At 40.2% G+C, this 72,089-nt stretch overlaps 3 protein-coding genes across 5 annotated transcripts in view; all 3 read right to left on the bottom strand.

The window, feature by feature from the left end:
• LOC106874716 (26S proteasome non-ATPase regulatory subunit 11) overlaps window positions 1-11,790 on the bottom strand; it is a 15,838-nt gene extending 4,048 nt beyond the window's left edge. Inside the window, exons 1-9 of the mRNA XM_014922546.3 lie at window positions 11,656-11,790; window positions 8,956-9,054; window positions 7,450-7,574; window positions 6,519-6,590; window positions 4,610-4,667; window positions 3,289-3,400; window positions 1,880-1,962; window positions 1,356-1,500; window positions 834-957 (exon numbers count right to left, since the gene is read on the bottom strand). Coding sequence (XP_014778032.1) covers window positions 834-957; window positions 1,356-1,500; window positions 1,880-1,962; window positions 3,289-3,400; window positions 4,610-4,667; window positions 6,519-6,590; window positions 7,450-7,574; window positions 8,956-9,054; window positions 11,656-11,752 — 915 coding nt within the window. The 5' untranslated portion in view covers window positions 11,753-11,790. The remainder of the gene's footprint in view (window positions 1-833; window positions 958-1,355; window positions 1,501-1,879; window positions 1,963-3,288; window positions 3,401-4,609; window positions 4,668-6,518; window positions 6,591-7,449; window positions 7,575-8,955; window positions 9,055-11,655) is intronic.
• A 9,038-nt stretch (window positions 11,791-20,828) lies between these two features.
• Window positions 20,829-46,824, bottom strand: LOC106874717 (acid phosphatase type 7). Its single transcript, XM_014922547.3, has 11 exons — window positions 46,639-46,824; window positions 43,828-44,022; window positions 31,768-31,950; window positions 30,917-30,942; window positions 29,939-30,036; window positions 29,149-29,217; window positions 26,632-26,860; window positions 25,227-25,355; window positions 23,481-23,552; window positions 22,890-23,027; window positions 20,829-21,150 (listed from the first exon to the last, which is right to left on the bottom strand). The coding sequence occupies exons 1-11, from the start codon at window positions 46,751-46,753 to the stop codon at window positions 21,070-21,072; spliced, it is 1,335 nt and encodes a 444-aa protein (XP_014778033.1). The 5' UTR covers window positions 46,754-46,824; the 3' UTR covers window positions 20,829-21,069.
• A 14,584-nt stretch (window positions 46,825-61,408) lies between these two features.
• LOC106868373 (uncharacterized) overlaps window positions 61,409-72,089 on the bottom strand; it is a 38,147-nt gene continuing 27,466 nt past the window's right edge. For all 3 annotated transcript variants that reach the window (XM_089356919.1, XM_089356920.1, XM_089356921.1), the window contains 3 exons: window positions 66,970-67,062; window positions 65,246-65,265; window positions 61,409-63,817 (listed from right to left, as the gene is read on the bottom strand). In XM_089356919.1, coding sequence (XP_089213045.1) covers window positions 63,611-63,817; window positions 65,246-65,265; window positions 66,970-67,062 — 320 coding nt within the window. In that variant the 3' untranslated portion in view covers window positions 61,409-63,610. The remainder of the gene's footprint in view (window positions 63,818-65,245; window positions 65,266-66,969; window positions 67,063-72,089) is intronic.

Raw genomic sequence — 72,089 nt, 5'->3', positions numbered from 1 at the left:
TATTTATCTCTCAATGATTTGTACACCTAGCTATATGCATGTGGCACCTGTAACCAGTATAATATAATGCTGTAGAAACAGTATTGTGGAATTTTCTAAGCATGTCAAACTGCTTGTTCTCATTCCACTATTTGGATAATACATGATATTCTCCAATTAGTTATTCTTGTGATGTCACTTACTCATTCCACTTGAATCAAAGTTTTTAAAACTTACTGTGCTTTTTTTTTTAATGCTCTTCTTAAACTAAAGGCTCCCATAGGATATTCAATTCTATGCTAGGTCTACTGAAAAGGTTATCAAAGTCCAGTGTATGTGCCAATTCATAGTGTTGTAGACACTATGAATGACTGTTTGACAAGGGTTGGAGCTTCTTTTTCCTCCACAAGATGAGAGTGCTAGTCTATCTACAATTCCATGTATAATAATGAAATAATGATTATCACTCATCTCAGAAAGTCAGATACAATTTATCCACTAATATTATTTTCCTTTACTGTCGACCTAAAATATCCTTTAACTTCAGTTTTAATCATTAAAATACGCTTTCAGTGTGAATTATTTTGCTAACAATTTAACTAACATGACTTGATATTCATTCCTTTCAAAGAGAAATATTTTATATTTATATATCTATATGAGCTAAAATACCTTAAAGCATAAATTGTGGCAATTTGCTTAAAAGGGAAAAAGTAATGAAGGCAATCAAACATAGAAAGAATTATCTTTTTAAATAACAAAATAGAAAACAATAAGTTTTTATAGAGCTGAGAAGAAACATAAAACCTCAGAGTCGACTTTATTTGACAAATAAACATAAAACTGCACCTCACCTCAGTGAAATCAGCTAACGATCTCTTCTGGCTTGCTTGAGCTATACTTTTCATAGCATCAATATTAGGGCCTGTATATTTCAGAGCTATTTTCCCACTGACAATTGCTTGCACTTCATCAGCTCTAAGAAAAAATAATTTTTTTTTTTTTTAATATATAGATTCACATGTAAACACATTTAAAAATACTCAGAACGCAGCATGTTCTTTTACATATGGAACTGGTTAGATCAAAAATATGGAGTATATTAAATACATGAAATACAAAAAATGTACATAAGGTCACATACAAAAAGGTTCGATTTACACAGAATACAAATGATATAAAGAATTAAAGGGGGTTGAAGAAAAGTATTACAAATTCCTTGAATTTTCTCTATCATTTATATTGTGTAAGACCTTTTTGTATGTAAACATATATATACGTTGTTTGTATTTTATATATTGATCTGTCTAACTTGCTTATCCCTACATTTGCTTAGACACAAACACAATAAAGATATATTTGAACACATAACTTACAGATTGAGCATGATTTTACACATTAACATATATTTTAGAGCTATGATGGCTTTGGGACTGTCGATAGAGTCGTAACCTTCAAACGCTTCATAAAAATATGAATATGCAGTCTTAAAATCTTTCTCATCAGCAGCATGGAGGATACCTGCAGGGATAACAACAATGGATATTGAGAAGGATTATTTTATCGTCAGTGATTTTTAAAGATTACGGATTACTAGAGCAACTGGCCTATTGGCAAAAATATCTATCTTAGAAACTTTAGAAAAACTGAGACACTCTATCTGCAAATCTTTCTGAAATGCTACACATTTTAGAATTTGATATTTTTATAAGATTGATTATTTAATACTTCTTTAAAGTTCAAAAGATTATAAAACTGTACTAAAGTCAGTTGTAACGGGTAAAGTGAATCGGATAAAGTGCTACTGGCAGACACTGCATTCGTTTCAGCTAATGAACAATTTTATATAAATTTTTAAAAAAATGGTAGCAGCAAATAATATGAAGCTTATTCCACTTACCTGATTGCAAATCTAAAGCTGCCTGGAGTTTAGGTGGACAGTAAATGCCATTTGCTGTAGTTCTTCCTGAAGTCAAAGCAGCCCTTGATAATAGAACCAAAAGCATTTCTGGATTAATATATATATATATATACACACACACATGCATGTATGCATAAAACATTATTTTCACAGGAGGATGCCCCACCCCCATCATTTCAAAGGCCATGGTGAGGGAGAAAATTGTGGTGGTGGGCAGTGGGGAACCAACTTATGTGAGTGTCCTGATCTGAAACTCTGCCTCCATTTTTTTGTTTTATATATCTATTAGTCTTATACCAATGAATTCAGGATGCAAATAAGGGTTCATCAAGGATCAGTCCTCAGACAGGCTGCCTCTGGGAGCTCCTCTATGCTGATTACCTTGTTCTTATAGCTGAATTACTACCAGAACTAGAAAAGAAATTTCAGGCATAGAAGCAAGGTCTGTCTAGAATCAAAGGGATTTAGTGTTAATCTAACAAAAACCAAAGTCCGAAGATTTTTAATTACAAGTATTTAGGTTGGAGTATTTAGGAATAATTTCCACATTGACTTTCTATAATAGTACTTGCCTGTCCTGAGGTTTAGGAAGTTGACCTTAGTCAAGTTAGTGATAACTATTATATTTAGGCCAAATTCTTTGCAGAGTTTTATCAGATTATTTCATATGGCCTCAGGTTGCCAGATCATCCTTATCCAGGAGCAAACTGTGAGAGTGTGGTGTGCATTTCTTTAGGATAACCAAAATAACCCAATGAAATTACTGACCTCAGTCCTGTTGTAGCTCTCCAATGATATAGCAAACAATGAGCTGCCATTGTGAGGAACCATTGTGAAACAGGATTGACTTTCTTGTATTCATGATTCTGTTATCAAAGTCGTTTTTGTGAATTGCCCACCAAGGGCTAGGGCCTTCAGGAGAAGGAATTTTAATATTGAAGGGTAGAAATTCATGATATGGAACGAGAAGAACTTGCAGGCTGCTTTATCCTTGGTGTCACAAAATCAATTACTGCAGAACTAGAATCTCATTGGGTCAAGCCCATAGCCCTTCTGATATCAGAGCTGATGGCATCAAGAATACACTTGCTTACAATACCTAACTCATTGTTAGAGGGGTTAATCAGCCTACATTTAAGATTAGTGAAAATCAAACATAGAAAATATAATTCTCCAATACAGTACCCATCTAAAAACATTCAATGCTTTTTCTCATTGCACACCTACAAACTTCTTTTTTGCTTTACAGATTAAATTAAGACAATTCGGTTGATTGAAATACTTTCATTTCAGTAACGTTGATGTGATTTTAATGTTCAACATTTCTCCCACGTATGTCACACAATTAAAAACCTAAACACTCTGTGATAAAATAAAATAATATTTACCTGGCTTTTGGCAGATTAGAGAGGGCATAGTAGATCTTGCTTTCTAAAAGTTGCACTTCTACCAACAATGCCTTATCATCTAATTCCTTCAGTTCTTTCAGCAATGTAGCAGCTGTAATATTATATTGGCATTTTGAAGGTTAAAGGATCAGTTCAAATGCATGCATCACTTCACAACAACGCATACTTAGACTATAGCTGAGACATGATCATTTGCTAGATAATATAGACTCGTGTACCAACACTACATCTACAACCCCATCATTGAATTTTTGACTCTTCTACAACAAAGGCAATAAATGTTGTAAAACAGAGTTTCAGATGAAAGCAATAATGCTGATAATATATATATTGTGTTTAACCCCAGATCAACCTTGATCTAGCCCCCCGATCTCATTTTTATAAAACCATCTCAGTGTAAAATATCTCCTATTAAGATGGTATATTATGCTTTGAGGGAAATTTTACTGCTATGTTCTTCTATGTTAAGGGATCATCATGGAGAGACCCTTACACAGACTGATGATTTATGGTAGACTCGAATAAGGCACACAACATACTTCAGTTTTCTGAGCTATTGTGTTGTCACCACTTTCTCTTTATTGGTTTGGTTGTTTACATAATCAAAACAACAGGAACTTAAAACCAAATTGAAACATACAAGTGACAAAAGAAAAAAGGGGGCAAAAAGGAAATAAAAAAAAAACAACAACTTTTGATTGAAGAAATAGGAAATGAGCTTTTGTAGAGTGTCTGGAATTAGGGAATTTGTTTCAATATGGCACCCATGCCAGTGGCACGTAAAAAGCACCCGCTACACTATCAGAATTGTTGGCATTAGGAAGGGCATCCAGCTGTAGAAACACTGCCAAATCAGATGGGGACCTAGTGCAGCTCTCCAGCTTACCAGTTTTTCATTCAAACTGTCCAACCCAGGCCAGTATGGAAAGCGGACATTAAACGATGATGATGATGATGTGCGTCATAAGAGTGAGAGTGCATACACACAAAATATACCAGACATATTACTTGTGTCTGGAGGTGTCACATTTAAACAGGTTAAGAATTTTCTTTCTAAAATGAAAAAGTAAGAATAGTCTATCAGGAGACAAAATCAGCCCAAATATTCTGAATATAAGAGTTGCTGGAAGAGATAGATATGGATTCCTGGCTATTGCTGTTACTACTTGCTAAAAGAACTCATTAAACTGTCAGATTTGCAAAACCTGCCAACATATTTCAGCAATAAAATAAATAAATTATACAGAAAAAAAAAAAAAAGATGAAATACAAAGTTAAAGATAAAACATAGCTAACTTACATTGGGCCAAAGCTTTTTCATAACTTTTAGTATCATAATACACTGAAATTAATCTTGCCTACAAAAATAAGAGCAAAATAAAAATGAATTGTATATTTTTACTGAAATGGTTTAACAGAATAGAAAAACACAGAATTAAACAGAATGATTTAGAAGGTTTGGATGTTGAACTAAAACACCACAGAAACACAAGTTCTAATTCTACAAATATTAGTCATGGGGTTTGTTGTCTCACCAATGTGAAATTCAGACTGTTTAGTTGCCAGCAGGTTTTTCATGGTCGTTGCTATTTAGCCCGGGGTTAACTCAGGCAGAGAAAATCTATCAAACACAAACCAGCCTTGACCAATCCACCTTCTTAAAGGAATCTAGGAGCTATGAGCTGCATGTCTATCTTCCATGGTGACCGGAAGCAAAATGCCAACACAAACTTGGTAAGCAAGCTACTTACCACACAGCCACTCCTGCGCCTGGCTGCATATAAGCATCATGTATTGGTCTTCTAACATGTGACCTTCCATGAATGACACGATTGAAAGTGTAATACAGCCTCAAACAATGTGAGTGAGATCTCTTCTTAATTCTCAATTATACAGAGTTACAAAAACCGGCAGTTTAAGTTTCACTATTTGATGAGTAATTCCATTTTTCTCAAACTGCAGGCTGCTCTTTCTAGTTAGAGACTATTATTTCATTCATTACAAGATGTTCCCATGTAACAAAGCTCAAGGACCTATGGTTGTCTTTTGTCACATCATGAAATATCTTTTGTCGTCTATGCTGAGGATGCTTATTGAGAAATGATTCACCATAAAGTGCAGGGTGTCCCAGAAAGATTTACACATGTTTATAACTCTTCCTAAAGCATATCATTTCAGGAAATATTATCAACATTTTACGCAAAGATTTACACGTCTTTTGTTCATGTGTCTATTGTTTCATTTGTCTATTACAGGTTTACAAACAAACATGGCATCTAAAGCAAAACATGACCAGATTGTCACTTTGAAAACAACTGCAGTGAGTAACAAGGACATAAAACACTTAAATATCCTGTAAAACAGCATTCAATACCTGGAATCGATATATGGAGTTCGCTACTACCTCTAGTAAGCCGATTTTTGGTAGGAAACAAATTCATAGCAAACAAACTGTTGAAACTGTAAAGAAGCAAATGAGCTGAAATCCCTGCAGGAGTGCAAGAAAAAACTGATAAAGCTCTTGATATTTCGAAATAATCAAGGCAAAGGATTTTTGAAGAGGATTTAAAGCTAGCTGCATACAAGAAGCAATGCCGACAGTGAATTTCAGCAGCTTCCAAGAAGAAATGGCTCAACATGAGTAAAACCATGTTAGCTGAGATGAAGTACACTGCTAACAAAGTGTTGATCTTCATCGGCGAGGCAGTTACCATCAGGTAGAACGACAGGCTTTATGCCATCAGAGACCAGTTTTGTTCATGGTGTGGGCTGTTGTTCCATCTGATGGGTGCAAGTCTCCCTTGCAGACTATGATCAAGGCATTTTGTGGTGGTCATTTTGAAATGTAATTACTGCAATGAATTGGCAATTTACATTAGAATGTGTGTGCCAAATTTTATTATCCTACCTTCAGTTTATTTTGAATAATTAAGAAATATCAATGGGTAAATCTTACTAGAATACCTTGTAATTGCTTTGGAAGCCCAAAATCAAGACAAGATGACGTGACCAACACATTGCATATGACTTCATGAGCTAACTTCAATACAAACATATGCACACATGTAGACAAATGTGCATATGCACATACACACATATGTATATGCACAAACAAACACACATATACATTTAAACACATGGCAAACATATATGCATATTTACACTCACAAAATTTCATTTATTGTTTTTAATTAAAATCAACAACTCACCTCAAGTGCTTGTCGTAAAAATGTCCTTTTCTCATTTTTCGCCCAATCAATACACTCATTACATAGTGAAACCTAAGAAAACAAAAATTCCAACAACGATATTAAATAGCAAGAATACATCTTACTGCCAACACCACCTAGTCCTGATGGTTTGGGCCAATACAATATCTTCGTAACAGCTTCAACAGGTAATGTGCTAACAAAATTATTGGTAAACAAAATTTATGATTTTAGATACAATTCCTAGTTAGAATCACTAATTCCATCAATTTATAGATATATCTGGATTTTCAAAAAAAAATTAATGGAAGTAAAACTACCATAAACGCACACAAACATGCATAGAGATGAAACTAAAAGTTAGGTTTATGATACAATCACACCTGCAGTTACTGCATTATGTCCAGGGTCAAACCATTTAACTCTCAATGCTTTAGTTTCCATATCTACAAATGTCAATAACAAGGATTTTCAACATTACTCCATCATCAGATGTTGTGTGCAAGAGAGAAGACTGTGCTGGTTTGGTCATGTGGTACATTTAATTGTGGAGGGAACCTGTGGAAGGGGTAGGCCCAGGAAGACATGGTAACTTGGGCAAGTGTCTTCTACTACAGCCTGAGATTCACCTAAGCTTTGTGAGTAGATTTGGTGGACGGAAACTGAAAGAATATATGTGTGTGTGTGTGTTGACAACCAGCGTTGGTTTGTTTATGTCCCTGTAACTTTACGGTTTGGCAAAAGAGACCAACAGAATAAGTACCAGGTTTATGTTGAATGGAGTTGATCCATTCAGCTAAAAATTCTTCCTCAGCAAGACCACAGTCTAATGACTGAAACTTGTAAAAGCTATCAACAATTACAAACATGAACACACAAACTGAAAACATTTTTTAAAAAGATGGACAGTCACTTAGGAAATATGCATTACCTCGTTTCCAGTTCCAGCCTCAAGATCCAGAAAGTGATCAACTAAATTTCGTACCAGTTTAGCTGCTTTGGCTTTGCTCACCATTCCAAGAAATGGTCGAGTAACCTTTATCAAGGAAGCAAGCCCTACAATTGAAGATACAAAGCAATGACAGAAAGAAATCACTTGAAAATAAGAAACATTGTACCTTCTCACTTCTTATGGAGCTAGAAAATTGCTGCTGCTGCTATTGTAGCAAGTGTAGTGTTTCTCTGACCAAACAGACCTTTGGTCATCAAAAGCATTCTAACAAGAGCTACCTACGACTACCTTAACCACTGTGTTGTTTCTTTTAGATAATAGAATATGATTTAAAGAGGATTTGGTTGCTGTTTCTGGTAGACAGATAGCATAGAAGTTCCCTTGTTGGTTCATAGTACGATGTATAATATATCAATACTTTGTATATCAGGACTGATAAAGATTTGAAAATGCATCTCTTTTTATAAATATGCAATGCAGGTATAATAATACTATTGTTAAAAATGATTATGTGTCAAGTTGGGTTTGCATTGTCATCAATAGTCTAAATAACAGAACATATATTTTCCCCATGCTGGCATAGAATATAAATCTAAGTGTATATCATGATTCTTCATCATCTATTCCATTGAAGCACATTGTTGGATGTAATGAAACTTTATTCTCCTATGCCTCCAAGTTAACTTTCAACACGAAAGCTTTCTGTGCTCAGCTTATGATACTCTAAGCTGAAAATCAGAGATCTAACCAAGAGAAAACCAAAAATGTCGACAATTTGATGCCTTGACAACTCATGCTTGTCTGTTCAAACTGCCACAGTACTTTTATAAACAAAAAAAGATTCTGCCCATTTAAATACAGGCTTTATTTTTTTTTTTTTTTTTTTTTGCCAAGCTTCACAGTGTGCCTCAAACAAAGAAAAATTTTAAAAACTACCTTAAACTCTCCACTTCAAATTTAACCCTTTCTATATCAACCATGCTGAAACCGCCTCTGGTTCTGTAGTACAAATGTCTTGTTTTCAAAAGTTTTGAATTAAAATCTTCCACCAAACCTTAGTCACAATTCATGTTCCTAACACTAGTTGAATGATAAAGAAGTCATTTTACGAAATTCTTTGTTATATTTAAGATTAATTGAAAGAAACACAGAGCATCTCAACAGAAATATGGTAACAAAAGGGTTAATGTGTGTCAAATCACCCTACTCTTGATGTTCTAACTTTCAAGATAAGAATAAAAGCCAAGCTTTCTTAGGAAGAATGAAGTGATAAAGCTAATGCAGCCAGACCCTAGCAAAATAGTGGAACCATGAAATGACTCCCAGTAGTGTATTGACAATACTCCCTAAGACATTAGCTATTAAAACATTCTCATTTCAATGTCAATATGAAATGCAGCAATACTACACATAAATTTTAAACAAACCTCCTTACATACAACAGTAATGTTAAACAATTCTATACTAAATACAATGATAACTTACCTGAAGCATTCTTCTGTTCTGACAATAAATCTCCCAGCTTGGAGATAACTTGTGCTTTGTATTCAATGTCCTCAAGGTTTGTACCAATATCTTTCTTCACTGGGAAATAAAATAACAGCAAAAAAATATATATTGACTCTATATTAGCATATGAAGTATTAATGGTTTTGGAACTCTTTGAAAATTAAAGATAGTCATTAATTTTAGTAATTCAAGGAAAACTTCCCATTTGAAGAGAGTTGTCCATAAAGTGAGAATTCACAAAGAATATAATCTGAACTGAAAGCATTAAAAGAATAAACAAATGTCTTAAGAGATGAATATTTGTAAAGAATATTAGAAACAGTGTTAAGAAAGAGAAGCCGAAATTTTGGGGTAATCAAAATTAGCAGTGTGAGTAGAAAAAAAAAATCAGAGGAAATATCCAAGAGAGAGTAAACTAGAAATCAACAGAACTCAGAAATGTTACTTGGAAAAAAAGGGTCATGAATATAAATTGGGGTTTCGTGACACAGCTAAAGAGAAGAGATTATTGAAATGAGACATTACTCATTTTACCCCATTTTTAGACTTTTTTTTTTTGAAACATGAAAATTATCAAATTAGACATTAGTGTGTGGGGGGAAAAAATCGACTTGAAATCTAACATAAAAAATAATATCGATTGATAAACATCAAAAATTACCCAGATATTTTATAAGCAACCTCAATTACAATCGGTTAAAAGTAGGAAAAATTTCTTGAAAAAAAAAAAAAGGAAAAAAAGTACCTGTCACCTGTTTCCGACTCTCTCGACTTCAGCAACAACTATTGCTGACCAATTTTTACTAATGTAATGATTCCAAACGGGTAGAGAGAAAATAACGAGAAATCAGATTACTCGTTTTACCCCGGTTACTAATTTTGTCCCCCACCCCCACCCACACCATAACCATCAAATAGTTTTAGTGAGCGTAATGTAGGAAACCATAATTGCTCCGGTACTCTGGATGACTCAGTAATATCAATTCCGGATAAGAATCTCTTGGGTCAGCATCCTTATCAAGATTCTCCTTAACTTCATATTAAAATACCCTTTCAAAGTTTTGAATTCTATGCCCAAGTGAATGAGTTTTCGAGCCATGACATGAAGACTGGTGCATTTCCTAGCCCTTCTTCACCAAGATCCTTTTTCTTTTTGCTCAAAAGTTAGTCATCAGCATAAGAATAAATAAAATCCTCAATTCAAACAAGCGAATTAGTCTCTCGACCAGCAAGAAATAGCTGCCAAATCTTCCTCTAGTCACACCTATTCAGTGAATCCAAAATAACAAATAAAATTAAAGGACTGTTAACATCAGAAAAAAATCTGTACGAGAGTAAACTAAAAATACATACACCCGGTGGTTAGGGTTAGGGTTAGGGTTAGGGTTTATGTTACGCCGAAAACGGGTGGTGTATATATTCTTTACCTCCGCCTAAAAATGATACGTTTGGCTAACAGAGTCTTGAATATACAAAAAGACGGAAGGATTAAAACTAGAATAATTTTCATATAAAATGTACATCAGTGGTTCCCAACCTGTGGTCCGCAAAGGTAGTACTGGGGGGGGGGGTCTGTAAACTAAATTCAAAATTTCACATAAGAACAAGCATATTAAAAGGGGTGAGAAAACTCATTTAAATAAAAGGGGTCTTTGGTAGTGGAAAGGTTGGGAACCACTGGTTTATAAGTTTAGCGCAGATCTAGAGTTAAATACTAAGAACAAAGTTTTAGTTCATCACAGTTTAATAAAATTAGGAAAATAAGTTTGATTAAAGTTTAGACAGAAGATATTTTGCATCCTTGAACAGAATTTAGAGAGTTTCAATTGAATTAAAGGAAAATATTGCGTAATCCTGAATAGTTATGAGGGTGAGTGTTAGGAATCCTACTCTCTTTCGATAATTTACATACAAAGATCCAATTTATATGCAAGTAATCCAAGGAACTGGAATTTTATCTATAAATATTATAATGAAATACATTTAAAAAAATGCATTCTATTTAGAATAATAAAAAAATACGTTATAAATTCATAAACAATAGCGCTGAAACTTTCTATCTGGGCGTAGGAGTGGCTGTGTGCTTACCAACCACATGGTTCTGGGTTCAGTCCCACTGCGTGGCACCTTGGGCAAGTGTCTTCTACTATAGCCTCGGGCCGACTAAAGCCTTGTGAGTGGATTTGGTAGACGAAAACTGAAAGAAGCCCGTCGTATATATGTATATATATATATATATATATGTATTTGTGTATCTGTGTTTGTCCCCCCCCCCCAACATCGCTTGACAATCGATGCTGGTGTTTACGTCCCCGTAACTTAGCGGTTCGGCTAAAAAGCCCGATAGAATAAGTACTAGGCTTACAAAGAATAAGTCCTGGGGTCGATTTGATTCGACTAAAGGCGTGCTCCAGCATGGCCGCAGTCAAATGACTGAAACAAGTAAAAGAGGTAAAAGAGGTATATATATATATATATATATATATATAATACAATCGTTATAAATAATGATTTCTCTAGAAAGAAGTGAATTAAAAACGAAAAGGCAAAAAAAAAAACCCGGTAAATTTGTGTCTGGATTCCCAAACAATGACTGCTCCCCTGTGAGTCAGCAATAATTAAAAATGATCAATTTGTACAAATGCCAATATTAATGTAGCAAATATAATTACTTACAAACATTTGTCAACAATTCTATAGAAGCTTCTTTGTTTGTTTTCTCTAAAATAACAGCTTCATCAAAGACAGATTTTATATCTTTTGTCATCGCCATACTTTTACATGAAAAGAGTGCGAGAGCTTTGAAACGGTGTCATATTTTCTACGTCCCCGATTAATTTAGCGGCCAGCGAAGGCCAACAACTGTGGCTGAAATCTGGTTTGGCTTTTAAAAATCTATCTGGCTAATATTTATTTATATACCACAGTAAAAGAAAAGAAAACAAAGCAAAAACAAAAACGCACATTTTTCTCTATTTATTTCATTATTAGAATTACATATTATTCCCATAGTTTGGCTGGTTTTGCTGTAAAAATCTTTTGGCATTTCGCACGTCGTTGCTCTTTTCACAGCTATTTCAAGATTTCCCGAAATGATTTCAACGTAGAATACATAATCACCACAGAAAAATCTATTGCTTATGGTTCCTAAATATATTGTCGCATGCTATTTCATAAATGTTATTTTCGATAAAATCCTTAAAATTCAATGTGTGTGTAAAGATTTCACGGTAAATTTCTATATTAACACCCACACGATTTTCACTAAGAAAAAAATTAAAAAAACTCGGATTTTTTGCGTGGAATCAAGTACATTGACCTCCTAACATGCTACAAATCCCTTATTTTGGTTCGGAAGGGGTGGGGCGTTGAATGAATTCCTGTGACATCCTAGTATGCTACAAAGCCCTTTTTGGGGTCCGAAAAACGGGGTGGAGTGAGGTAGAATCCTCGGGAATTTCACCCCTACTCCATTGATCTTTTCACCCGCACGAAAAAATGTGGGGTGACCACCCCACCTTTTTTTCCGAACCAAAATAAGGGATCTGCAACATAGTAGGAGGTCAGGGTACTTGATTCCACGCCAAAAAATCCGATTTTTTTTTTCATTAGTGAAAATCGTGCTGGTGAAAAGATCAATGGGGGTGAAGGTGAAATTTCCGACGCTTCCACCTCACGCCACTCCATTTTTCGGACCCCCAAAAAGGTTTTGTAGCATATTAGGAGGTCACAGGAATTCGTTCAACAGAGAAAAATATTTCCAATGATTGCGGGAGGGACCCTGCCCCCCCCCCCTTTTGCAAACCAAAATTAAGTGTTATATGGACTGTTAGATATGTAATTCGTCTGACGTTCCATGTGTCATGTGGTTCGTCTGAGTTCATTGTTTCATTGTTGTTGTCTTGTGGGACTGTCGTAGTAAAATGTCATTGATATATATATGGCGGACATGACTTTTGTTTATTCATAACGAACATTGGGTGAGTGCGTTCTTTGTATGTAATTGAACAATAAATGTAATAATTAAATTGTATAACTCGTTGTGTTATCTCTGCGAGTCACCCGAGGGAAACATAACAGAGTTTATTGGCGTCGCCGATAGGATACATGCTTACTTTACCGTAAAATTATTCATCGTAATAACAATGGCTGAAAAACAGACAGTAGAACTTATTAAATTGTTTAGGGAACAAATGGACAAGCAAATGCAACAACATCAGAGAGATATGGACGCTCTGTTAAAACTGTTTGGTGCTCGACAAGTTGAAGGCGATTCTAGTGGCTATTTTTCAGCTGCTTCAACAACAGTGTCGATTCCACCATTTACTGCATTTGATTCAGCGACAGAACTATGGCCTGATTACTGGTCAAGATTCCGTACGTTTGTGGCTGCTAATGCTGTACCTGAAAAACGCATGGCACAAGTGTTCCTGACCAATCAGACTGCTACTGTTTACAAACAACTTGCTAATCTGGCTACCCAACAAAATCCGCCTAAAGATATCAACAACTTGATAATGGACGAAATCGTTGACTTCATGAAGGAACAGTTCGACCCTAAACTTTTCATTGTGAGAGAGCGTTTCAAGTTTTGGAGTGATATGCAGCGGAAGCCAGGCGAAACTCTCCAGGAGCTGGCAGCACGTATACGCCAGGATGCAGCTACCTGTGATTTTCCAGCGATCACCAACCCACAGGATGAAGCTCTGAGACAGAGATTCATATGTTCGGTTAACAATGAAGCGGTTCTGAAGGCGCTTTTTAAGATAAAAGACTCAGAACTAGATTTTGCCCGTGCTGTCCAGGTTGCCATTGAGACTGAAGACGCAGCAAAGGTTGCAAAAGAAACTGTATACGGTTCCAAAACCAAGCAGGTGTACAAGGTCCAGCAGAACAGGAATAAGAGTCCTCAAAAGAAACATCAGCAGTCTTATTCCACAAACCAGGAGAAATGCTACCGATGTGGAAAGGCCCACAAAGCAACAGACTGTCCTTTCAGGGAAACCAAATGTCATTTTTGTGATAAAAAGGGTCATTTGCAAGCGGTGTGTAGGAAAAAACAACATCAGCAACGCAATGGCCATTCACAAACTCCCGTGAAAAGAATCACAAAAGCTGAGCTAGTCAAGGCGATCCTAGGTGAAGTTTCCCGAGACACTCATAGTTTAATTGTGCCAGTAACAATCCAGAACAGACTGTTCACAATGGAATTGGACACTGCTACTACAGGCAATTTTGTTTCCTTGTCAGTCTGGAAACAACTTGGAAGACCAAAGCTGCAAGATGTCAAGCATCGTTATGAATCTGCCAGCAAGCACAACCTGCCTGTTCTAGGAACTTTCATGGGCCAAACCAAGGATCCAACAACTGGTAAGCAGGATCTTATACCTTACATAGTCACCAAGATCTCTGATCTTAATTTGCTGGGTCGGAATGCTATCCAGACTCTGGGAATTTCCGTAGACACTGCTCTAGGTTTGAAAAGCATAGACAGCCAAGCTAAGAGGGAAGGTGCAGAAGGGATGTATCCAAAGACCTCAAGCGAGCCCTATGTTTCCCTGCAGCAAGATTGTCACAACATGTGTGATGAATTTCCAGATCTTTTCAAGCAAGAATTGGGATGTCTCAAGAACTTTGAACTGGAAGTGAAGTTCAAATCGGACGCAACACCAGTCTTTCACAAGGCACGTCCGGTCCCATTTGCTCTTCGTGATGACCTGGCCAAAGGTTACGAAGAAGGCATCGCCAAGGGAATCTGGAAGCCTGTTCAATTCAATGAATACGGAACGCCAGTGGTACCGATTCGTAAAGCACACGCTTCAAGCAACCTGAAGCCCAAACTACGGATTTGTGGTGACTACTCTGTGGGAATTAATGACCAACTTGCTGATCACCGTCATCCAATGCCACTCCCTGCTGAACTGATGCAGAAACTCGGAGGTGGATTCGGATATACAAAGATAGACCTTGCTGATGCCTATAATCAGATCAAGCTGGCTCCAGAAAGTCAACGCAGACTCGCACTCAGCACTCACCGTGGAGTACTCCTGCAACAACGACTCCCTTTTGGAATCAAGTCAGCACCTGGTTACTTTCAGGAGATCATGGAAAACCTGACCCATGATCTACCTGGAGTGGCCGTCTTCCAGGATGACATGCTCGTCAGTGGGAAAGATGCAAACAACCTAAAGTGTCTGCTCACACGTCTAAGCGACAATGGACTCAGATGTCGCCGTGAAAAGTGCCAGTTTGCACTACCCAGTGTAGAATACCTTGGACACATTTTGTCGGCTGAAGGGATCACTAAGGGATCCAAAGTCGAAGCAGTCTTAAAGATGCCATCTCCAACGAACGAATCAAGCTTGAAATCTTTCCTAGGTTCAGTTCAGTTTTATGGAAAGTTTATCCCAAACCTAGCCAGTATAGCAGAGCCACTCTATTGCCTTACGAAAAAGTCAACTATTTGGAAGTGGGGAGATGAGGAACAGTGAGTTTTTGATCACTTGAAAAATGTACTTTCATCAAGTCAAGTTCTGATACACTTCGATCCAAACAAAACTTTGGGACTGGCTTGCGACGCATCAAACGTTGGTATTGGAGCAGTCCTGTTTCACCGCTATCCTGATGGAAGCGAGCGCCCAATAGCCAATATGTCCAAGACTCTTACTTTTGCACAGCGTAACTACAGTCAAATTCAAAAGGAAGCCCTAGCTATCATATTTGGCTTGCAGAAGTTTTACCAATATTTGTACGGTCGTAAATTCATACTCGTGACTGACCACAAGCCACTGACATCACTATTCAGTCCGAGGAAAGGGACGCCACTTCTCGCTGCTAACAGACTAGCACGATGGGCCCTGTGGCTGAACCAGTTTGACTACACCATTGAATATTGGAAATCAGCAGATCATGGCAATGCTGATGCCCTCAGTCGCTTGCCATTCGGTGATGACAACGACTTTGACAGAAAGGAAAATGGTGAAGACATAGACATGGTGTGTGCCATCAAAGCTCTTAGTATTCAAGTCCAACCTGTGGATGCTAACGTCCTCCGTCAAGAGTCAGGGAAAGATCCAGTGATATCTACAGTGATGCGCTACGTCCGTGAAGGCTGGCCACCAAAGAACATGGAGATCAATGACGAAGTCAACAAGTTCCGTAAGTTATCAAACTCACTTAGTATCTGTCATGGATGCCTTATACATGGATCTAGAGTTGTGATTCCACATAGCTTGCAGCCAAAGATCCTCAATCTTCTGCATCTCGGACACTTTGGCATGGAACACATGAAACAACTAGCAAGAACTGCTGTTTATTGGCCTGGTATCGATGCTGCTATAGAGATAGCCAGTCGACGATGTGATTCATGTAACGAACATCAAAGGCAGCCATCTAAGCCTCCAGTTCACCCATGGATGTTACCAGAAAAGCCGTGGAGCCGCTTACATCTGGACCATGCAATAAATTTTATGGGTAGAGATTGGCTGGTGATCACAGATGCTTATTCCAAGTACCCATGCATTCATCCTACTTCCTCCACGTCCTCCAAAGCCACTTTGAATCTGCTTGAGGAAGACTTTGCGCACTTCGGATTTCCTCACACACTGGTCACCGATAATGCACCAACTTTTACGTCTGAGGAGTTCCAGAGCTGGTGCAAAGAACGCGGGATCACACACCTGACAGGGGCACCTTACTACCCAGCTACCAACGGAGCAGCGGAACGTTTGGTGCAGACCTTCAAACAAGCTCTGAGGAAGTCTTCTCTTCCGCCGACATGAGCACTTCAAGAATTCTTGATGCAGTACCGGAGAACACCGACATCCTGTGGATTCTCTCCGAGTGAACTTTTGAATCACCGGCAGATACGAACAAGGATTGATTCTCTGCTGCCATCGCCAGCACATATTGCTCAAGGCAAACAGTCTAAGGAAGCACATAAGTCTCAGGTGACTCCAAGCTCGGCTGATGTCGCTAAAGTTACCAGGCAGTACAAGGCCGGAGATCCTGTGTATGCACTATACTATGGACCTCGCCGAGACAAAGATCCCCGATGGGTACCAGCAATCATTAAGAAGTCATTGGGTACTCGCTGCTTTAACGTGAAGGTCATACCTCATGGCCCGATGTGGAGACGACACTGGGAACAGCTGCGACCGCGGTACACAACTGAGGAAGACAATGAACCTGGTGATGCAGAAAACACTGTATTTGAATTTGCAACAGATCACCCGATGGAGATCTCGGAAACTGTGCCACTAACTCAAAGACAAACCAGACCCAAGACCATGTTACCCATTCCAGAGTATGGACCAGACAACCCAAGACGGTCCAAGAGAACCCGTAAAACCCAAGAGAGACTTTGCTGTTGATACTTCTTGTGTAGCATCAATTTCAGTGGGGAGGTGTTATATGGACTGTTAGATATGTAATTCGTCTGACGTTCCGTGTGTCATGTGGTTCGTCTGAGTTCATTGTTTCATTGTTGTTGTCTTGTGGGACTGTCGTAGTAAAATGTCATTGATATATATATGGCGGACATGACTTTTGTTTATTCATAACGAACATTGGGTGAGTGCGTTCTTTGTATGTAATTGAACAATAAATGTAATAATTAAATTGTATAACTCGTTGTGTTATCTCTGCGAGTCACCCGAGGGAAACATAACATTAAGGATTTGCAGCATAGTAGGAGGTCAGGGTACTTGATTCCATGTAAAAAATCTGAGTTTTTCTTTTTCTTAGTGAAAATCGTGCAGGGGTTAATACAGAAATTTACCGATTTCATTTAGACATAGCGATACTATATAAAAAAAAGTAATCATCCTCATCATCATTTAATGTCCGTTGCCCATGCTGGCATGGGTTGGACGGTTTGACTGGGTTGGCATGCTGGAAGGCTGCACCAGACTCCAGTCTGATGTGGCATGGTTTTCTACAGCTGAATGCCCTTCCTAATGCCAACCACTCTGAGAATGTAATGGGTGCTTTTATGTAACAAGTGCAATAGGTGACATTTGTATGACACTGGGGTGCATTTACATGCCACTGGCATGAGTGCCAATTTGGGTGACACCCGTATCTGCCACAACTGTGATTTTGTTTGGTGTGATGGGTCTTCTTCTCAAGCATGACATAATGCCAAAGGGCATGGTCATTGCCTCCGTGAGGCCCATAGTCATTCAAAATGGCTGAAACCTGTGGAAGAGGGAGACCCAGGAAGATATGGGGTGAAGTGGTTAAGGTTGATCTCAGGATCCTGAGCTTCACAGAGGTAATGAGATCTCTGGCACTATGAGGTTCTCGAAAGACCTGCCTCCATCAGCAAAACTTTGTTTATGGAAGTGCCATGCATTGTAATTTCCATCCACATTACAGTGATTCATCACCTACTCCTTTGCATTAGATCTTCCTCTTCTCCACACCCCCATGGCTCCTGCAGACTACCAACCATGTCATCCCTCTGTCTTGTCCTCGCCACCACCCTCACAACTGTATCATCTTTACTATTCATACTGCTTGTCCTCTTCATTCTCTACTGCATCCCTCTATCTTCCACAACTCATGGCTCTATGTTCATCCATCCTTCGATCTTACCCCTTCGGGCAGTCCGTCTCACTGTCCCCCCATTCTCCTTCCTATACATCCTTGCAAACTGATTCTTCAACTCACCTTGTACCTTGTAGCGCCACCTAGTCATATCGTCACCATTATCTATCGCTTGCAGTTTCTACTGTTCATTTTCTCTTCCCTTTCTCCTCCTAGATGTGAGTAGCCATTCAGATCCTCTGCAAGAACCTGCACTGCCCCCCATCACTTCCCATAGTTCAATCTCCTCATCCAGAAGCATGATACTGACCATCTGTCCATCTCCTCTAGAATTTGTAGTTCTGTGAGTTGCATGGTGACCTCGATAGTGCAGGTAGCACAAAAAGATAACCCAGTCCTTGTTGTAAAATGGTTGGTATTAAGAAGGGCATCCAGTCATAGAAACCATGCCCAAAACAGACATTGGAGCATGATGCAGTCTTTGGGTTCATTAGATTCTGTCAAACCATCCAACCTATGCCAGCATATGGAACACAGGCTTTAAATGATGATGATAACTTCGAAGACTAGAGGTAGTCTGCAAGTCAATTTGTTATCAAAGAGATCTCTTGTGTTGTCAAATGAAAAATATATAATGTTTCAGATGGTTGGTTGTTGTACTCTACTCTGAGGATCATAGACATATTGCAGAGTTGGACAGGATTGTTAACTGAAGCATGAATTATCTTTAGGTTGCTGCTGAATGAAACAAAAGTGAGAGTGAATTTTTTTTTATTGATAATCAGAGGTAGGGAGATTATCCTATGTTATTTTTATATTTGGTTTGCATGATGCTTTAAGTGAATTTGTGTCTTGATCTTAGGATCTTGAGCCTCGCAGAGGAAATGACGAAGTGGGGGTGGATGCTCTGACAGCATAGCTGCTAGAATAAGAATAGCCTGGTCAAAGTTCAGAGAGCTCCTACCTCTGCTGGCAACAAAGGACCTTTCGCTCAGAGTGAAAGGTAGACTGTATGATGCATGTGTGTGAACAGCCATGCTATACAGCAGTGGATCATGGGCTGTGACTGCTGAAGACATGCATAGGCTTGAAAGGAATGAAGCCAGTATGCTCTACTGGATGTGTAATGTCAGTGTGCATACACAACAGAGTGTAAGCACCCCGAAAAAAAAGTTGAGCGTGAGAAGCATCAGATATGGTATGCAAGAGATATGACTGGGCTGGTATGGTCATGTGTTATGTATGAATGAGGGCAGCTGTGTGAGGAAGTGCCACTCCCTAACTGTGGAAGAGGTAGACCCAGGAAGACATGGGATGAGGTGGTGAAGCATGACCTTCGAACATTGGGCCTCACAGAGGCAATGACAGGAGACCAAGACCTTTGGAGATATGCTGCACTTGAGAAGACCCAGCAAGGCAAGTGAGATCATGGCCATGGCCCATGCCAGTGTTGCATAACCAGCCCATTTAAGAGTATCCTTCAATGATCAGGCAATATGCTGTGCTTGAGAAGACATGTTGAACCAAGTAAAATTGTTGTGATGGTTGTTGCCAGTACCGCCTGACTGGCACCCATGCTGGTGGCATTTAAAAAGCACCATTTGAGTGTGGTCGACGCCAGTGATGCTAGACTGGCTCCTGTGCTAGTGGGACGTAAAAAGCAGCATTCAAGTGCGGTCAATACCAGTGCCACCTGACTAGCTCCCATGCCGGTGGCACATAAAAAGCACCATTTGAGCATGGTCGATGCTAGTGCTGCCTGACTGGCCCCTGTGCCGGTGGTACACAAAAAGCAACCACTACACTCTCAGAGTGGTTGGCATTAGGAAGGGCATCCAGCCATTGAAACCTTGCCAGACCAGATTGGAGCCTAGTGCAGCCTTCTGGCTTGCCAGTCCTCAGTCAAACCATCCAATCCATGCCAGGCAGATGTTAAACGATGATGATGATGATGATCCTCATCCATATGCATCCTGTTTCCATACCAGTGGAAGTTGGCACAAAGCCAACAGTTTTAAGGGGAGGGATCAAGTTGATTATATGAACCCCTTATTTAACAATTCTATTCTCCAGTGTTTACAACGATGTTCCATTCAATACAGACTATAAAGGGCAATGAGCACACAGAACAATTACGGTGACAGCATTTAAATCCCTGGTCAGCTGTAAGGCTCCCTGATAATATTATTCCAAGCATAAAAGTACTGTCACCAAACATTCTCTCATGCATAAAAAGAAAAACAAAACTGCTTCACTTGATGTCAAAATTCACTCAGATATAAAAAGAAATAAACTCCAGATTATTTTATCTCATTTTATTAAAAGAATAAACATATAAATATCTTCAGTAGAAATCGTTATATACATATATAACAACAACAAAATTTTTTTCATATTTAAAAAAAAAAAACCCACTTGAAATATTTCTGAAAAAAAGGTAAATTTAAGAGAGAAACAATTGAAATCTAAAAAAGAATGTTGATAGACTACAAAAGAAAACTAAACAACTTGGTTCTGTTTCACAAGAAAATTAAATAAAATTTAACTTCTAATCTTTTTACACTTGAAGTTTGGCTGATCTTGGCTTTTTGTAACCCAGATATCATCGATGATGACACCACCCTGTAAAGATAGAAATTTGAAAAATAAAAGTTGTTTTACCATTTGATTGGATACAACAGCCATTTTCTACTAAATTTATAGTAAATAACTATGGACAAGCAAAGATCAGCTGAAAGAAGGCAGGGGCATCTATGCTACAACTTCCAATCTAAGGATTCAGTTTTCTATAAGAATTGAATATATGTAACAAGTACTATAGAGACGACTTTGCAATCTGGTTCTGATTGACATTTAAGTGACTGAATTTTACAAGAAAAGGCATGAATGACATGATTAATGCAGTGAATGGAGTGATAGTGGTGGTCACTGAGATGCAAGAAGAACAAAAACTGTGGGAAAAGATCCTTTCACCCTTTAGTATTCAGTTTAGTAACCCTTTAGTATTCAAATGTAATGCTTGTTCATTTACATTGCTTTTGAAGTAATCATGTCTCATAGCTTTGGGATTTCGATGATGAATAACATTGTAGGGTAGGTGCAAGAGGCTTAATCTGGCTGGTTTCAACATAAAACAGGGAAAATATTTGAGTCAGATGCGGCCAGTTTGAATGTTAAATGGTTAAATACTGTATCCAGTATTTGGAAAGTTGGAAGTGAGAGTGATTGGTTCACAGTTGGCAGACAGAAGAAAGTGGTTGTCCATTTTGGTAATGGGGGACACTGTAGAATATTGAGATAGATCAGCATTCATAAAAGTCATTGAAATAAACGAGACAAAAGCCAATTAGAGAGATTCTTCAAAGTTGTTCTCTCTGTTTAATAAAACAAGCTAAGCCTCTTCCAACAAACATTGAAGGATTGTAATCACATGTATTAACCCCTAAGTATTATTCCATATAATTTGAATGTCTTTGTTCTGCCATCTAACTCCCAATGAATAACTATATCAGCTAAAACTTAACATAGCTAGAAAAAAATAAACAAGAATGAAAACAAAGTTTTCAACTTTCTTTTTCTATCATAGACATACTTCCAATGTCCTCTCAGAAGTTAATTCAACATTCTAGGCTGGGCAAAGTTCAGAGTTCCTACTTTTGTTGGTACTAGAGGGCCTCTCCCTCAGAATAAAAAGCAGATTGTATGATGCCTGTGCATGAACAGCCATGCTGCATAGCAGTGAAACATAGGCTGTGACTACTGAGGAGATGTGTAAGCTTAGAAGAAATGAAGCTAGCATGCTTTGCAGGATGTGCAGTGTCAGTGTGCATGTATGACAAAGTGTAAGCAGGTTGAGAGAAAAGTTGGGCATAAGATTTGATGTGCAAGAGAGACGACTGCACTGGTATAGTTATGTGATGTGCATGGAAAAGGACAGCTGTGTAAAGAGGTGCTGATCTCGAACAATGGAGGGAATCTGTGGAAGTAGTAGATCCAAGAAGCCATGGGATGAAGTAAAGAAGCATGATCTTTGAACATCAGGCCTCAGAGAGCAATGACAAGTGACTGAGACTTTTGGTGATATGCAGTGCTAGAGAATACCTGTCAAGCCAAGTGAAATCATAATCGTGGCCAAAGCCAGTGTCACGTAACTGGTATGTAAAAAGCACCTGTTACACTCTTGAAGGGGTTGGTGTTAGGAAGAGCATCCAGCCATAGAAGACCATGCCAAATCAGGCTGGAACCTGGTGTAGCCCGACAGCTTACCAGTGTCAGTCAAACTGTCTAACTCATGCCAGCATGGAAAGCAGACGCTAAATGATGATGATGATGATTCAAACTGGAGATATTGTTATACTCACCTTATCATCTGAAACCTGCTCTAGATGAATGTGTGTGTTATTGTGGATAGTTGTTAAAGTGTAACCATAATCATCGCTCTGAAATGCACTGTAGTTCACTGGTATCTTCATAAATGGATCTTGACCTTCAACGTTGCCCTGATGAGAGATCAAAATCATTTTTGTCAAAACATAAAAGACACAAACATATCAAGCAACAATTCATCAGTTGTACAGTAATTAGTGTCAGATTAGATCATTCTTTCATTTACGAGCAAACACATATTTTACAATCCCTCACTCACATCTGTTGTACTGACAATCTCATATTTTCTCCCTTATTCATCACCCATTCTTACTTGGAGATAAGGGATGCTGTTATAGATACATGGAGAGGTCTGAATATTGGTACTCTTTTTTCATATTCATTCCAGCCTCTATTCAAGCGAGAGAGAGTGTGCCTGATTGCTGTGTTACAAATGTGTCACCATCCTCATCAATTTGTCACCTTCATATATCATAATGGAATCTGCAACAGTCTTAAGTCTGCAAAAACAACCATGTACACACACACACACACATACACACACAAATGAAATTAAATATACTCACAGCAGAACCAGTCACTATGTGGACCGTTGCTTTAGGGTTTTTGTAAGGATTCTTTGTGGAACCATTCTTTACCTACGAAAATAAAATAGCATCATCATTTAACCCCATAAAAAAGCCCTTTGGTGATAATGGCACACATGCATATAAGTATGCACGTGCACGCACACACACACACACACACACAAACACAGTACATTGTGATAGAATTGAATCTACAACCCGTTAATTTCCACAAGATTTCCACTATATCACTGAAATTAACTTGCTTCTCAAAGATGTGAAAATTATTACAAGAATAACTCACACTGCAAGAACCATCCCAATTCTTATGTTTCACCAGCACCCTTATTTCAATTTGTAATTTCTCTAATAAAATACATACCCTTTAGTAGGGACTGAATCTATTAACCTCTGTTTCAGATACAAGTTTCCATGTCTCTCATTGCTACACTGGAACCCTCTCAAGCAATGAATTAAGAAATGAGAGTGGGTGACAGACAAGATCAGTGCAAGCTTAAAAAAGTCAACTAACAATACTAACTGCTTTTAAACTGTACAGCATTTAAATGTATAGGACATGAACGAGAAAACCACTTTCAAATAAAAGATTTGACTGACTCTTTCTATTAAGCTGCACCAAAACTGTTGAATGCCTTACGATAGTCAATCCATAACTGTGCTAAGATTTCGTCTTTTTGATGAACAGTTCTCGAGTACCATACAGTTTATTAATTGCTGGTCTTTGGAGCTGTATGAGTTTCTTTTGCTTTCTTTTTGTTCAAGAGGAAAGACATTGTTTTGATTGAGAAATTGGTGAGGATGGATGTAAGTATTTAGTACATGGTGGTCAAACAAATGATTGGCCTGTATTTTTTGGGGTTTCTCGTGTCACTTTAAGGAGTAGGTATGTTATCCCCAATATGAGCCAGTTTGGTGTCTTTTTGGGACTTCTGATGATATTCGAGAAACATTCCATTGACTGGTGGTGTGATGATGAGAGGTTATTCAGCTAAAAGTTGTCATTTTATCATGTCTAGGAGACTTCCACTCATGAGCTTTAGACAGAGCTTCAGTTAGTTCTTGCACTGTCATATTCTATCCTTGTTCTTCTGTCTCAGCCATTCTTTCTTCTTCTCTCCTAACCCAACCAGCTTCCTTGTTGAATTCTTTTCTATCACTCCATAAGCTTTTCCAAAATGTCACTACTTCCTTCATATCAGGTGTGTCTTATTTTGATCAAATGTTTCCTTAACACTCAGTAGAATTTCTTCACATCAGTTTTAAATATCTTGTTTCAGCTATAAAATTTATTTCTCTTTTCATATCTGTGTAAGCGTTGGGCCTTAACTTGCACTTTTTGCTTCACCATCCCTTTTGCTCTTCGGATTTCATTTATGTCTATCACACTGTACTTTCACTTTATCTTTCTAGTCATTCTCCTCTTTACATTATTTCCTTGGACAGTTTGTCTAAGATTGATAATTCCCATTGGAAACTCACAATTTCAACACCCCCACCCCCACCACCACTTCCATTATCTTTTCTCTTAGACTAGAGAGACTGCCATGCCACTTCACACTAACCCCACTCTTGAAGAGAAAACATAAAATAGTGACACTAGAAGTAAATTCTCTGTTGACTTTATTTGGATTTTTCTCTGTTATTGAAAGGAAAGATCATTATTTCAAAATGTTCCGCTGTCTCAGTTGTCTCAAACAATCGTTTAATAATAGAAACCAAACTCACCATAAAATCATAAACGGGGAAAATTCTTTCATATGAATGTTCATGGGCTGAGAAATAAATATCTACACCATAATTACAGAAAAGATCTTCCAAGCCTTTCTCAGGTTCAAATGCGGTGCCGATCCGTACCTGACAATAAATGGAAGACATAAAATGAAACTCAATCAATATGCATACAAGGGTTTGGACAAAATAATGGAAACACCTTAAAATTTCAAACAAATTAATTTTAATATGGGGTAAGACCGCCTTTGCCAGTAATTACAGCTTGAATTCTACAAGGTATTGACTCGTTCAAAAGTCTGAATTGTTTCCAAAGGAATTTTTGTCCATTCTTCAGCTGAAACAGTCTCCAGTTCTTGTAGTGATGATGGTGGTGGAGGAGGCATTTCATCTGCCGTTACATTCTGAGTTCAAATCCTGCCAAGGTCAACTTTACCTTTCATCCTTCCAGGGTCAATAAATTAAGTACCAGTTGCATACTGGGGGAGGGAGGTCAATCTAATCGACTGGCCCCTTCCCCAAAAATTTCAGGTCTTATGCCTAGAGTAGAAAAGAATATCAACTTCAAAAGAAAGGGAATTGAGACACAACTTAAGACAGCACTTTTGTGCTGTTGTTGTAACTATAATGAACCACAGAGTGAGAATCTCACTGATTCCAGATTGTAGTCAATGCATTGACTGTAGCACAACTTTGAAAAATATAATTTTGGCAAATGGTAGTGCTATAATTCATTGAAACAATTTGCGGTGCAAGTTCTTTTGTTTATGGTCAAAAATGAAAACATTGATCATATTAAACATTATAAACAGCAGTTTAGCACAGAAAAGAGAAACAGCTCTCTCTCTGTATCTGATTACACAACACAGTGGCTTTGTTAACTATATATTCAGAGTACCTACTTACATCTATATGGATAAGCCATTAAGAGTTAAGGATCTTGTCCACTCATGTAACACAATACGAGCAATAATAAAATTACATTGATATGATCGTTGGTTAAATCTTTTATTACTTGGTCTAACTAGCATTTGAAATCACCAATAAGCTTGTAGAAAAGATGGTGATTAGCAGCAGGTTAAATTTATAACAAAAATAAAGCAGGTGATAACACATTAAAAGTAACATTATGTTTTCAAAAAAATATCTTTGTTTAATCCAGCTAATATAATGAATACACCATTGGTTAAAAAGATATCAGATTATCTTAGTTTTAAAGGTGGGATGGAAGTTTATATTGCAAGTTATTAATCATGTTAGTATGGTGGATATTACTAAAAGCATCAATAAGATAAACATTGCAGTAGTTTAGTGCTTTTTGGCTGGAATACTCCATCATTGAACTGGTATTGTTTTCCTTAGCTCGAAGTAAATATAGGTATTGAATGCACTTTCTACTTACAGGATTGGTTTTGTTGTTACACATGGAAGGATCATCATTATTAGAACAGTACATTGGCTTATGAGCCATAGCTATAATCCATGGACGTTTGGCACGGTTTTTAGGGAGATTAGCTTCTTCCAGATCTTTCTTTAACCAGTAATACTGGTAATCCATATAGTGATAGTCAACATAATAGTAATAAACTTCTGAACTGAAACTTATAATGTGAGCTGGACCAATGTTGAAGCTGTAAAGAGAAGAATAATGAAAATTTCATTCACCCGTTAAAGTAAATCACTTCTCAGTCTAGAAGACAAACTGACTTGAAAATATTTATATTTGAATGAAAACTTTCAGTTATAATTTTATGTAAGATTCTTTTGTTATAAACAACAGCCTTCATACATTATTTCCATAAATAAAAACATGCAATTTTATTAACACCCTCCAAATTCTTGATATTTTCAAAATGACCTGAAATACATGAATGTTTATCATTAATAATTATCATCATCATCATCCTTGTTTAACATCCGCCTTCCATGCTGGCATGAATATCATCACAAAAGGGTTTAAGATACAGATCCCTAACCCAAAAGTTGTGCATTTTAGATCTTGCAAACAACACTAAACTCTTGTGCAAAAGAGAATTACATTAAACAAGCTTACAGTCAATTTTGTGAGTTAGAATTAATCTAACTTCACAATTACTTTTATGATAATTTGGTGTAACACTATAATCCACAGGTCTAATCTACAAGCAGTTCTTATTTTTAGCCCTGATCAGAGTTCGTCATTAGATTTTAGGAATCAGTTTACAGTGTGTCCCATTCCAAAGAAATACGCCAACTACTGTCTTATTACACTCATTGCCAGCATTTCAAAGGTACTAGAGACAACCATTAACAACAATCTTCTCCATCATTTTGAATCCCTCTTTAAAGCTAACCAATATGACATCCAAAAAGTAAAATCTAGAAGAGTCCTATTCTCTTTCTCTACTCATCAGTTAGCTCACATCCTTGAGAAATTTCGTCAAAACACTGTGGTTGCTCTTGACGACACCAGCAAAGTTTCCAACCATGTCTACTGTGAATATTTTGCCTGACAAAACTCCCTTCCTATCAGCTTTACCTAGCTTTCATATTGCAAGCTTTCTGCCAAATCCTTAAAGCATGTATTGATGAGGGCTCTTTCTTTCATCAACAGCTGTTCCCTCAGAGTTTAGTTTTCACTTTAATGTGCCTTCCTCATCATCTACTCTGGTGAGATCAATGCTAATAATGCAGCTCTTGAAATTTTTGTAAGTCAACACCTACAAGAAAGACATGAGCAAGAAGGAAATTCCTGAGAAGGTAATGTTCTGGGAGGGAAGAACTGGGTGTAGTGATAGTGGGGGGGGGGGGGGGGCGGGGATTGGACATATGGATGATGAGTGGAGGAGAGACATGTGTGGGTTAAAAATGCCTGAGTAGAGGTCATATAAACCTAGCTAGTTGCAAGGAGCAGAAGGCTTTAGAGTTAAGGGATAAAAGGAAGAGAGAAAAGACAGCATATCTGTGTGTTGAAACTAAATTGTAAATGGTTTCAGCCAATTAGTCATGTGGCTCTTCTCCAGAAACAGCCAAGGATGACTGTGCATACAGCGACAGTATTATGCTACATGTGAAAGCAATGCTGCATTATGGCCTTATCTGAGCTTTGCTGAGTGTCAATGATTGTTAGGGGCTGAAATATTAATGATTTCATGAACAAGGACCTCTAAAACATCTACAATAGGATCATACTATATTGTCTCCTTCAACAGTACATCAAAGACACATTCACAGCACATATCAAGAATACATTATCACAGCCCACCTTACCCAATCCAATCAACCTGAATCCTCAACGTCACTAGAAATGTTAGGCTGTATCATCACTCAGGATTCCTCCTCATGAATGCATAATCCTTAACACAAACAATATTGCAAACACTGAACACTGTCTCTTCACAGCCAGAAATTATTTCACCTCATTCAAAACTATTTCTCCCACATATGTGTCCCCTACATTCTTTACTAACCCTAACCCTCCTCCCAGAATCATCACCTTTTGGACTTTCCTCTTGCATTTTCAACTTGCAGTTGTTCAAATTGATGACATCATCAATTCACAAAGCAAAATTAAAGCCAAATGTTATCGTTATGTAGGTACAGCAAATACAAACCCCATTTGCTCTACTTTCTTCATTACCATTAATTTTAATTATTTACAATTAAGTTGTCTTCAATATAATTTGAAAATAATTTGTAACTGCTAAATTTTTAGAATGACTGAGCCTCTTAAGTAGTTTCGTAATAAACTGTCCAACCCATGCCAGCATGGGCAACGGATGTTAAATGATGATGATCTAAACTGACTACATATTACTTTCTTCATTATTTGTACCAACTTGGTGTCCTTTTGAAATGTCGTAGTTAACAGATCTGTATCATGGAGGTACTCAAACTTACTCAAGACTAGAAGACATTAAGAAGAATAAAAATAACACACCTATAAAACATGTTCTCTCCATCTCCATTCTTTGGCATTGAAAATCTACTCTTGTAGTTGGAGAAGTTACTAGAAACGAAGAAGATAAATTGATACAGTAAGAATAAATGTTTCTAATTTATAATAATAATAATAATAATCTTTTGGAAATAATCTGAAGGAAACAGCAAAAAAATGAGCAACTGGAAGGTTGTTACAGCTATGTCCATTCACCGGTTTTGTATATCAAGGACTACACTATTTAGTGTGGCCTTCCTATTTTGAAGACAGTGAATTTAAATTGAGAAAGGTTTGGCTGATATCTTTAATAGGTTGAGTAACTGAGGCGGGACTTCCATAGCTTTATGGAAGTGATAATTAAAAATTTTGTGAGTTGTTTAGAGAAATGAAAAGTTCCAGTTGTGATAGATTTAATGATGGCTAAACACAATCACAGAGAACTGCACATATTCGATAGGACAACAAACTACCAGCCAAGATGTCTAAATTTTAAATGAACAACATCAACACCAATATTGTGTCTCTAACCAAGACACTTTAAGTCCATAGGGGTTATTGATAAGGCATATTTATGATTGTAAGCAGAGGTAACACTGTATGTTACCTTGCAGAGTTCAGTTAAAATCCTACCCTTGTTATAGCTTAGAGAAGGTCTAGATCTTAAATTAGACATAAAGACAAAGTTTTAGTGATCTCTGAACACTATAGCAGTACTAGTGATAAGAAACTGTTAAACAATTATTTGACATAATTCTTTAGAATATTTTATACATGAATTTTTCATACTTACTATGCTTCTTCGTGGTTACCAGGACATACCATATATGGGATATAGGCAGCAATCGGTTCAATCTGGAGCATAAAAGCATCTCCCATTCGAGCATTATCCTTTTCAAAAAATTAAATACATTAGTAACCTAGAAAGGTATGTGTGTATGTGCGTTTATACATGTCTGTTATTGTTTTATATAGAGTTTTGTATATTCATACAGGTGAACAGGGGTCAGTATGTGTCTTGCAAGCTTGGACATTTTCTTGTGAAGGCACATGGCTTAGTGATTAGAGTATTCAGCAGATAATTGTAAGGTCATGAGTTCAGTTTCTGGCAACACATTGTGTCCTTGAGCAAGACACTTATTTCACATTACTCTAATCCACTCCGCTGGCAATGATGAGTTGTACTGTAGTTCAAAGGGCAGGTGTTGTCACATTCTGTGTGTCACACTGAATCTCCCTGTAAACTATGTTAAAAGTATGTATGTCTGTGGAGTACTCAGCCATTTGCATATTAATGTCATGGGTGCTTTTTATGTGGCATCAGCACACACTAATGCTTTTTACATGACACTTTGGTTTTAGGATATTAATTCTGTTATGGTGGTGAAGACTTCTTGAGTATTATCACAAGATGCTCATTCCAAGGAGAAATTATAAATTCTTAAGGTAAACAGGAAGATGACAAATGTATGAACATTAAAGCAAACTAAATACCAAAGTGACATGAATGTGTATGGGAAAGGATGGAGGAGGTGGGGTGGATAACCACTCCAAACCAATCATTGAAAACCCCCACCCTGCACTAACTACTAACTTCTCCCAAACTCTACCCTTCCATAACCTGCAAACACATCTGGAGCAACCTCTTTCAACCAGGCTGAGCATGTCATTGCAACAATATTTCCCTCTCCACCTTCACAATCACAAAAATTCTCAAGGACCTTATGGAGAGAGAAAAGTAGAACGGAAGGATTGGAGCAGAATCACTTACAGTATCCATGTTGTATGCCAAATCACCTAAAAAGAAAAGAAAAACTAACTTTAGTCTTCTTTTGATAATTGAGGAAAGTTTTTACATGAGTGAGCATGCGTACACACACACACACACACATACACACACACAGAGTTTTATGATAGCCTACATGATGTCATTCAACTGTCCAAAAAAAGCAACCAAATCTCCCTCACACCTATAGCTAGCTACAGTATGTCTAAATAAACAACAATGTATCTCAGATTATTATATTTCCAGACAATGTAAGGTCATGAGTTCAGTTTCTGGCAACACATTGTGTCCTTGAGCAAGACACTTATTTCACATTACTCTAATCCCCTCCGCTGGCAATGATGAGTTGTACTGTAGTTCAAGGGGCAGGTGTTGTCAAGGTTACATTGTTTAAGATTCTCAGTCAACAGAACAGAATGAGCATCAGCCTCTTTTTCTAGTTTCTCTATCAGTGACAAAAAAAAAAAACATTTCCATTTCTGCCTGAAAACTTTACTACAATTAAACGATCTATGCACAAAATCAGTTATTTTCATAATTCTATTATACTTTATGCAACGGAAAGGTGATAATGAAGCATTTTTCACACTTTGGCCTGTTGCTCTAAAGTCAGATCAGGACATAGAACCAAGGAAAACTACATTTGTCTTGTGAAAAGTCATAAAATAGTGTTTATACAAAGATCCTGTCATGATTGATGGAAATGAATAACATATTTGGATTTAGCTTGGAAACAGGCTTCAGAAACACTTGTTGATTCAAGAGAAACATTTCCGTTTGCAAATTATGTAGACCCATGATGTGTACCAATGTAAAAAATTGACAAAATTTCTCACCAACATGTAAAATAGCATCAAAGAATCCACGCTGTGCACCTTCTTGGAGTCTTGGAATAGAACGTCCATTTACATTACCCATATCTCCATAAACTGCCAGTTTAGGACTCCAATTCTGACCAGATTTCATTGCTTTGAAGAAGAAGATTCCACTCCATCCTTTTAAGCCTCCACAATGATACCCTGGAAATAGAACAACAGTTACAATTCTTTAGTCATAATAAGGTAAAAAGTATATTAAAAACATGTGTATGTATATCTGTCTGTCTGTCTAACTGTCTATCAATCTGCCTGTCAGTCTGTTTGTCTATCCATACATATATATTTATTTATATCATGTCGTATCTCTATCCTTATAAAAAGTAAAGTTTATTTGCTTGTTTGTATGTTGACTGCTGAAAACACAAAATGTAATTGATTATATTTCAGGTTTTTTTTATGTCATTTAAATCAATCTCACCATTCTGCAGATAACTGTGCCCTTATTTTCCGAAAACAGATTGTGGGGGCCCGAGTTGGTGGTGGTGGTGTGTGTGTATACACACACACATACATATATATTGAGGTTATAAGAGGTAATGGTGCCAAGAAGACTCAAAGGTGTCAGGTAATGTTGAGTAAGTGCTATGGACAAACTATAGTTAAGCTCCAGGTTTGGCGATTATGCGAACGAGGAGTTCAACGTAGGTCATATATTAGCATGCATATATATAAAAAAATTAACAGAATGAGATAAAAATCCATTATTACAACTGCACTTCCTTTATCTGCTTTCCTTAATTGTAATATCTTCATTATTTTGAAGTTCTGTTAGTTCCTTCCATTGTGTTGTGCTGAAGTTTGAGTTAACTGTCTGTTTATGCATGGTGTGGTAGGGTAGGTTCTCAATGTGGTTGCAGAATTCATCAAGATTTTTATTTCTTCCTTTGTGCTCACTCTTGTTTTTGACTAGTGAGTCATCTTCATTATTGTAATTAGTTAATGCTTCTGTGAGTCTTAATTTTCAACAGAATTCTATTATACTGTCCTCCACTTCATTTTGGTTAGCTCTGCATGGAGCAGGGGGAATTTTAACCCTTTTGAGAGGATGTCTATTTTTGTGCTTGAAAGAGGTTTAGTTGACAGGTTAATTATCTAGAAGGATCAGAATTCCTTTTCAAAGAAGAACAAAAATTCAAAATCAAATCTGACTTTACTTGTGCTTCAGAAAACCTGAATTAGATTAAATAGGGAAACCGACTTCATTGAAAAATATAAGCCAAAACTTAAGCATTTCTAACATTTTAAAATCAGAAAACTTACCTCATTGAAAAAAATATATAAAGCAAAACCTAACCACTTGTAACATTCTATTCCTTCTAAACGAAATCATGTTAAATTAATAAAACCTAGTCGTTCTCAATATTTTTGATTATCTCCCTTATACTGTAAAAATCTCTGATTACAACATTTTTTTTCTAACAACGATTTAAATATATTCTTTAAACATATAACACAAGCAAGCTTCTGTAGTTTTTTCACTCTATTTTGTCTTTTATTTATATATATATATATATATATATGACGGTAGCATGTCAAAGCACCCAGTATACCCTTGGAGTGGTTGGTGTTAGGAAGGGAATCCAACCGAAGGAAACCATACTAAATCAATCTGGATTCTGGAGCAGCTTTCCAGTGTGCCAACCCAGTCAAACCATCCAACCCATACCAGCATGGACAACAGACGCTAAATGATGATGATGATGACGACATATATGTGGATATATTTCAATACAGAGCAAATAATTCACAAGGAAAAAATAATCTGCAAAGATATCATTGTTATCTAGCGTAACACTTTAAAAATGATAATAACAGAATCGATAAAAGAGGCGATTGCAGCCCCCCACTCCCAAAGAGCATTAAATAACTGAAGGATTGAAATTAATGAAAGGACATACCAAGTATGTCTACCTGCTAGAAATAACAGTCAAAACTCTTATCTGAATTGTCAAAATACACTGATAATAATAACTACAGAATCAATCGTTGATTTCTGCATGGCGTGGATGTAGGTGTCTTCAAAACAAACTGGATCTCTTCCTATTACGGGTTCCAGAGGAGCCTACCTCATGGCAAGAAACACAGATGAGGGCAGCACCCATTGATCAAATGCCACATATGACAGGAGGTTCTAAGTAATGGTGTAGCTCAGTCAACGGTGGTGCTCCAGCATGACTGCAGCTTTAAAGCTGAAACATTTTAAAATAGTAAAATAAAATAGTATACACACACACACACACATATATATATATGTATATACACACATATACATACACACATATACGTATACACATATATGAATACACACACACACACACACACACATATATATATATATATATATATATATATATATATATATATATATATATATATATATATATATATATACATACACACACACACACTTCCTGTTTCGAGTATTATATCTTGATTCAAATATCTTTGCTGCTACGTCTGTGTGAGTTCTTTTACGTCTGTTATTGTGAGACATTTTTGTTACTGTTTGTTTAACAGTAGTTTTTCGCCCTACGGGGCAGGAAAATACCATTCATTTGGCGACAAGAATTTTTTCTGTTATTTTTGTCTTTTTGACAAAATGGCGACAGCCGAAAGCAACGCTCCCATTCAGGGAGAAAGTATGCCAAAGCAAAGTTTTTCTCAGGCTGTTGGTGGAAGCACCATTGAACTGAAAATTGTTAAAGAGAGTCTGTACGCGTTCAGGAAGTACATACAAAAGGTGGATGGTGAAACCAAATTGATTCCACCACCCGAGACTGTCAATGCACGAAAGGAAAAGATAGTAGTATACAAGGTATACAATATAAAAGAAAAAAAAATCACGGAGGTTCGTAACGAACTGGTCGAGAGGTGTCTGGCACCAATATGGCCAAAGGTCCGCCACGTCAACCGCGGAGTACGAAGTGCAACGGTTGAGGTGCACTTCGACTCGGCTGAAGTGGCGAGGGAGGTCTCGACGGAGACGTTAAAAAACGATGTAATCATGTTGCTGCCCACTTACATGGGAAAAAGAACAGCACGGGTGACCATTGAGGACATTCCTTTCAGATACGACGTAATGTGGGCGGCAGCAGCGGTTATATTTGATGTCGAGGAGAAAATTAATATCCTAAGCACGAAGAGGAAGGAAGCGACCAGATGGAGAGGTCAGACGTTGGAAATTCTGGTCCAAGCTGAGAACAGCACATTCGAGAATTTGCCTGATAGGGTGTTTGTGGGGGAGGGGCATACCATCCGCGTGTCGGTGGAGGGACGTCGACCCAGATGTTTCAAGTGTGGGCAGAAGGGTCACGTCCGCTCGGCCTGTGTAAAAACAAGGCCAAACACCGTTAAAACGAGTGACGCCCCTCCTCCGAAAGCGGACGAGGAAGAAAAAGAAAAAGGCAAAGCAGTCACCATCGAAGTGGAGAGTGGAAACACGGTAGAAGGAAAAAAAACAGCAAGAAAAGGAACAAGAGAGAGAGAAAATAGTTGCCGTGGTGGAGAGTGAAACGGAAAAGATGGAGTTCCAAACTGCGAGCTACAAAAGGAAGAAACAACACGCGCCAGAGTCCCCTCCCCAAACAAAAAAAAAACCTCTGCACAGACAGAGGAAAAAAAAACAACTTCCCACCCTTACCCCGCTGGCACAATGCTGATAGGACAGAGGTTCAAGCCCCCCACCCCTCAACCTGCATTGAAAGGTTTTAAAAAAAACGAAAAAATAGTGGCGATAAACACTAAAAATGAAAAAGTGGTGAAGTATATCAAAGCCCACCCAAGGGTAAGATATTTCAAGAGCGGCACAGAGGACGCTCAATACAGATATGCAAAGGTCTCGGAAGAAGACTTTGCAGAAAGACTGTTTCAAGAGCACGTTAGAAACAAACTGATAATTGACGTCTCCAACGACGTAAAAGAGGGCAGATTGATTGTCAGCCCGGCAGCCACCCCAAACCAGAGCCCGGTGGCAACCCCGAGAAAGAGCAATGCAGAAACGGAAGGAGGAGGGGAGGTTGGCAGACAAAAAGTGCCATGCTCCCTCTCACAACCGTAAGTCCTCATTTTCTACCTTTATTTTTTCAATGATTAAGTTGGGTAGTTTAAATGTGCGTGGAATGGGGTCGAAATGGAAACAGGCTTGTTTTCTGGACGACCTCATTTCACATAGAATAGATGTGGCTGTAATAACCGAGTCCAAGATGAAGGGACCTGAAGCGTTCTCGCCCCTCCTCAATGGTTACGAGAAATTTATTTCTCCGAGCCGGAGGGGAGGTGCAGGCGTGGCAGTCCTCATCAAGAAAAACTTGGATTTGCAGATACGTACTGTCTTTCTGGACCCAGAAGGTAGGCTGGTCGTCCTAGATGTGACACACGAAAGTAAGCAGTCCCTCAGGTTGGTGGCTGTCTACGCTCCTAACGGACACAGGCAGTCGGATTTTTTTCGGAACCTGGAGTACTTTCTATTGACGTCTAAAACCATAGTATTGTTAGGGGACTTCAACACTATTCTCGATGCGCGAGTTGATAGTGTAGGCTCCGCTGATAGGAAAGGAAATTCTTGCCTCAAAGGTCTACTAGAGAGCTTTAATCTATTAGACCGTTACCGACTGGATGAGCCGAGCGTTCCACAGTGGACGTGGAGTAATAACGACGGCTCACGCAGATCGTATATAGATAGAATATTTGTTAAGGAAAGAGATAAGAATAGTTTTAGCTGTCCACATTTTTCCATTGTGCCTTACTCGGATCACAAACTTGTGACGTGTGAGGTGCATATAGATAAGTGTCATAGACAGGGACCCGGGTATTGGAAAATGAACAAGTCACTTTTGACTTGTGTAACTTTTCGTACCCGGATTAAGGAGTTAGTGCAGAGGGCATTATGTGGCACCATCATTAATAATAGATGGTGGCACGCCCTCAAGAGAGCCATACGACTTGAGTCCATTAGATTTAGCAATCAGCTAAGTTTAGATAGGACTAGAATAGAGGGTGACTTAGTCAGGAGTCTAGATGAGGCAATGGAATCTGGCACCGCATCCAGAGTGACGGCGGCGAGAACGGTCTTGTATCGTCACCTCAATGCCAAACACGAAGGATGCCGAGTCAGAGCTAAGTTACGCGCTGGGAAACGAGAAGGTATCAACGCAGCCAGATGGGCTCGCCATGTGGAGAGTCAGAAGGGCAAGAAGTCCTGCATTGGGTCTTTGACTGACGGGCAGGGACGCAGGATCTATGGACAGGAGGAGATGCAAAAGGCCCTTCACCAGCATTTTGCTCGGGTGTTCGGGGAGAGCGGTCCGCTTGAGCGTGGGGAGCCCTTAAGGGACTTCCTAGCTGGCGGGCCTCGACTCTCGGCGCGCGAGGCTGAATGCTGTGAAGGCCTGATCACTCCCGCGGAGGTAAGAGAGGTGCTGGCCGAGTGCGCTGGGGAAAAGTCTCCGGGACTGGATGGTCTGCCCTACGAGTTTTACCGAGCAATGCCGGACTTGTTTGGGGAGATTCTGGCAGGCGTCTATGCAAACTGGCAGCAGAATGGGAGAATTCCCAGTTCTGTAAGCCGGGGAGTTGTGACGCTGATACAGAAGGACCCAAGCAAGGGGGATAGCATTAGTAACTATAGGCCCATAACTCTACTCAACGTAGAGCTAAAGATTTTGGCCAAGGTGTTAGCTAAAAGGTTGACGGCGGTCGTGGAGAAGCTTGTCGGGAAGGCACAGACCTGTGCAATCCCAGGCAGGTCGATCCAGGACAATCTTCACCTTCTCCGCTACACCTTAGACAGGGTTGGGAAATTAGCCGGCAAAGGAGGGGCAGTGGTCCACTTAGACCAAAGTAAAGCATTCGATAGGGTCGACCATCGGTACCTGGAGGCCGTCCTCGAAGCGGCTGGGATAGGCCCGGGCCTTCGCGGGTGGATCTCCGCTATGTACAGCGGCATTAAGTCCACCGTCCAGATAAACGGTTACCTAACGGAGCCGTTTTCGATCAGGCGGTCTGTTCGTCAAGGGTACCCCTTGTCTCCGGTCCTGTATGTTTTGGCCCTGGAGCCATTGCTGCGGAGGCTGGAGAAGTTGGGTGGCAACCCTAATGAGATCGGATGCGGTAAGTTTACTTCTGCGTATGCGGACGACGTCACTCTCATCGTGTCTGAGGAAGCACAACTACCTCGAGTAGAAGATGCTCTCCGAAGATACGAAGCGGTGGCAGGAGCAAAAGTTAACAAGGACAAGTCCATCGGTCTGCGCCTCGGCACCTGGAGGAACAGGCCGTTATCGTCCAGTGTCGTTGGACACTGGACAGATGGTCCTGTTAAGTTGCTTGGAGTCTGGTTCGGTTCAGACTCACAGACGGAGAAGAATTGGAGCGAGGTAGTAAACAAGGTGGAGGCCATAATCCGGAAGTGGTCCGGGCGGTCTCTGTCCTTGAAGGGTAGAGCGGAGGTGGTGCAGATGTTTATAGCATCTGTAATCACCTACCGCCTGTCCGTTGTGCCTTGCCCCGATTTTTGGCTAAACAAGCTGGTACGACTCCTCTTCCGCTTTTTGTGGAGGGGGGGAAAGCCACTTGTGAGGCGCTCCGTATGCTGCCAGGAACCGCTAAAGGGTGGTTTGGGGATGCCCTGGCTAATGATGCGCAGACATGCGTTGAGGCTGAGACATCTCTGGTGCCACCTGGAGGGTGATAAAGTGTGGAGTCCGTTGGCGGAGGAGTTCTTGCCGCGACCGGCCTCGCTGGAACGATTTAAACCCGGTCTCATTAGAAGATGTAATCTGACTTTATGGCAGAAGGAGTGCCGTCAGGCACTCTGGTCTATCCACAAGACGGGCAAGGCTGGCTGCGGGAATACCACCTCGGTATTTTACAGACGGCTAGTGGAGGAGGGAAACGATGACGTCTTAGGAGGGGCTCTGGGGTTCGACGAGAACCAACTCGCCAACCTGTTTCGTAAGACCTTCAAGCCAGAGTACTTGGATAATTTCCAAAAATCTCTGACTTGGCAGAGTTACAGGAATGCTCTACCTGTTCGCGAAAAGTTATCCAGGCACGGTTTAGCAGTGCCACCGACATGTCCGAGATGCGAGCAGGACAGTGAAACTGTCCAGCACGCTCTCGTACATTGTCGGAAGCTCTCCGGCTTGATGATTTACGTGGAACACGTGTTGTCGCATCTGGGACGAGTACAGCTGTCGGCTGAGTCTATGATAAAGATGATACCGCCAACTGGACTATCAAAGGAAGGTGAGGCTTGTTTTCTCTGTACGGTAGCAGTATTGAAAGAGTGTATATGGAGGACGAGAATGGAAGGCATCGTGACAGGGTCCTACATATCCGGCCCTGGATTGCTGTTCTACTTCAGATATCACCTGAAGAGCAAGATAGGGCTGGAAAAGAGAACCCTGTCTGAGAAAGTATATGAACGAAGATGGAAGGAAGTAGTGAAAAAGGTGGGTGTAAGTCACCCAAACTAATCATTGAGAAAATAAAAGGCAAACTGCTGGGCCTTATAGGCTGCCGGGTTGAAAAACCCAATCTCCCCTTCTTTTTATAGACATACATGTGTGTAGGTGTATGTATGGGTATGTGTGTGTGTGTGTATGTATGTATGTATGTATGTGTATATATATATATATTTATATAGATGTGTGTGGGTATGCATGCATATGTATGTCTGGATATTCAAAGTCATCGTTTCTTAAATTTTATAAATACATCGTAAACATTTTTTAAAAAGAACTTCATACATTTTGTACATCTGTTTGTATTTGTCTTTGTATCATCTCTGTAAATTAGATCCGTAGCGATCATAATAAAAATTTTACACACTTCCGGTGTCCGTATGCTGAAGGCGTGCCAAAATTTGCTCCAGAGAGTCTGTAAGAAAATATCGATAGGATAGGTTGAAACCTTTCGAAATAAGTGCAAGAATCCAACGAGAAGTCGTTGCATATTGAATATAATTGAATATATTACTACAAAATATACTGGAATAAAATAGAATACATGGGAAAGTTATGGTGTTTGTAGACACTCTGAAGTATTTCTGATAACTTTTTACCAGGTAAAAGTTTATTATAACCTTTGCACCTGCAATATTTAATTAAGGTAAGCGTTGAAACCGTTCGAAAAATGCCGCTGCATATCGAGTGAAAAGGAAATATACTGGAATAAAATACGATATAATCATTGAGATATCGTAGTCGTCGCAGAATGAAATTTCTTGCACGTCGAATGCTGAAGGTAAGCGTAAATAATTTTTAGATTTTCAATTTGAAACCCTCGGGAGAAAAAAAAAAAGCAAATAAGCTGGATTAACAGAAAACGGAGAAGTAAAAGTTTGGCGCACATGGCAGAGACGTAAACAAAAAATTAGAATGAATGAACAGTTTAATTTCAGTTTTGTCATATTGCTGCAGGAAATTACTTTGAAAGAAATCTTTGCGGAGAAGGTGAGTAGAATGATTACATCTTTCGGTTTAACCATATTTCTTTCATTATGTTATCGCAGTTTTGTGAGATTTGCCAGTTATTGCTGCCTCTTTTCAGCTTTATTTCCCCAGAGTTCATAATTACAAATAGAGATAAAGAAATAAATTGACTTAAGAAAAAAATACAAGAGAAAAGCCCTTTAAGCTAATTAATACTGGACGGTTAATTATATAGAACTTCACCCGTGAACAAAAGAAAAAAAAAACCCCAACCCTGCTGGGTGTTAACTTTGTAGAAAGCGAATATGAAAAAAAAAAAGAAAAAAATTGCGGGTTGGTGCCCTGATCCATTCACTGTTTCGCTATAACTCGTGCAGAAACAGACAAAACGACCCTTCATTTTCACTTTTAGACAGCGGCGGCGGGATTTTAGGTCGGAGTTTTTCATAAAAAATTTGAAATTAAATTTGAATTTGTGTTTATTTTTTCCATATTCTTGATCTCCGCATTTTCCCAAGTTGATTGATTGAAAAAAAAAAAAAGTTCGAAAAAATGTTTTAAAATAAGTTAAAAAAACAAAAACCACTTTAATTTCCTATGAATTACTTTGTCATAATTACTGCGGCAAATTACGCTGAAAGGTGAGAAGATTGATTACATTATGTTTTCGCAGTTTTGTGAGATTTGGCTGTTATTTCTAGCATATGGATAATTGGAATTTTGAAAACGCAATTTTTTTTTTTTTGTTCACGGATGAAGATCCTTATATTAAACAACTGGATTTAGTATAAGCTTGTTGACGTAAATTTGTACCATACACCTGGACATTTGGGGAAAAAAAAATTGTGCCAACTAAACTTTCTTGAATGAATTCTCCTTGCGATTGTAGAACCCCTGCTCCCCCCCACTCCCTTTTATCAATTTGCTCTCCTCGTCTAACCTCCCTCCCTCCCCTGGTGTACTCTCCTCATTTTCGCTATCCCTACTCTCTCCCTATCGCAACCCCCCCTCTCTCCCTCTCTGCACTCCCCAATCAATCACACGTCATAAAGACAGTAGTAACAGGGCCAAGATGGCAACCGGGAAGGGCATAGAAATAGGCCTACTCCTATGGGTTTGGGTTGCTGCTGCCGAAAATGACCCACCCAACAATGTGATTACTGCAGCCCTGAAAAACAATGGATTCAATAGCACCGAGGAGTAGACAGAACGAAAAAGGAAAGAACTCAGCCCCCTCCTATGAACTTGTCAAGCCACATCTGGACATGTTGGACACCATTTTTAAATTTAGAAAAGCTCGTTTGCCTGAGCAAATTGTTTGCATGGAAAACAGCAAAACTGATGCGCCAAGCGAGAGGCCCAGAGCAGCCAGCACTCTACCCACTGATGAGGGTAATTACAGTGATGTGGAAATTGAAGAGGAGCAAGAAAATAATCCCAAAGCTCTCAACCGAAGCAGCTCCAATTCCCTCTCCCAACGTGGCAACTCAGTGGAGAGGAACCAGCTCCAAGACAGGTGCAGCAGAGTTCAAACCTAAGGCTAAACCCATTAACACAACCTGTAAATTCTACATAAAAGGAGTCTGCTGGTATGAAGAGAAGGGGACACACTGCTGCTTTGTACACCCAAAACGTAGGCAAGATAGAGTGCACATCAGTTACCACTGTCCACCCGGTAATCTGGATAAGCACCCACACTCAGGGAAGTCCACACCAACAATGAAGACCGTCATGAAGCTGTACAGAGATGCAGTGCAAGCTATATTTTGTATCGCACAAAACAATAATACAGCAGTTATCATGGCTACAAATGAAATAAAGCCATATCCACCCACACACAAAACTGTCACAAGTATATGGACCCAGGATGGCCACCACTGCTGCCAAGTCATCCATTATGCCAATTCTACTGATGAACATCATCAGAAGCCTCTTGCAAAACAACAGCAAATGCAAAATTGCATGCCTGGGAGAACTGTCTGCATGGCATCAAGCTATGTGCATTGCACTCACAGAGGCTCACCTGTCTGCCAGACACACACGTACCAATGCCGACTGTGTTCTGCACAGAGAGAGTAAACTAGAGAGAGTAAAATAGAGAGAGTAAAATAGAGAGAAGTTGTGACGTACATCCGTGTCACAACATTGACACTGCTGTGTCGCATTCGAATGCGGTCTGTGACACACTCATAGTACATCTAAAGCAACTTGACGTGGTCATATGTACATTATACTTAGCTGTTCAGCAAAACAGACCGATAGAATAAGTACTATACTTCCAAACAATAAGTCCTAGGGTCGATTTGCTCGACTAAAGGCGGTGCTCCAGCATGACCGCAGTCAAATAACTGAAACAAGTAAAAGAGTAAAGAGTATATATATGTATGTTTATATATATATGTATATATATCATCATCATCATCATCATCGTTTAACGTCCGCTTTCCATGCTAGCATGGGTTGGACGATTTGACTGAGGACTGGTGAAACCGGATGGCAACACCAGGCTCCAGTCTGATTTGGCAGAGTTTCTACAGCTGGATGCCCTTCCTAACGCCAACCACTCAGAGAGTGTAGTGGGTGCTTTTACGTGTCACCCGCACGAAAACGGCCATGCTCGAAATGGTGTCTTTTATGTGCCACCCGCACAAGCCAGTCCAGGGGCACTGGCAACGATCTCGCTCGAAAATCCTACAGGAGCCAGTCAGGCGGTACTGGCAACGGCCACGCTCAAAATGGTGCATCTCATGTGCCACCCGCACAAGAACCAGTCCAGGGGCACTGGCAACGATCTTACTTGGCTTGCCGGCTCTTCTCACGCACAGCACATTTCCAAAGGTCTCGGTCAGTAGTCATCGCCTCGGTGAGGCCCAATGTACGAAGGTCTTGCCTCACCACCTCAGCCCAGGTCTTCCTGGGCCTACCTCTTCCACGGGTTCCCTCAACTGTTAGGGTGTGGCACTTTTTCACGCAGCTATCCTCCTCCATTCTCACATGTATGTTTATATATATATGTATGTTTATATATATATGTATGTTTATATATATATGTATGTTTATATATATATGTATGTTTATATATATATGTTTATATATATATATGTTTATGTATGTGTATATATATATATATGTTTATATATATATGTATATATATATATATGTTTATGTATGTATATATATATATATATATTTATATATATGTATGTTTATATATATATATATGTTTATATATATATATGTATATACATATGTATTTATATAATGTATATACATATATGTATTTATATAATGTATATGTATGTTTATTTATATGTATGTGTATGTATGTGTTTATATGTATGTGTATGTATGTATATATATGTATGTGTGCATATGCATATGTATGTACACAAAACTGACACGGAGCCCATTGCAGGTTTGTATGACTCAGTGGATCCTGTCAAACCACCCAACCCGTGCCAACATGAAAACTGGGAATAGATGATGATGATGACATTCTTCTGTAGCACTTGATGGTGACTTCTGTGATATATGAGCAAAATCAAAAGAATGAATGAGAATTGAAATTAAAAATGTTGCAGCTTACTGTATTTCTGGCCTGGATCCAGTTTAGTTAATGTGACCCGATGCATATAAATGTGCCGTTGCTCAGAGCCACCATCTATGAAGAGGGTTTCAGTGCCTGGGACCATGTATTGTAACGAATCCTGACCGTATTCAACCATTGTAGAGTTAGTCTCACTCATTGTCACCCAAGTAACCACCATCTGTGTCGGATCATCTAAAAATAATTAACAGATTAGAATTTATGTAGATCTACAGAGTAGCTTTAATGCAGGGGGAGAGTATCAAAGAGTAATTACAAAGAGTAACTATGGAAGAGAGTTGTTACAGGCGAGAGTATATGAAAGTCGTTATGTTGGTTCAAATGGAAAACTTTAAAACTGAATTGACTCTTGAAAGCTGAAGTTAAAAAAATCTCAGCCAAAGTAAAAGAAAAAAAATGTCATTAAGGAGAAGCTTGGCAGATTGCTATGAAAGAATACTTGAGGCCAGTGACAAAAACCTAACGTTTCCATTTTTAACTACAAGATGAAGATTCAAAGAATATGTTAATGATGCTGAGCCATCTCTTGTAAATTACAGGATTTTTACAAAATAAAGTCACAGTATAACTATTATCAACATTTTCTTGATTTCTTTGGGAAATTCCAAATATTCGAGTTCTATCAGTAAGTGTTGATTTGACCTTTTATAACAAGATGCTGGTACATCAGATTATCCTGATCTCTAATGATGTCCAATTAACTGATATAAAATTCACCTCTGTCAAAACATTATTCCAGTTATGAGATGATAATTTTGTTGTCTTTTTGGGATTTGCTCATATTTGTGTCTTTTTTGGATTTGTATTTAAATGTGAATTATTTTTGTAATTAAGATCATGTTCTTCTTTTGGATGAGAAAAAAAATAAACTCTTATCCCCCCCCCCCCCCAAAAACCCTCATGTATTGTGATTTAGTTCTTATCATTGGTATTATTCTGCCGAGGTCGATTTTGCCTTTCATCTTTTCAGGATCGATAAAATAAGTATCAGTTGGGCACTGGAGTCCCTGAAGTCGATTTAACCCCTCCCCCTAACTTGCTGGTCTTGTGCCAAAATTTGAAACCATTATTATTATTATTAGTAGTAGTAGTAAATCCTCATTCTCACCACAAATTTATGACAATCGAAAAAGGATTTTATTTTTTATTGCAAATACAGTTTAATCCTGTGCATGCCTCCCACAAATTGTTTGGCCGTATGCCCACTTAAGGTAGTCTTTTCTACTCTGGGCACAAGGCCCGAAATTTTGGGGGTAGGGGGCCAGTCGATTACATCGACCCCAGTGTGCAACTGGTACTTAATTTATCGACCCCGAAAGGATGAAAGGCAAAGTCGACCTCGGCGGATGCCGGTTCGCCGTCTTGTAAACTATAAATTCTCGTTAGACTCAGTCAAATACTGGGATGACATAATTGACTACCCTCTCTTCCCCCCTCCTTCCCAGAATGCAGTCTCATGTTTATTTGAAACCTCGCCATCATTTATGTTGTAGTGATTGATGTTATTGGGCAGAAAAACAGTATCGGATTAGATGTTTTATCAAGGATCAGAACCTTATCTTTTTAAATTCAAAGAATAATGAGGTTGACTCGGCTTTTAAATCTCCTTGCGAATCGATAAAAATATTGATTTTTAACATTGGCACTCCTACAAATTCGGAGGGACGGTATAATCAATGAAATGTTTTTCTATCGATCGCTGGACGAAAGGTGAAGTTGACCTCAGTGAGACAAATCGAAGGTGATATATAGCAACAGCAAAGCCAAGAACTATATCTTGCTTTTAAATTTATACAATTTTACATGAGATACAACATTTTTATAGGCAATCGAAGGATTGTTATGAGAAAATGATTGTTTATAAAGACTTGAAATAGTAAAATGTTGATTCTATCCCGGTGATATTTTTATAATAAATATTTAGATTTTAGGTAAATACAGATTTCAATTCTATAAAAATAGTCAAAAACATGCAGCTTTAATTTTGATGAATAGACGAAGCAACTATCCGAGAGATGCCGAATCTGAATGAGAAATTTGGATCTAATTTTATTTTTCTTCTATCTTACATAAATCAATGTGTTGCATCTGTTGCTACTTGGCATTCCTTCTTCCTGTTTCTCTGACTAAAGGAACGTTTTAAATTCTTTACAATGACAAGTATCTGCAACTGTAGTTAAGGAAGATTTGGTAGTTAAGGAAGATTTGTGGTTCTGGGTTCAGTCCCACTGCGTGGCACCTTGGGCAAGTGTCTTCTACTATAGCCTCGGGCCGACCAAAGCCTTGTGAGTGGATTTGGTAGAAGGAAACTGAAAGAGGCCCGTCGTATATATGTATATATATATATATGTAAGTATGTGTGTATATGTTTGTGTGACTGTTTGTCTCCCCCCCAACTTCGTTTGACAACCGATGCTGGTGCGTTTATGTCCCCGTAACTTAGCGGTTCGGCAAAAGGGCCCGATAGAATAAGTACTAGGCTTACAAAGAATAAGTCCTGGGGTCGATTTGATTCGACTAAAGGCGGTGCTCCAGCATGGCCGCAGTCAAATGACTGAAACAAGTAAGAGAGAGAGAGAGAGAGAGAGAGAGAGAGAGATCATTTTTGAATGGTGTAGTATGGAATGGATAATCAATTACTAAAATGAAAGGAAGGAAGAGTCTAAATATATTCAAATCTAAGCGAGGACTAAGAGTCAGAAATAGTAGTTAATCCGTAAAGAGAATCTGAGCAACAATTTACGACCACCAGAAATAAAAAAAAGAATTGAGATTATATTTAGATCTTACCTCCGTAAGATAAATGAATTTGCTCGGGTTGATAATAGAATGGGCCATCAGCCGTAACACTGGAAAAAATCAAAAGTAACAGCGTTACTCCAACGAAAGCTCCGCTGATTGACATCTTTTTTTAAGACTGGTTGCAAGAGTGAAGAAGGATCGACTGGGAGACCAGACTTGTTTCAATTGCTCGGCGGCGACCTCGCAAACTCAATTATTATTTATAAGAGAAGGAAGTGACGTCAGGGCACGTGCGTATCTGGTTGTCCTATTTCATTTGTAAACAGTTGATGAGGATCGTAGTAGTAGTAGTAGTGGTGGTGGTGGCCGCGGCAGCGACGACGGCGGCGGCGGTGGCTTTCGTCAGGCGTGGTTTACTTAAACTGACACTATTTAGGCACTCGTGATACATTAAACTGATAAGCACATCACAAACAAAAGTGTTGAAGATAAGCTTCTATGTATCCCCCTCTCTCTCTCTCTCCTACCCACTCTCTCCTACCCCTCTCTCCTAGCCCTACTCTCTCTCTCTCTCTCTCTAGATAAGCAGCTGACGTTTCTCTAGTTTTAGAACTTCAATACTTTAAACTCCAAAATCTACCTCCACTCCAACATTAAGTGGTCACTTTACCTGCTAAAAATAGCAGTTGAATCGCTCTTAACGCACAGCATTTTGTCTTTAAAAAGGCGCATTGGATAACATGATCGTAGATATATTATCTCTGTGAAAATTTTAGAATAGCCATGGATGCAATGCCTAAGACCATGGGCCTGCTCGACTAGGACTGGCCAAGGGACCAGATAACTGTAATCCTTTTTCACTATAGGCACAAGGCTTGAAAAGTTTGGGGAGGAGGCTGGTCAGTTACGTTGACCCCTGTGTTTCACTGGTATTTAATTTATTGACCCCAAAAGGATGAAAGTCAAAGTTGATTTTGGCAGATTTGGAATCCAGAACTCCTATGCAATAGATCATATCTAATAGATTAAGCTGCCCAGCTGAGTAGAAACATCAGCTGCTAAGATAAGATGGCACACAAATGTCAAGAAAATGGCATACATGTCTTTGAACCAGTCAAGTGATATTCCAAATTGCCCAGGCACATCAAAATCAAGCTGTTCTTTGCAACTGTTGAATGTGGTAGCGAAACATGGACACTGACATAGAAATGATCAAACGGGCTAAATGAATGCTACACAAGGATGCCACGAATAACTCTAAATGTGAAATGATGGCAACATACGACAAATGAATTGCCTATGGAGACCTGCCGATTGTTTCCGAGACGATCAGGCAAAGAGAGCTGTGACTATTTGGTCACTGCATGCATCATCCTCCACTAGAAGCATCCAGATTAGTCTTGTGGAACCCACTTCATGGTGATGTAAGCAGAAGAAAACATTGTCACACATCAGCAATTTGATTGCAGACACTGGCCTGAAATGTATTCAGGACCTCAAAGCAGTGATGGTGCACTGGGAAGTCATAATAATAAATAATAATCCAAAGATCTGCTTTTCCAATATTTACTGCATTTTTGACTGAGAAAATTTTTTTTTTATAAATGTTCAAAAACTACATCAGCTGAGCAAATGTCTTGTAAATGCATCAAAAACACTGTAATCTATTCAGAACACTATTTCAGAAAATTCTCAATTCTGTTTGAGCATATAAAAGACAAATTTAGATGAGTAAGACAAGATGAGATAAATTTGCTTCTTCTCTTCTCCACAATTACATTTGAAAATATCTCATAGACATCAATATCCATCCTTAGACAGCAGAAAGATTGGAAATTCAACAAAAATTCAAATATCTATGTCAAATGAAGGGAATGCTGGGAAAATGGCACAATATGAAATGGTCAGTCTAAGGAGCTACCTTGCATAGTAAAAGCCTTACTTTCTGCTCCTCTGACCATGACTTGCACTTGTCACAATAAAATAAAAAAAGTGTCAAGCCCCAGTCCATGTTATGGTTGTGGAAGCCGACACTACAAAAAGGATTGTCCATTTCAAAACAAAGAGTGCTACAGTTGTCAAGCTAGGACACAAGAGTTCTCATTGTAGAACAAGACTCAAACACAAAAAGTTCTAAGGTGTTTTCGGCAGAGAGTGATTGTGATGACAAAAGTGAGAAAATTTGTGCACGTCAAATAAATAAGGTGAATGCCAAATTACAGTCAGGCACAGATAGTGACATTTAAATCATAAATGTGGATACTTGGGAAAAAAATTGGTAAACCCGAGATTATGTAAAACAGCAAAAAGAGCATGTGGTGTAATGGGCAATAAATGACATTTCATGGGCAAAACATGTATTGATGTCACATTTTGAAGAGAGACACATGAAGCAAAATTATTCGTTGTGGATAACACAGTCAATCTGTTTGGCGCAGATTGGTTATAACTGTTTGATTTATGGCACCTCCCCATAAATCTTTATTGCAATAACATAAATGGTTGCCCTGTTAAAAACAAGTCTTCAGACGAACTGAAAGAAATGTTTACACAAGTGTTATCAGAGGATTTTAGGTCAATGTAGAAAGACAGAAGTTTATTTTGAAGTGCGTGAAAACACTGTACCTGTATTTAAAGCAAACGGAAAAATGCCATTTCCACCCAATTGAAACTGTAAAAAGTTAAATGGTGGAAATTTTTTTTCCAAATTAGATCTGCCTGAAGCCTATTTACAGATAAAAGTAAATGAAAAATGCTCAAAGTATTTGACAATACACACAGAAGATTGTAGAGATTGTACACACGATTTCATTTTGGATTAAAAGTTGCAGTAGCAGTTTTCCAACAAATCCTGGATACTATGTGATCTAATTGTGAATTTGCAATCTTGTACTTGGATGATATTTTGATCAAGAGTAATTCTCATGAACAGGTGGCACTGGCATTGGCCATGCTCAGATGGTGCTTTTTTATGTGTCACTGGCATGGGAAGCCAGTCAGGTGGCACTGGCAACAATCCATGCATGAATGCTGCTTATTGTGTTCATGGGAGCCAGTTCAATTTGATTGAGATTCTGATTGTAATTTTGATGCTGTCGAGCAGTAAATTTGTTTCCAGCAAATCGAACCTACCATCTGGTTTTGATACCTGCCTGAAGTTAAGGCACCTTACCTACGTTGATTGTGCTCATACGAAATGCTTGAATTCTTGATGTCCCCTGCAGTAAGACTAAAACGATGCACTGAGTTGAGAAATTATTAGATTCACAACCATCAACTGGATGATTTCCACATCCACCCTTCTTCTATTCTCACACGATGTCATTACTCTGCATACATTATGACATTACTAGATTTCAGCAACACTTTACCTCTACTCTATGGCTCTACACTACCACTCTCTCTCTCTCTCCCTCTCTCTCACAGACACAGAGCGTTACACAAGGTTAAAAGTCAATGCAACTCAGTATATGTATACGTTGCATAAGGTGTTTACTACAACAGCAACTCCTACTCCTACTGCTGCTGCTGCTGCTGCTGCTTTGGAAGCCACAACACCAGTGATATCAACAACAATAAAATTCCGTTGTTACTAAAGTCCGAAATATATTCTTGTCAATGAAACAATAAAATTATCTGAGAAAAAAAACTGTCATTTTCGATGAACTTTGAGCTTGATATATAATACAGTAACACCTTTTGAGTAGAGAAATGTTTTCAATATGGAATGAGTTCACTTTCATGATTTTTATGCTGCTTGGTTTCTTTTTTTGTTTTTCAACTTCATTTCTTTGACTGTGACATGATATTGTTATTTGGATAATAGGTCAATGTCTCTATTGAGGAGGAGGAGGAGGAGGACAGCCAACCAAATCTTCACTACGGGATCGTGAGAATGTAGTAATAATCTATTTGGTATTCAGGACACAACTTGGGAATTTTGTCTTTATCTTGACAATGTATTTTTCATTCTTTTTTCTTTTATTCTTTTATTAGTTTCAGTTATTTGACTGCAGCCATGCTGGAGCACTGCCTTTAGTTGAGCAAATCGACCCCAAGACTTATTCTTTGTAAGCCTAGTACTTATTTTATCGAGTCTCTTTTGCTAAACTGTTATGGGAACGTAAACACACCAGCATCGGTTGTCAAGTGATGGTGGTGGTGGTGGGGGGGGGGGGCAAACACAGACACACAAACATATACAGATATATATATATATATATACATAATATGATGGGCTTCTTTTCAGTTTCCGTCTACCAAATCCACTCATGAGGCTTTGGTTGGCCCAAGGCTACATGCAAACGAGACCAAAGCTTTTCGGGCATTATCCCTGGATGAATTGCTGGTTTTGGTGGTGCCTTTCTGTGTTCACAGCAAGAAGTGCAGCGGCGGCAAAGATCCATGATTCCTGCATCAATGTTTGGCCAGTATACTGCCATCTGTGCTAATTGATTCATCCGTTGCATACCAAGATGACTTGTGTATAGCAGATGGAAGATTTGTTCTTGTAGACTGGTAGGAACGACTAGTCTCGTACCGTACAGTAAACAGCTGTGACATGTGCTAAGATTGGAATTGCTCTACTGGATCATTAGAGTCAAGATGTGAAGGCTAACCTTCTCGTGTAAAACGCATCACTTGTGCCAAAACTGGATCTTTAGAGGACTCCTTTCTGACTAAAGTTGAATCTGTAGGCTGGACTTGTAAACTAATCGCTTCAATTGCACACACAATGTCGGTATCATCCATGTCTTCCTCTCCATCAGAGATGGAGTCTTCTCCAACAGGAAGGTGGCTAAGAGCATCTGCATTCTGATGAAGGTTGCTTTTTCGATATTCTATGACATAGGAAAACTGGTTGAGAAAAAGTGCCCAGCGAGCCAAACCTGGCACCGGCTTGTTAGGACCAAAAATTGACAGGAGTGGTTTATGATCCGTTACCAGAATGAATGATCTGCCAAAAACGTACTAATAAAACTTCTTTCAAGCAAAAACTATTGCCAGGGCCTCCTTTTGTATCTGGCAGTAATTGTGTTGAGATGCAGAAAGGAGCTTGGAGACGTCAGCAATTGGTTTTTCATCTCCATTTAAATAACAATGGAACAAGGTTGCTCCAATACCAATACTGGACGTGTCACATGCTATTCCTAACGGCACAGCAGGATCGAAATGAGCCAGAACTGAATTGGATGTAAGGAGATCCTTCAACTTCAGGAAAGCAGCTTGTACCGGTTCACCCCAATTCCACTCAACTTCATCGCACAAGAGCCCGTAGAAAGGTGAAGCAATTGTAGAAAAACCAGGAGGTAAAAACTTTGAATAGAGTTGCACTGATCCCAAAAATGACCACAATGCAGATACCTCCTTGGGTGCCGGCTTATTGATGACAGCATCTATTTTGGGACCTTTCGAAATGCCTTGTTTGGACAGTATGTGTTCCAAACATTCCACTTTGGGTTGGGCAAATTGACACTTCTCTCTGCAACATCAAAGACCTTTTTCCTGTAAATGCTGAAGTAAACGTTTCAGGTTCTGTAAGTGAGACTCTGCATCCGGACCACTGACCAATATGTCATCTAAGTAGACACCAACAACTGGTAGATCGTTTGTGATGTCATCCATTATCTTTTGAAAATACCTGGGGGCTGAAGAAATTCCGAATGGCAACACATTTTCAAGTAAAACTCCTTGGTGAGTGCTTAAAGCCAGACGTCTTCAACTCTCTGGAGAGAGCTTGATTTGGTTGTAAGTATCCACAAGATCAATTTTTGCGAACCCATGACCTCCTCCTAATTTTCGCATCGGATCTTCTGGTGATGGAAGTGGATGTCGATGAACTTCCAGCTGAGGATTTACTGTCACAAAATAATCACCACAAATTCATAAGGGGATCCCTGCAGTTGGTGACGTCTGTTTCTTTTGGACTGGAACAACTGGAGTACCCCATTCATTGAATTGAACTGGAGTCCAAATTCCTTTCTTTATGCCAGCATTAATAGCTTGAGTTAAATCAACTTGGAGAGTGAAAGGAACAGACTTTGGTTTGCAGAAATCAGGCTTAGCATCGGATTTGAATTGCACATCCAGCTCAAAACCTTGAAGACAGCCCAACCCTGGCTTGAACAACTCTGCATATTCATCGCAAAGTTTTGAACATGCCTCTTGCAAATGTGCATCTACCTTGCGGAGATGAGAAGATAGCATGCATTGTTGTCTCTCAAATATTTAAAATCTACAATTAAGAGCCCTATCTACTCGCTGGCGGTAACCCGCCCTCCCACCCCCTCCACCGGAAGTTCATTCCTCTGTCATCCCTCTGTCATCCCACCCCCTCCACCGGAAGTTCATTCCTCTGTCATCCCACCCCCTCCACCGGAAGTTCATTCCTCTGTCATCCCACCCCCTCCACCGGAAGTTCATTCCTCTGTCATCCCACCCCCTCCACCGGAAGTTCATTCCTCTGTCATCCCACCCCCTCCACCGGAAGTTCATTTCTCTGTCATCCCACCCCCTCCACCGGAAGTTCATTCCTCTGTCATCCCGCCCCCTCCACCGGAAGTTCATTCCTCTGCCATCCTGTCAACCTCGGCTGTCTCCCGGAACCCATCTAGTGGCCTTGGCCATCCTCTCCCCTACCTTTGGGTAGCGCATTAAGGTTGAGAAATGTTTGCAGGTTGTAGGTACTGTTTTGCTTATGAATTCTTCCAATTGCAAGTTTTCTTTTCAGGTACACGACACTGCTTTTCCCCTTCCCAGGCTACAGGCCCACACCCCCAACACTCATACTGTTAGGATTGGCACTCTCAACGTCGGCACGCTGAAAGGTAGATCTGGTGAAATTGTTGAGATGCTTGAACGGAGATGTGTAGATATGTGCTGCATCCAGGAAGTAAGATGGAGAGGAGGTTCTGCAAGGTTCCTCACAGGCAAAGAACACAGGTACAAGATTTTCTGGGCAGGGAACACTGACGGGGTCGGGGGCGTAGGAATACTTCTAGCGGAGAAATGGGTGGATAAGGTAATCGAGGTCGTTAGAGTAAGTGACAGAGTACTTAAGATCAGACTAGTGCTTCATCATAGATTAGCTACTGTCATCTCAGCCTATGCACCTCAACCTGGGCTACCAGATGGTCTGAAAGACCAATTCTATGACACCCTCTTGCAAACTACCTCGTCGACGAGTGACAGGGACCTTCTCTTTGTGGCTGGAGACTTCAACGGTCATGTCGGACGTCGTGCTGGGGGCTTCCATGGCATACATGGAGGCTATGGCTTCGGTTCCCGCAACGAGGAGGGAACCAGACTGCTGGAGTTCTGTGATGCAACCAATCTTATGGTCTGCAATACCAACTTCAGGAAACCTGCCAGTCACCTAGTCACCTACCGCTCCGGCAGACACTCTAGCCAAATCGACTACATCCTCGCCAGAAATAGGGAAAGAGGGCGGCTTATAAATGCCAAAACCTACCCTGGCGAAGAATGTACCCCACAACATAGATTAGTAGTTAGCGACTTTGGGATCAAGGCAAAATGGGTGCCCAAAATTAGACAGGCTTGGAGAAGAAGGGTGTGGAAGCTTAAAGACCCTGCAAACGGACAGAGACTTAGAGACAAGTTACTTGAAGCATTTAACGAAATAGAAGGGGATATAGCATCATACAACGTGGAAGACAATTGGAGATTTCTGCGGGACAACCTGTTGAAAGCCACCGACCAGATTTGTGGGTGGTGTAAGGTCCCCTCCCAACCCAGAGTAACGTGGTGGTGGAACAAGGAGGTAGACAGGGCTATTAGACAAAAGAAACAGGCTTGGAAGGACTGGAAGAACGGTGGTAGCAGGGAATTGTACCAATGTGCCAGAAGGGAGGCTAGGCGACAGGTTTATTTAGCCAGAGGGGAAGCAGATAAGGAAAGATTTGCCAATGTTCTGCGCCGTGAGGACCAAAGACTCGAGGTATTTCGTGTTGCAAGACAGTGTAGGAGAGAGAATAGTGATGTTGTAGGAGAGAAATGTGTTCGCATGGATGATGGTACGCTTGCATTAAATGAGGATGCAAAGAAAGAGGTCTGGAGATGCCACTACGATAGATTGCTTAATAAAGAGAATGAATGGGAGAAAGAGAGCCTGCCTTATGTCGACCCAATAGAGGGACCAGCTATCCGAGTTGATAGTACCAGGGTAGATAAAGCAATTAAGAGTATGAAGACCGGGAAAGCCCCCGGCCCATCAGGAATCACTGCAGAGATGCTCAAAATATCTGGCAGTGTTGGCTATAGCCTAGTCACCCGTATTACGAACCAGGTGATACACGAAGGAGTCATACCCTATGACTGGTGTAGCAGCATCATAGTCAACTGCTACAAAGGTAAAGGGGACGCTTTAGATACAAATAATTACAGAGGCATCAAGCTGTTAGATCAGGTTATGAAAGTTACAGAGAGGGTCATAGCCCAACTAATTAGGGAGCGAATCAATTTAGATGAGATGCAGTTTGGGTTCGTGCCAGGTAAAAGCACTACTGATGCCTTATTTCTAGTGAGACAGTTGCAGGAGAAATACCTAGCTAAGGATAAACCTCTGTACCTGGCTTTCGTTGACATGGAGAAAGCCTTTGACAGGGTCCCCCGATCCCTTATCTGGTGGTCAATGAGGAAACTTGGGATAGAAGAATGGTTAGTGAGAGCTGTGCGAGCCATGTACAGAGATGCTGCCAGTAAGGTGAGGGTTGGAAATGAGTACAGCAATGAATTCCGGGTAGAGGTAGGGGTCCACCAAGGTTCCGTCCTCAGCCCCCTATTATTTACCATAGTCCTCCAGGCAATCACAGAGGAGTTCAAGACAGGTTGCCCCTGGGAGCTCCTCTATGCTGATGACCTTGCCCTAATTGCGGAGTCACTATCAGAACTAGAGGAGAAGTTTCAGGTGTGGAAGCAAGGTCTAGAATTGAAGGGCCTTAGAGTCAACCTAGCTAAAACCAAAATCCTAATAAGTAGGAAGGTAGATAAAACACAAACCCCTTCAGGTAGATGGCCCTGCTCAGTATGTAGAAAAGGAGTAGGTAGTAACTCTATAAGATGTACCCGGTGCAAGCTATGGACACATAAGAGGTGCAGCAACATCAAAGGCAGGTTAACTAGCAAGTTAGTTTTTGTTTGTGGCAGATGTTCAGGTGCAATAAAGACTGCAAACAAACAGGAAACAACTTCTATCTCATTCCAGGGTGAAAAACTAGAGGTAGTCGATAGCTTCCGCTATCTGGGCGACCAAGTTAGTAGTGGGGGTGGGTGCGCTGAAAGTGTAGCTGCTAGAATAAGAATAGCCTGGGCAAAGTTTAGAGAGCTCTTACCCCTGCTGGCGACAAAGGGACTCTCACTCAGAGTAAAAGGCAGACTGTATGACGCATGCGTACGAACAACCATGTTACATGGCAGTGAAACATGGGCTGTAACTGCTGAGGACATACGTAAGCTCGCAAGGAATGAAGCCAGTATGCTCCGTTGGATGTGTAATGTCAATGTGAATACCCGTCAGAGTGTAAGTATCTTGAGAGAAAAGCTGAACATTAGAAGCATCAGTTGTGGCGTGCAAGAGAGACGATTGCGCTGGTATGGACATGTGGTGAGAATGGAGGAGGATAGCTGCGTGAAAAAGTGCCACACCCTAACAGTTGAGGGAACCCGTGGAAGAGGTAGGCCCAGGAAGACCTGGGCTGAGGTGGTGAGGCAAGACCTTCGTACATTGGGCCTCACCGAGGCGATGACTACGGACCGAGACCTTTGGAAATGGGCTGTGCGTGAGAAGACCCGGCAAGCCAAGTAAGATCGTTGCCAGTGCCCCTGGACTGGTTCTTGTGCGGGTGGCACATGAGATGCACCATTTTGAGCGTGGCCGTTGCCAGTACCGCCTGACTGGCTCCTGTAGGATTTTCGAGCGAGATCGTTGCCAGTGCCCCTGGACTGGCTTGTGCGGGTGGCACATAAAAGACACCATTTCGAGCATGGCCGTTTTCGTGCGGGTGACACGTAAAAGCACCCACTACACTCTCTGAGTGGTTGGCGTTAGGAAGGGCATCCAGCTGTAGAAACTCTGCCAAATCGGACTGGAGCCTGGTGTTGCCATCCGGTTTCACCAGTCCTCAGTCAAATCGTCCAACCCATGCTAGCATGGAAAGCGGACGTTAAACGATGATGATGATGATGATGATGACTTCCATGTTAGATTCCCTGGAAAACAGAAGATCGTCAATTGAAATCTTTAGCTTCGTAATAGCATCTCGTCCTAATAAGTTCAAATTTTGAACTTTGGAAACATGGCACATGATGGCACAAGTTTTATCAGCCTGGAGTTCACCACTGGTTTGACCCATGAAAGTACCTATGATCGGAATAGCATGTTTGCTAGCCGATTGATACGGCAAGGTTGCTGGCTGAAGTTCCAATTTTCCCAATTCTTCTGAAATGAAGTTTCTTCCTGTCGCAGTGTCCAGCTCCATGTGCACCAGCTTGGGCAAGATATGGACTGGAACAAATAATTGGGGAACCCTGCAAGAATTATCAGAAACAGTAGAACGGTTACAAATTTCTAGACTTCTTATCGTATTACTAGGATTTTGCAACCGTGTTTTCTTCCAGCATACTAACTCTAAGCGTTCTTGAATCTTGCAATAATTACAAGTAGGATTTTTGAAATGGCAATTGGGAGCAAGATGAGAAGTTTTCCCACAGCAGTAACACCTCCATTTTGACTTGTCTTCGGCTGGCTTAGAATTTGCCATCTTTTTACCTGTAGATTTAGAACATTTAACCCCTTTTGTACTTGCATAGGAATAGAACCGTAGATGGTTTCTTTAGCCGCATCCTCTGTCTCAATAGCGACTTCAATTGCTCGATTGAATGCAAGTTCATCGATGTTGATTTTGAAAAGTGCTTTTAGCATAGTTCCGTTGTTGACTGAGAAAATGAAACGTGTTCGCAACGCTTCGTCCAGAGGATTCTTGATTGATGTTTAATCACAGGTAGCAGCAGCCTGGTGAATGGGAGTTGCTAATTCTTGACTCGACTCACCTGCTTTGCACTTCATGGCACTTCAGAAGCAAAATCTCTCACACACAACAAATCGTTTCGGATCAAACTGTTGCTTACTGGAGTCGGAGATTTGGTCTATTGTAAGATCATTGATGTCTCTTGGAGGTGTTTCTTGTGCTGCCAGCTTCGATAACATCTTGTATACGGTAGAAGTTTGATTAGTAAGGAAAACTTTAGGTTTCTTACTGTCAGGAACTGAATGCGCGTTGAATGGTTTGACAAGGGCTGGCAAGCCAGAGTGCTGCACCAGGCTCTATTCCCTTCCTAATACCAATCACTTTACAGAGTGTGGATTGGGTACGAGTACATTTTACATGGCACCAACATCAGCAAGGTTGCCAAGTAACTTGTGGGATGAAGACCCCTCAGTTAAGAGAGAGAGTGGAACTGTGGGAAGTGGCTTTGTGCCAAGTAGGAGTATAATAGAGGGATCGAACAGGATGTCCCATAAGAATGTGAAGGAAGATTGACTTGCAAATGATTGTGACAGAAATTGGAGTGGCTGGTAGACTGGGTATCATAGATATGTACACACACACACACACACAGAAACGTGCCCTTCATTAAGCATTCATATTTTGATGCAGACGTGGGTTCAACAGTTTGACAGTAGTGAGAAGGTTGGTTGCACATGACTGCCTAATTGGCTTTTGTCAGTGGCATGTATCCACTGGCAACCTTATGCTAAGGCACAATTTGTTGCTATTCAATATAAGAGAACTTCTATTGCCCATAATGGATGTTTATTCAACTGAGTGACTAACTGCAATACCTGAGACTTTTCAGTCAGTTTTCCTTTACATAATAATGTCTGATAGCATTCTAAGGGTGATGTTCTCAAAAATTTACAGTGTGCATAGAGTACGTTAAGCAATTCTTTAACCTCTTAACAAAACCTTTCCAAAACTGAAAGTTTCTGGTTGGCTAAAAGAGTTTCTACCTCATGAAGTGATGTCAAGTTATTTAAACTTAGGGAAAATCTTTACGGTAAAGGAAGAATGACTTCAGTTCTAAGTAATAATAGTTTCTGTTTTATTTGGTTAAATAGGATTCTTTAGATTGAAAAAGGATTTGGACCTTGATATAAAGACTTCATTGGTTCATCCAGTCTAAGTAATAATGACTTGAAGTTAATCCTTTAAAAACATCACCCGCACGGAAACTGATAATTTTTATTTACTGCTGACATAATTTAATAGAATTTCACTAAAAGTATTAATGCAGTGAGGAAAAACTTCTATTAAAATATTACTGAATTCATCCAACATTCTCCCAAATGCCCCTGAGGGGCATTGGCTCTGCTGTCAATGAGGCCTAATTTGTAGTAGGGAAGGATATAGGGAAAATGTAATTGCTAGAATAAGAATAGGATGGAGAAAATGTTGAGAGTTTCTACCTCTGTTTGCAACAAAAGGTCTTTCTTTCTTTGAGTGAAAGGAAGATTGTATGATGCATGTATATGAACAGCAAATGCTACATGGTAGTGAGATGTGGGCCCTGAATGCAGGGGACATATAAAGGCTTGAGAGGAATGAAGCTCGTATGCTCTACTGGATGTGCCATGTAAGTGTACAAGTATAACAGTGTGTTAATGTATTGAGAGAAAAATTAGACATAGGAGGAATTAGATGCAGTGTGCAAGAGAGAAGATTGTGCTTGGTTTGGTTATGTAATGTGTATGGATGTAGGCAGCTGCATAAAGAAGGTGCTGATTACTTAAAATGGATGGAACTAGTGGAAGAGAGGAAACCTAGAAAGACATGGGATGAAGTACTGAAGGCCAATCTCTGAATGAGCCTCACAAAGGAGAGGATAAAGGACCGAGATATCTAGCACCTGCTATACTCAAGAAAATCCGTCCACCCCAGCAGAATTGTTAATGTTCAGCTGAAGGGGTTTTTGCCTTGCACGTGCCCTTGTGCAGGTTCATGTAAAAAGCACCAAGCACCCTGTAAAGTGGTCGGTGTTAGGAAGGGGATCCAGCCACAGAAACCAAGTCAAATCAGACTGGAACCTGGTGCAGCTTTCCATCTTACCAGCTCTGATCAAACTATCCAATCCATACCAGTAGGGAAAACAAACATTAAATGATGGTGAGAAGCAAGTACAAAAGACAACTTTGAACATGTTTTGCTCTTACTAAACCTCTTCAGCAAAACAAATACTTCACAGTTGTTGCTGAAGGAGTGAGAAATCATTAAGTAGATATATATATATATATATATATATATATATATATATATATATGGATGGACAATGAAATATGAGCATATTCCCCAAAAAAAGAATTACTAGTGTTCATTAGTCAGACATGTCATTCTCATAAAAAAAGACAATAATTAGGCGTTATCAGTTTTTTTTTTGTATTAATGCTCATCTCTGTTAATAATGTTTGACGTATATGGAAACAAGTGTTGACCAAAATGGTGAGATTCAGGACTTTTTGAATGGCATTAAAGTGAAACAGTCATACTAGGAGAATCTTTAACTGTGACGGGAGAGCTTAACTATAAACCCACAACAAGTGATAAATACAAAATGCAAAGTTATATACCATGACACAATGTAATTATGTAGCAAGTTGTTGGTGTCGTAAATAACTGAAGTCACAGATAAGCAGTGACACCTTTTACATAAACTGGGTGACTTGCATGAGTGCTTTTCTTGTTTTCTCTTAATACTGGCTTGACAATAAAAGATAAAAATACTTTAAAAACTAACTTGATTTACAAAAGAAAAAAAAAAAAAATTCATGATTTAAAATAAACAGGTAGCAACTAATTACCAACAAACCTCTATTAATAAACTTCAAAATAATGAAACAAGTCATGATGTAACTTAGAAAATTGGCAAATATCAGGACACAGAGTAATTCATCTGTAATAATAATAATAATAATCCTTTCTAGTACATGGCCTGAAATTTGAGGGGAGGGGGATAGGTGATTACATCGACCCCAGTACTCACTGGTACTTAATTTATCGACTCTGTAAGGATGTAGTACCAGGCAGTGGCTCTCGTGGCTTCTGATCTTAACTGATTGGAAGTGTTCTCATATACATTGATAGGCTACAATATTCTGCTCAATACTACATATTTGCTTGTCCCTTAACCAGTTGAGAATGTCCCTTAGTGGCTGATGATATGTGCAGCTGTGATCACGAGCAGAAGTAGTGGGGGGGGGGACATCATAGCTGTGTATTGCGAAGAATTCTTTGGGGTTTGAATAATTTACATCTGAAAACATGGGTGTTTTGTTCATCATCCTTGAACGAACCTTATTCAGGGACCTTTTGAGGAAGATGAGCTACTCAACCTGAAGAAAATTCTAACTGCAAGGTCATGTGCTTTTTATTTTGATATAAGCTCACCATGTTGTGCAGTTGTGGTCATGATGGACCCTTATCAGATGGGTGGTCATGATGGATATATTGGGCTTCGTATAATTGGACCTTAGTGTCACTTCGATGACCTTGAGTTGCTCTCTTACTCAAAGTAGCTACTTTCAGAGGAGGAATTTCAGAATTAGTCAAAATAATAAATCTGTCAACAGTATTATATTTATACAGGTCTCTCTTTTTATCATCATCATCATCTCCTTCATTATCCCTTACCGTCACCTTTAGTAGGAGTTGAATGTTGTTTTCCATACTGCTATGGTTTTCCTGAGGGTTGAGCTGAAGATTTTATAGTTCATTAAAAACATTTAAATGAAATACAACACATATCATTCCAAATTTTAATATTTTATTTACTATAGAAAAATTACAGTTTCTATCAAATCTTTGTTCCTCTGATATCTTACACAAACAGTAGAACAGCTGCTTGAAAACAAACAAAATACAAAAACAAACAAACTGAATAACTGAGTTAAGGCATGTTTTTAGTTCAAGGCTCTGGGCTTGTTCCTTCAGTAGATCAACAATATTGTAGTAAATATTATGCTATTAAATGTTTTGGCATATTGTGGACAGTAACTAAATTGTCAGTTAGGTTATACAGTGAAGCATTATAAAAACTCCAAAAAAAGATGTCCTAGTACATGAGATGTCTTGACTGTCATGGTGTTTTACCAGAATGAAAACAAGCAATTATTACGAATACAAAATAACCGGGGTAGTTATTTATGAGAAGTTGAAATTCAAGTGCTTATAGTTTTCCAATAAAGGCTTGAACTTCATGAAAATTAGTGTTTTGAGAAAGGTTTGTTTGATAATGTTAATAATCTATGTTGAATTTACTCAATGGATCCTTCATAAACCTGATTTTTCTGCCTTGTTACACACACACACACGTATAAATTCAACAGATTATTAACATTATCAAACAAGCCTTTTCATTAAGTTCAAGCTTTTGTAGGAAAACTACAAACACTTGAATTTTAACTTTTCACTAATAACGAACCTGTTATTTCATATTTGTATGTTTCGCTGTCTTCACATTATACACACACACACACACACACACAAAAACCAATATTTTATAATATATAGAATTATGTCAGAAGAATGAAGAGGGGTTAATACATGTAGATGTTTTTTTTATTGAAACTGAAATTTGAGTTGTAAGACAAACTCTCAGCTTCAGTTTTGATAAAAAAAAGAAACAAAGAAAAACATATCCTCAATTTAATGTCCATGGTTCCCTGCTTCTATGGATTCAACGGAATTTGTTGAGGCAGATTTTCTACCGCCAGATGGCGTTCTTGTTGCCAACCCTCATATCCAAATAAGGTAATATTTTCCCATGACCAGATAAGTTTTCATGAAAGATTGAAAATGAATAACACTGCTTGCATAACAGTGAGACTCATTTACAACTCACATACAGTGTTGAAGCAAGGGGACAGTAATACAAGCATACATATAGGATGAGCTTCTTTCAGTTTCCATTCATCAAATACATTTACAAGGATTCAGTGAAAGACACCTGCCAAAAGTGCTATGTAGTAAGACCAAATCCGGAACCATGTACTTGAGAAGCAAACTTCTTACCACACAGCCATATAATAATGTGTGTGTGTGTGTGTGTAGCTCTGACCTTTGACTTGACATCATAGTGAGAGTTGTAAATGACTGGCACTGTCATTCCTTTCCAATATTTGGCAAAAGCATGTCTGTTTCTTTGTGTGGATACAGGAAAGGGCATCTGCTGTAGAAAATCTGCCATCCAACTCATGCAACCATGGAAAAGCATGGGGACATCAAGATGATGAATATTAATGTTTATGTGTGTGCCTTTGTGTTTATAAAGTAATAAAATTTGAGTAACAAAAACACACACACAATTAATAAAATCTGAGAAACAAAAACATCAAAACAAAATTAGAAAAAAAAAAAATTTCCTTGCACCTTTGAAATTTAAGAATTAAAAAAAAAAATTAATGAAACGACAGACAGTTTGAAAAGTACCAGATGAATCTCTTCATCTTATAAAACAAATAAATGAGTTTGGGCCATCATTATACATGAGCTTGGATTTTGGTATAAATCTACAGTGGATCCAAACTTGGTTTTAAGATTAATCTTCTCCAAGGATATTTTTTTTAGCTGACCCCTTTTTGATAATTAGAAACAATGCTAGTGTGAAATAATTTATGGGTTAAAAATAGAGGACGTTAAACAAATTCTTGATAGGGGTTGAAATTTGAGGTGAAGTAAATATTAAGTCATAGAACATTTTCTTTAATTGATGCCATGTAGAAAGAGAGGAAAACTTGGAATGAAATTCTAGAAAATTCTGTCAGAAAAAAAAAAAAAACAAACAAAATCCTGCATAAGGCTTATTTGGAATGTGTTGCTTCAAATTATAAATCTAGATTTGACATTTCTCTACGTCCAGCAGAGAAAGAAAGTCATAAAACTGTACAGCAGTTACTGGCAGATGAATGGGGGGAATGAACAGTTAGGAACACAGGCTTCAATGGAATGAATTAATTTTTATCTTTCTTCACTTCTTTGTGGTCTTTCTTCTTTCTGAAAAAAGAAGAAAACCCTTTCTTTTTTTTCTCCTTTTCTAGTTTTAAATTATCATCATCATCTTCAAATGTCTGAGGCATGAATTGATGACCGCCAGGAATCTTCGTGCTCATCTGCTCAAGATCCGTGGTACTTTCAACTGAGCTGGATGACATCGGCCGCTGAAAGAAATTTACACAGCTATGTAGAAGAAATACAACATGTACTTAACATACAAGCAAATCAATAATCACCCAAAACATTTAACAGTAGCTAATGTCCAGCTAGAATAAATCATAGATAGGAAAATCCAAACATTACTGTTACAGGCTATAATTTTTTTGAGAAGATAAAAGGAGGAGCCACAGAAAACCCTGACAAAACTAAAAATGTTCTAACCACTTGACCACAACAAAAAGCATTACCTTTTAATCCATACAAACAAAAGTTACTCCTCTGCTAAGCCCTCCTTAATACCTTGTTATTTCACTCTTCAATAATTTTATGTACATTCAACCATAACCCTCCCCCCCTCCACTTGTTATATATCTTCATCATAAGAAAAGGAAAGAAAGTACTAAAAATTTGATAAAGATTTTTATGATCTGTACTCTAATTAGTTTTTATCTTATATACACTATTATCCCCCTTTTTTTTTAGTTAATAATCTGCAAGTATTTCACTGTAGATCTCTGACAATTTTTAAGAAGTAACAGACATAGTGACTAATAACAGACATCTCCATCTATTCATTTTCTCCCGTCACTGTTCTTGGAAGGGTCACGGAGGGAGAGTCCTCAGCCACTTCTTCCATAGGATCCGATCTCAGAAGAAACTGTCATTAGACTTTTCAGTTGGATTCTCAAGATATTATCCAGCTATCTGGTTCTTGGTTTACCCCAAGGTCTCTTGTCAGTTGACTTGGCTTCATGACTCCATCTTGCAATACTTGCCTGTAACATTCTGATCACATGTTTTTAAATGTACGAAATAAAGAACAATAATAGAAAAATGTATGCATACCAAAGATTTGATTAAATATTCATAAATAATAAACTACCAAAAATATCTAAATTTTTGTATGTCACTTGATATTTCTTTGCTGGTTTTGGTTTCACCACTTGATACAGGAGTTTCCTTTCACTTTATAAATGTGCCAAGAGTTCCTTGTTTCTCTCAATCTTTTTAAATTATAAATCTTGCACAGATGACATATTTGAAGTAACATTTCTACTCTGTACAATATTTGAATCTTGAGACTTGAGGAATAATCAGGAGTTTCCACTGTTAGATCTGCTTCAGCATTTTCATAGTGTTTCAATTTATTCATAAAAAGCTTTTAGACAGAGCAGGAAGAGAGTCTCTGCACAAATCATCAACAAGCAAACTAATTATATGACTAACGAACACCTTAGTAACATCAGGTCATTAAACTTTTAAAGCAATTATTATTTTGTTGTTAACTATTATGTTTCTATTTTTATAATTATAAAAAAAAAAAAAAGAAACAAAGGAAGGAATAATTAAGCAAAATATTACTGTATGCACGCACACACACTCCAATGACAACTACTTGAAACTTAGAGAAAGAACTGAACAAAAATATTTACCCTTTGAAGTGCTTCAACGTCTGCAACAAGAAGGAAAAAATATATTGTCATTTGAAATATACAGAAAATAATTAAAAAAAAATACCTAAAGTTGAAATCTTATGAATCATACTTCTAAATCTTATATGAGAGAAAATTGATAAATTGTTGTCATGAACACAAGTTTTTATTTCCATGCATTCACAACTGACCTCTAAGCACATACTTTTGTACACCTTCAGCAACTCTTATGCTAAGAGACTAAAATAATTCAGTAAAACTAATTTAATCTACAATTCTTATCTTCTATTTAATCTGTAAGTTTGTTACAATCACTTGCCAAGACATATCCAGTGTCCTGGGGCAAGTGAAGGATATGAAATGTTACAGTTTGACTGAAAGCTTGGGGAGGGGAAGTGGCAGGGACAGTAGCGAAATATCTTCATGTAATACAACACAGACATTTAAATGGAAAGGGTTTTTCTAAGGATATGGGAAGTACTTGTCAGTAAAATCTTTTAGATTTCTCTGAGACATGGTTCTCCTTGGATCTTATCTAGATGTTTCTGACATCCCTTTCTTATCATACTTAGGGCACCTACAATAACACGAACAGTTCTCGCTTTAAGATGCCACATCTTTTGTATTTCAATTTCCAGGTCCTTATATTTACTTAATTTGTCAAATTCTGTTTCAGATACATTTTTTATCAGTGGGAACACTTCTATTAATCTACAAGTATTTTCTTCCTTATCTTTAATAATTATGTCTGGTCAGTTAGCCTGGAAAATCCCAGAGGGTAGTGACATTTTTACCTTCAAGTGCTCATTTTGTAGTGTTTACATATTTTCCAATGTAAATACTGTCCTACCCTATTGTGGCGATTTTTGTATTCATTTGGTGTCAGCACAGGACATCCCAAGATGAGATGGTCTGCTGTTTCATCAAATGTATCTCCCTTTTGAGGTACAAATCCAGGCAAGGTTGTTTATGGAAGACGAGCAGTAGCCCAGGCATACCAGCCTCCCCTCCTCTCCATGCCACTGATGGGAAAGGCAAAGGGGGCCGATACAGCTTGGCAACAGTGACATTGCCACAACACATTTCTACAGCTGAGTGAACTGGAGCAATGTGAAATAAAGTGACTTGCTCAAGAACACAACACACAACCCAATCCAGGAATCAAACTCACTATGAACCCAATGCTCTAATCAAGTGCTTCAATAGTATGGTCAGTTGTTTTTATGGCAAAGTCCCTTAAGATCTTGTAATTCTCATTTTCTATCTGGTTTGCGTTCACACCAATTTTCTGTTGTTTTGTCTAATATCCCAAATCACTCTTTTTCCAATGCAGTCATGTCTGCACTTGTACTCCGTTTGTGCTTGTATACTGCACCCATTTAAAACGTGATTAATACTCTCAAGACTTTGAGATATTTGTTCCAATTTCTTATAGAATGAGCTCAAATTTATCAAAATTCAACTCTGCCTTTCATATTTTCTGCATGATAAATAAAGCTAGTGAACTAGCAGAGCTGTTAGAGTATCAGACAAGAGGCCTTGTCGTACTAATTCCTGTTCTGTGTGACTAACAACTCTTAACAACTGAAATAAAATTAATAGAATTGTCATTTTTTTTTTTTTTCGATGATAGGATGAACTGTGATGTGAGAAAGTAAGTGGAGTTTTCTTTGAAAGATTTAAAAACAAAAACAAAAAAAAAAAAATGCATGAAATATACAAACCATTATTTTCTGGGGTTTTTTGCGACAACGAACTGTAATTACTGGTGGCATCCCAGGAATCAGAAGTCTCTTTGGATACGAAACCATCTTTACCTGGGAGAACATAATATAGCAACATTTTTAAAGATGTAAACTCAATTTTTGTAGGAAAGAGATGCAGTAGAGCTAGAGAGGTAGTATATATTACTGGTACAATTATATTAAGTTGAAAATATGGCATTTCCACCTGAATGAATCTGGACTGAAAAAAGCAAAGACTATAACTAGACTTAGTAGTGCAACTAGTCTAAATAATGTGTTACTATTTCATTCTCCTTTAACATTCTAAACCTCTGCCTTTAACTATATTTTCTACAGAACTGTCAGTTTTGTCATCACTGCTGCACTTATCAACCTCATGCTATCATGGGCCACATGGATGATGGCTCCCTTTTATGTAATAAGGCTCCAAAGAGAGAAACTTGAAGTGGTGTGAATTGCAAGACAATGTGTTAGAGAGAATCATGATGTCATAGGAGAGAAATGTGTCCACATGGATGATGGCTGCAAGAACGTGTCTGGCGCCGCAAGAACGTGCCTCGAAAAGCAAGAAGGTGCCTGGGGCCGCAAGAACGTACCCGGCGTCGCAAGCACGTGTCCGGCGCCGCAAGAACGTAACTGGGGACGCAATAACGTGCCCAGGGCTGTAAGAATGTGCCTGACGCCGAAAGTAAGAGCCTGGGGCCGCAAGAACGTGCAATAATTACGTGCCCGGCGCCGCAAGATCGTGCCCTGCGCAAGCACGTGTCCGGCGCCGCGAGAACGTGTCCGGCATTGCAAGAACGTGACTGGGGACCCAATAACGTACATGGGACCGCAAGAACGTGCCTGGCGCCGAAAGAACGAGCCTGGGGCCGCAAGAACGTGCCAGGGGCCATAAGTACGTGCTTGGGACCGTAACTACGTGACTGGGGCGGCAAAAACGGGCTTGGGGACGAAAGTATGTGCTCGGCGTCGCAAGAACGTGACTGGGGACAAATAAAGTGCCTGGGGCCGCAAGAACATAACTGGGGACGCTATAACGTGCCTGGAACCGCAAGAACGTGCCTGGCGCGGAAACAACGAGCCCGGGCAGTAACTACGCGCATGAGACCGCAAGTACATGCCCGGGGCCGTAAGTACGTGCCTGTGGCCACAAAAACGAAACCGGGGCAAAAATTACGTGCCCGGCGCCGCAAGAACGTGTCCGGCGCTGCAAGAACGTAACTGGGGACGCAATAACGCGCCTGGAACCGCAAGAATGTGCCAAGGGCTGCAGGAATGTGCCTGGCGCCGAAAGAACGAAACTGGGGCCGCAAGAATGTGTCTGTGACCACAAAAAGGTGCCTGGCGCCGCAACAACGTGCCTGGTGCGGAAACAACGATCCCGGGGCAGTAGCTACTGCCCCGGGATCGTTGTTGCGGTTCCCTTGGCACGTTCTTGCGGTTCCAGGCATGTTATTGCGTCCCCAGTTACGTTCTTGCGGCGCCGGGCAGGTAATTATTGCCCCGGTTTCGTTTTTGTGGCAACAGGCACGTACTTACAGCGCCGGAAACGATTTTTCCGGCGCCGCAAGAACGTAACTGCGGACCCAATAACGTGCATGGAACCGCAAGGACGTGCCCAGAAATGCAAGAACGTGCCCGGCGTCGCAAGCACGTGCCCGAGGCCGCAAGAACGTGTCCGGCGCTGCAAGAACGTAACTGGGGACGCTATAACGTGCCTGGCGCGGAAGCAACGATCCCGGGGCAGAAACTACGCACCTGGGGCCGCAAGTACATGCCCGGGTCCGTAAGTACGTGCCTGTGGCCACAAAAACGAAACCGGGACAATAATTACGTGCCCGGCGCCGCAAGATCGTGCCCTGCGCCGGCAAAACGTGTCCAACGCTGCAAGAACGTGACTGCGGACCCAATAACGTGCATGGAACCGCAAGAACGTGCCCAGAACTACATGCAAGTGCCTGGCGCCGTATGTACGTGCCTGGGGCCATAAGTACGTGCTTGGGGCCGCAAGAACGAGCCTGGGGCCGAAAGTACGTGACTGGGGACAAATAACGTGCTTCAAACCGCAAGAATGTGCCTGGGGCCGCAAGAACGTGCCTGGCGCCAAAAGAACGTTCCCGAAGCCGCAAGAATGTGTCCGGCACCGAAAAAACGTGCCTGGGGCCGTATGTACGTAAGCATGTGCCCGCAAGAACATGTCCGACGCTGCAATAACGAGCCTGGGGCCGCAAGAACGTGCCTGGCTCCGCAAGTACGTGACTGAGACCGTATGTACGTGCCTGGGGCCACAAAAACGAGCCTAGAGCCGTAAGTACGTGACTGGGGCGAGAAAAACGGGCTCGGGAACGTAAGTATGTGCCCGGCGCCGCAAGAACGCAACTGGGGACGAATAACGCGCCTCGAACCGCAAGAACGTGGCCGGCGCCGAAAAAACGTTTCCCAAGCCGCAAGAACGTGTCCGGGGTTGCAAGAACGTGCCTGGTGCCGAAAGAACGAGCCTGGCGCCGCAAGAACGTGTTTGGCTCCGCACGTACGTGCCTGGGGCCTTATGTACGTGCATGGGGCCGTATGTACGTGCATGGGGCCGCAAGAACGTGTCCGGTGCCGCAAAAATTTCCCGAAGCCGCTAGAACGTGGCCGGCGTCGCAAGAACGTGCCCGGCGCCGCAAGCACGTGCCCGGCGCCGCAAGCAGGTGCCCGGCGCCGAAAAAACGTTCCCCAAGCCGCAAGAACGTGTCGGGCGCTGCAAGAATGTAACTGGGGAGGCAATAACGTGCCCGCAACCGAAGAAACGTTCCCGAAGCCGCAAGTATGTGTCCGGCGCCGAAAAAACGTGCCCGGGGCCGTATGTACGTAAGTATGTGCCCGGCGCCGCAAGGATGTGTCCGGCGCCGCAAGAACGTCACTGCGGACCCAATAACGTACTCAGAAATGCAAGAATGAGCCTGGCGCCGCAAGAATATGCCTAGGGCCGTAAAAACGTGCCTGGCTCTGCAAGTACGTGCTTGGGGCCGTAAGTACGTGACTGGTGCGGCAAAAACGGGCTCGGGAAGGTAAGTATGTGCCCGGTGCCGAAAGAACGTGTCCGGCGCGGCAAAAACGTTCCCGAAACCGCAAGACCGTGTCCGGCGCTGCAAGAACGAGCCTGGTGCGGAAACAACGATTCCGGGGCAGTAACTACGCGCCTAGGGCCGCAAGTACATGTCCGGGCCGTAAGTACGTGCCTGTGGACACAACGAAACCGGGGCAATAATTACGTGCCCGGCGCCGCAAGATCGTGCCCTGCGTCGGAAAAACGTGTCCGGCGCCGTAAGATCGTGCCCTGCGCAGGAAAAACGTGTCCGGCCCCGCAAAAACGTTCCCGAAGTCGCTAGAACGTGTACGGCGCCGCAAGAACGTAACTGCGGTCCCAATAACGTGCATGGAATTGCAAGAACCTGCCTACCGCCGAAGGAACGAGCCTGCGGCCGCAAAAACGTGTTTGGCTCCGCAAGTACGTGCCTGGGGCCTTATGTACGTGCCTGGGGCCGTATGTACGTGCATGGGGCCATAAGTACGTGTTTGGGGCCGCAAGAACGAGCCTGGGGACGAATAACGCGCCTCGAACGGCAAGAACGTGCCCAGGCCTGCAAGAACGTGCCCGGCGCCGCAAGAACGTGCCCGGCGCTGAAAAAACGTTCCCCAAGCCGCAAGAACGTGTCGGGCGCTGCAAGAATGTAACTGGGGAGGCAATAACGTGCCTGGAACCGCAAGAACGTGCCCAGGCCTGCAAGAACGTGCCTGGCGCCAAAAGAACATGCCCGGAACCGAAAAAACGTTCCCGGGGACGTATGTACGTAAGTATGTGCCCGGCGCCGCAAGGACGTGTCCGGCGCTGCAAGAACGTGACTGCGGACCCAATAACGTGCACGGAACCGCAAGAACGTGCTCAGAAATGCAAGAACGTGTCTGGCGCCGAAAGTATGAGCCTGGGGCCGCAAGAATATGCCTAGGGCCGCAAAAACGTGTCTGGCTCCGCAAGTACGTGCTTGGGGCCGTAAGTACGTGACTGGTGCGGCAAAAACGGGCTCGGGAACGTAAGTATGTGCCTGGCGCCGAAAGAGTGTGTCCGGCGCCGAAAGAACGTGACTGGGGACGAATAACATGACTTGGGCCGCAAGAACGTACCTGGCGTCGCAAGAACATGCCTGGCGTCGCAAGCACCTGCCCGACGCCGAAAGAGTGTGTCCGGCTCGGCAAAAACGTTCCCGAAGGCGCAAGAACGTGACAGGAGACGAATAACGTGCCTCAAACCGCAAGAACGTGCCTGGGGCCGCAAGAACGTCTCCGGAGCTGCAAGAACGTAACTGGGGACGCAAGAACGTTCCCAGTGCTGCAAGAACGTGCCTGGCGCCGCAAGAACGAGCTTAGGGCCGCAAGAACGTGCCTGGGACTACAAAAAAGGTACCTTGCGCCGCAAGTACATGCCCGGGACTGTAAGTACGTGCCTGTGTCCACAACGAAACCGGGGCAATAATTACGTGCCCGGCGCCGCAAGATCATGCCCTGCGCAGGAAAAACGTGTCCGGCGCCGCAAGATCGTGCCCTGCGCAGGAAAAACGTGTCCGGCGCCGCAAGATCGTGCCCTGCGCAGGAAAAACGTGTCCGGCCCCGCAAAAACGTTCCCGAAGTCGCTAGAACGTGTACGGCGCCGCAAGAACGTAACTGCGGTCCCAATAACGTGCATGGAATTGCAAGAACCTGCCTACCGCCGAAAGAACGAGCCTGCGGCCGCAAACACGTGTTTGGGTCGGCAAGTACGTGCCTGGGGCCGTATGTACGTGCCTGGGGCCATAAGTACGTGCTTGGGGCCGCAAGAACGAGCCTGGGGACGAATAACGCGCCTCGAACCGCAAGAACGTGCCCGGCGCCGAAAAACGTTCCCCAAGCCGCAAGAACGTGTCGGGTGCTGCAAGAATGTAACTGGGGAGGCAATAACGTGCCTGGAACCGCAAGAACGTGCCCAGGCCTGCAAGAACGTGCCTGGCGCCAAAAGAACATGCCCGGAACCGAAAAAACGTTCCCGAAGCCGCAAGTATGTGTCCGGCGCCGAAAAA

The sequence above is a fragment of the Octopus bimaculoides genome, chromosome 9, assembly GCF_046866305.1.
Source record: "Octopus bimaculoides isolate indiv1 chromosome 9, ASM4686630v1, whole genome shotgun sequence".
NCBI classification, from domain to species: domain Eukaryota; kingdom Metazoa; phylum Mollusca; class Cephalopoda; order Octopoda; family Octopodidae; genus Octopus; species Octopus bimaculoides.
The sequence above is the reverse complement of the archived record's forward strand: the minus strand, read 5'-3'. Positions and strand labels throughout refer to the sequence as shown.

What these genes read in the sequence shown, in the direction of transcription:
- LOC106874717 (XM_014922547.3), bottom strand. Translation starts at nt 46,753, where the DNA reads ATGTCAATCAGCGGAGCTTTCGTTGGAGTAACGCTGTTACTTTTGATT. An exon ending in TGATGCTATTTTACATGTTG is followed by an intron (nt 30,943 to 31,767) that starts GTGAGAAATTTT and finishes TTTTCTTTTTAG; the next exon opens with GTGATTTGGCATACAACATG. An exon ending in GTAACAACAAAACCAATCCT is followed by an intron (nt 25,356 to 26,631) that starts GTAAGTAGAAAG and finishes ATTTATTGTCAG; the next exon opens with GTACGGATCGGCACCGCATT.